The sequence below is a fragment of the Prunus avium genome, chromosome 7 (assembly GCF_965620075.1).
Source record: "Prunus avium chromosome 7, drPruAviu1.hap1.1, whole genome shotgun sequence".
In the NCBI taxonomy this organism is placed as follows: Eukaryota; Viridiplantae; Streptophyta; class Magnoliopsida; order Rosales; family Rosaceae; genus Prunus; species Prunus avium.
Window position 1 is genome coordinate 29,989,415 of NC_142290.1, and position 57,785 is coordinate 30,047,199.

General features: G+C 37.2%; 5 protein-coding genes and 1 pseudogene across 6 annotated transcripts; 3 read left to right on the top strand and 3 right to left on the bottom strand.

The window, feature by feature from the left end:
• The first annotated feature begins 231 nt into the window (after positions 1-231).
• Positions 232-935, top strand: LOC110753528 (dehydration-responsive element-binding protein 1D-like). The gene has a single exon (XM_021954441.2). It carries the CDS (start codon positions 321-323, stop codon positions 933-935), a length of 615 nt encoding a protein of 204 aa, XP_021810133.2. The 5' UTR covers positions 232-320.
• A 14,459-nt stretch (positions 936-15,394) lies between these two features.
• On the top strand, positions 15,395-19,739 carry LOC110753504 (transmembrane protein, putative (DUF247)). Of its 2 annotated transcripts, none has more exons than XM_021954411.2 (3): positions 15,395-15,530; positions 18,197-18,939; positions 19,066-19,739. In XM_021954411.2, exons 2-3 carry the CDS (start codon positions 18,216-18,218, stop codon positions 19,695-19,697), a joined length of 1,356 nt encoding a protein of 451 aa, XP_021810103.1. In that variant the 5' UTR covers positions 15,395-15,530; positions 18,197-18,215; the 3' UTR covers positions 19,698-19,739. The 2 variants fall into 2 exon arrangements, with proteins under 2 accessions (XP_021810103.1, XP_021810101.1); XM_021954409.2 differs by having other exon boundaries at positions 15,412-15,530; positions 18,142-18,939.
• Positions 19,740-22,059: 2,320 nt separating this feature from the next.
• On the bottom strand, positions 22,060-22,511 carry LOC110753497 (protein BUD31 homolog 1 pseudogene; annotated as a pseudogene).
• Positions 22,512-35,079: 12,568 nt separating this feature from the next.
• LOC110753526 (ethylene-responsive transcription factor ERF024) lies at positions 35,080-36,012 on the bottom strand. Its single transcript, XM_021954439.2, has one exon. It carries the CDS (start codon positions 35,780-35,782, stop codon positions 35,162-35,164), a length of 621 nt encoding a protein of 206 aa, XP_021810131.2. The 5' UTR covers positions 35,783-36,012; the 3' UTR covers positions 35,080-35,161.
• Positions 36,013-46,698: 10,686 nt separating this feature from the next.
• LOC110753578 (trihelix transcription factor PTL) lies at positions 46,699-49,624 on the top strand. The gene is made up of 2 exons (XM_021954509.2): positions 46,699-47,367; positions 48,170-49,624. Exons 1-2 carry the CDS (start codon positions 46,880-46,882, stop codon positions 49,317-49,319), a joined length of 1,638 nt encoding a protein of 545 aa, XP_021810201.1. The 5' UTR covers positions 46,699-46,879; the 3' UTR covers positions 49,320-49,624.
• Positions 49,625-52,879: 3,255 nt separating this feature from the next.
• Positions 52,880-55,541, bottom strand: FBA4 (Aldolase superfamily protein). The gene is made up of 3 exons (XM_021954446.2): positions 55,383-55,541; positions 54,329-54,556; positions 52,880-53,991 (listed from the first exon to the last, which is right to left on the bottom strand). Exons 1-3 carry the CDS (start codon positions 55,408-55,410, stop codon positions 53,171-53,173), a joined length of 1,077 nt encoding a protein of 358 aa, XP_021810138.1. The 5' UTR covers positions 55,411-55,541; the 3' UTR covers positions 52,880-53,170.
• Positions 55,542-57,785: the final 2,244 nt, after the last annotated feature.

The window sequence follows — 57,785 nt, forward strand, 5'->3', positions numbered from 1 at the left end:
GGCCATGCCTATCTACCTTCTATGACTTGTCCATTCAGAGATAGAACTTCTCTGGTCCCCCATCCACCAAAATGAATTTCAACTTAGAAAATTATTTTTATAGCAAACACAAAAAGAACATTTTTTTTTCTCCCACGTGGGTTTTTGTATTTCTGGAACCTCTTCCACGTTTAACATTCAACAACGTTTAAAATCAAGACACAACACCACTGCATGAAACATGGTCACTTTCGTATCATTAAATCTTTGTTTCGATCTATAGCTATAGCTATAAATGTCCCTCCTCTGCAAACCCTCCAAAATTCTCCATCAACATTAATATGACAGATTTTACAGACGACGCTTCGTCGTCCTCGTCTTCGAATCGAGTTTCAGCTCAAGCCCACTTGCGGAGTGGAGAGTTTAAGAAGAGGAAGGCAGGGAGGAAGAAGTTCAATGAGACAAGACACCCAATTTACAAAGGCGTGAGGCAAAGGTGTGGAAAGTGGGTTTGTGAGCTGAGGCAGCCTGATCAGAAGAAGTCGCGGATATGGCTGGGGACCTTCACCTGCCCTGACATGGCGGCTAGGGCTTATGATGTAGCGGCTTTGGCCCTCAAGGGAGAGTCTGCTGCTTTGAACTTTCCTCATGAGGCAAGTACCCTGCCACGCATTGCGTCCACGTGTTCTGTTAAAGACCTACAGTCTGCTGCTGCGGAGGCTGCTGAGGGTTTTTTTGAGGTTGAAGTTAAAGCATCGGGTTTGAAGGAGAAGGAAGAAGAGCCGAGAAGAGAAGTTGTGTATTTGGATGAGGAGGAGTTGTTTAACATGCCGGGGTTGATTGACAGCTTGGCTGAGGGTTTGATTCTCACTCCACCAGCCATGCAGAAAGGTTTTAATTGGAATGATTTTGATGATGATTGTTGCGTAGATTTCAGCTGCACCAAAATGGATTAAGCTGCATCCTCAACTTGTGATACTCGCAAGTGCACGAGCCGTTCGGTAGTATAGCGTATGTAAGTGCGAGGTCGATCCCACGAGGATTGGTGATTGAATGATTCAATTCATTTTCCCTACACAAAACAGAAATGAAAAAGAAGGGAAATAAATAAAACAAGGAAGAAAGAAAATAACTAACTCAAGCAGATAAGTTCCCAAGTTCAATTAGATTAACGGATTGATTCTAGCTAATGTATGATTAAGCCATGGTGTGTGGTCATAACCTTGTGTTCCTAATTCCCTAATTTGATCATTTGTTGTCTAACCTAAAATTAAGCATTAGGAACCCATTAAGCATAGAAGAACAATTTAAACAACCAAGCATGTATCTAATCCCTGTTGTCGAATGTCCATACATACTCTTCCTATTCATAGTTCAATTCGAATTAAAGCATGGTGTATACTCTTAATTCAAACCAAGATAGCTAACATGCAAGCCTAAATGGTGATCAATCATTCAAACTAGCATATTAACTTATAAGCATAATGAATAAGAACAAAAACCATAATTGAAACTTGGAAACTAATTCAACTTGAAAACTTAAGGAAAGAATTTACATTACAAAGAAAAATAAATTACAACTAAGAAGAAAAAGAAAAGCTAGAATTGAGAACTAGAAAGCAAAATTAAGAGAATTTGAGGGAGAGAAGGGAAGGGAGCTCTAGAGAAGTGTTTGAGAGCTCCCCCCCTTGGGGTGTGTTTACAAGCTTGGGAAACCTCACTATATATAGGCCTAAGGAAGCTGAAAATCTGAATTAAGTATGGCTAATGCATACAACACTTTGTTTTATAAAATCTGAAATGGTTGATGCACTTCACTAATGCATACAACACTTCCATTATAAAATCTGAAATGGTTGATGCACTTCACTAATAAATCCCACCAGCAGCCCTAGCTCATCTTCATGTCACCATGACCAAGCTTCCAACCAGAAATAATAGCTCATCCTGAGGTCAGCATGACCAGCAACTTCAAGGGCTTACGAATTGGGCTTCCCTTAAGCAAATTAAGACTTTAAGCACTCAAACTTGAAGTTCAGAATGTCTTCTTTCCAGCCATATATCATTTGGGCCAATCCAAGGTCGGAGGAGGAAGTTAAGGCCAAAACAAATTGCTAACTCATTTTGCGCGCTGATAAAATCCATCCTGAGCATGGCTCTGTGTTTGCTAGGTAACAGACTCCATATTTATCCAATGGGGCTGCCTTTTGGATATGTTATATTACACACCCATTGGAACAACTTTCATGAAGAATGTGGCCTCATCCGAGCTATGTAGGTTGCTGAAACAAAGCTTTCAATATGACCTACGAAACTGGGCTGGCAGGGGACTGTAGCCAAAATTGAGTTTGTCTTTAAGCTCTTCATCCATTCATCCAAATTAGGCCATAACATGCATGGATTGCATCATTTACTATCCAAAGCCCTCATTATTACCTAAAGCTCAATGAACTGAAAGATAAACACAAAAAGGATTAAAAGCACAAGTTTAACTCAAAAACATAACCAAATCATAAGCTAGAAGGGTACAAAATGATATGTAAATATGCACCGATCAAATACCCCCAAACCTAGATTTTGCTAGTCCTCGAGCAAAACAAAAGGAAAACAAAGATAAAAACAAACAAGAAGTTAACTAGACCACTTTCGTAGGTAACTCGATTGCATTGAGCATATGCAACAAGCCTTTAAACCTCTAGGCATCCCTAGTAGGAGGAGTTGTGTCTCCTGAGGGTTTAACAGATACGATACCCACAAACGTTTTACTGACTCTGTAAAACAAGGTAATTAGAAAACTTAAAAGATTGTTAGTCCTTAAGCAAAATAAAAAACAAAAACAAAAAAATAATAATAATAATTACATTAACAAAAACAGAACAAAACAAAACAAAAAAAAATTACAAAAATAAAAAGAACTCAAAACAATCTTTCCGAACATTTTCTGAAGAGAAATGACTCATGCACATGACTCAAAAGTTTTAACAATAAAAGCTCAATTTTAAACATTATTCACAAAGCGGCAAAGTTCAAAACATAATATGCTCAAAGTGTGGTAGTGTGATAGCCAAATGCAACAAATTCCCCAATCTTAGTTTTCACACAATTTCAAAAATCATACAAAGCACAAGTTCAACTTCAAATCTCACCAAAGTTGTCCTCTCACAAATGAATCACTCGGAAGAAGGCTACAATGCAATACTCAGTTATAAACATGAGGTTAGAGTTAAACCATAAGGACTTAACTCGAAATAAAAAGATGAAGGACTTGCATTAATATGATCTCAAGAAGGATGCCAAACACTTAAAAGTAGAAAAATGAATGCAATTCAACCACATGACATTTAAGATCAATTTAGGTCTTTAGCATAGGTTGTAATGGGGCCAAGGGTGTAAGGTGAGTAAGAAATGAAGGGTATGGATAAAACAAAGTCCAAGAAACTCAAAATATAAGAGCATAAAATAATTGTTTACAAGACTTCGAATCATCACGATTAGATTTTTTCTTTTACACGATCAAAACTCCTTATACCTTCATTTACAATGATTCATACTCCTTTCCTTGAATTGAACAAACACCAATTTATTTTGAAGGCCCAAAAATGAAACCCAAAAATGAAATTTCATTCAACCACCACTTAATCACAACTTTTCTCGTTTCTTTCACCAATTGTGTGATTTTTTTTTTTCAAAATGTAACACCAATTCCCAAACTTAGTATGAAAAACACATCCCAATTAAAGCTCATGAGTTCCTTAGAAAGGTAAATATTTGTTTTTCAGGCTAAGGCGAGGAAATATAATTGGTAAAATGAAAGAAAAGGTTTACATGTAGGCTCAAAATGGTTAACAATGGAAAGTCATGCTTAAACATGCATAAGGTTAGCTTGAAAGGCACAAACGATCCAAAGAGGGCCTTAATATCATTTCTTAAATGTCATGAGATCAAATTGCAAAAGAATGAATGACTTTTAAGTGTTCAACCAAATCAATGAATAATGAGATCAAACAACAACTTAGATGACAAGAAATTAAGAGTATGTGTATATAACACTCATGAAATGAAGTACAAGGCTCAAAAGCTCACATTATATGGTTATATAAGTCTAATTTATGATTCATACAATTCTTTAGATCATGCAAATCCTTTAATTGGAAAATTATGAAACAAATGGCAAGTGCAAAGAAGGTTTCGAACATGTCATGCTAAAACGATGCCAAATTAATTAATTAATTAATTATTATTTTTTACAATAAAAATTTACAAGGAAAAAAAATAAATAAAATTCAATTTTTTATTTAAGTCATGCAACATTTATCACAATCTCATCAAATGTGTTCGGAAAGTGACTAAACAAAACAAGATTCAAAACAAGAACGAAATTTAATTTTTTTTTTTTTTTTTATAATTTTAAGAAAAACCAAGTTTACTTGCTAAACTCCAATACCCCCAAACCTAGAAATGAGCATTGTCCTCAATGTTTAAAAATTAGCCACAAACAATGTCATAACAACAAATGAAAGGTATTAAAGCAAAAAAAAAAAAAAATCACAAAATCACAAAAGAAAACAAAAACAAAATAATTATAAAATAAAAATTACAACACAAACAAACAAACAAACAAACAAAAATGAAACAGTAAACCCTAATCACACAATTCTGAAACCCAAAAAAAAAATTGAAGCCCAAAGCCCACAATTTCGAAACACAAACCACGGTGAATTTAACCCACTTTGAAACCCAAACTAAAGTAAAACCCGACCCACAATTTGTTTTCATTTCCGGCTTTTTATTATTATTTAGTTTTGTAAAAACAAACTATCGAACCGTGATTAGCAACACAAAGAGCGGGATTTTAACATGGGTCATGATGTCTCGGTTCAGTGTAAGGGACCAACAGACAGGGCGAGACACGTGTCGACGCATAGAAGCGCCGCAGATTCCACAAGCAAAAATTACGGGCTCATGGAAAGGCGCGAAGACTTTACTGAACGCGTTCGTTCAGAAAAGACACGTCGTGATAAATGAGTTGGGTATGGTTGGAAGGCGAGAAGGTTGTGGGACTCAAGGAATGCTGGAGATTCAGAAAATGCTCAGATGCTGTAATGGCTAGGGTTTGTCAAAGACTAAGTCTATAAGAAAGGGTGAAAAAAAAAAACGCAAACTCAGAAACACACAAAAGAGAAAAGAAAGAAAGAAGAAAAGAGAGTGAGAAATCAAATGGCCTCTAACTACCCATTTTCGTTGGATCTCAACCTAGCTCCACCGACTCAGACACGAGGCCAAGCAGCGGCACCAGTATGGATGCCCTACTTTGCTTCCGCACGGGGGCCTGTGACAGTAACTGACTCAATACTCTTGGACAACGATGTTGCCATTGGAGTGGCTAGAAATCTGGTGACTCCTAAAGATATACGTGTTCTGGGGACAAGGGATGACAACCGGGTCGTGAGCGATGCCCTGGCACTGAGCGTGCAGAGTACGGCAACAGTCGCAAGTTTGGGTCATCGCCTACTTGCGAAGTCCCATGAGGTAGAGGTGCTGAAAGGTCAGTTGGCGGCAGAGCGAAGTATGGTTGAGGAGTGTCAGACTGCTATAAAAAGCTTGAAAAGGGAGAGGTCAAGGATAGTGGAGGTGAATCGACACCAGCTAGAAGTATTGCGGGACGAGAATAAAAACCTATCAAAAATGGTAGAGTTGTACTCTCGCGACATGCGAAAACAGCTGGAAGACCTAGACCGACCGGGTAAACGCAAACAAGTAGATCGCGAGAGTAGTTACGCTCAAGCTAAGATTGCGATCTTTGGGAGCTCAAGTGATGAGCCCCAAGAAGCTGTGCGTGAAGCCCCGGAAGAGGACAGCCAGAGGGCCAAACTCAAAGCTCCAATGGTCGAGACACCAAGCACCGAGAAGAAATGATTTCCTACTGCATTATTGTTGTTTTTATTTTATTTTGTTGTTTTTGTATTTTCCTTATTTTGTTTCGGAAATAAAAGAGTAAGGTTGCAGAAAGAAAAAGAAAAAGAAAAAGAAAAAGAAAACAAAGACGACAAACGGAAAAGAAAACACATTTCCCTAACTAAAATAAGATAAAGATGATAGCCGAAAGGGAAAAGCAAAAACACAAAGCTCTAGAAAATGAAAGTAACGGGCAAAAACATTAAACACCAGAAAACACGGAAAAAAGAAAAGTAAAGCGAAAGTAAAGGTGCTCCCCCTTGAAGCGATTAGGTCGAGCATGCCCGGGAAATCCGAAATGGTGTTGGCTCTCTCTCATCAGCATATGTCTATTTAAACCATACCTCTGCAAGCGGATGATACCCAGCATTTCTTCCTGCAAACTCAAGGAAAAACATCAAAAAAATTCAGAAGCAAAACAAATGGCATCCTCATGCACTCACCTTGATGATCTCAACCTTGAGCTCTCACTTGCACCACCGAATGCCCAGACAAGGGCTCCTCCAACTCCTGTCTTCCCAAACTCCACATATCATCACGGCACGGCCTCAAACTTTGCTGAGGCAATACCGAACTTTTCTGAGGCACTGTCGAACAGAGCAGTGCGGCTAGGAGGCATGATTAGCAGCAAGCTCACTCCGACAGATCATCTGCATGTGGCACAGAGGTCTGATAAGGCAGCGGTAGAGGAGTCCCACAATTTAACTGTGCTCCACGCGGTCTCCGCTACCAATTTGGGCATGCGATTACTGGCGAGGACAAGGGAGTGTGCCGCGATGAGCGAGGAAATAGCTTCCTTGAAGGCTATGGTGGCGGACTTGCAGAAGCGGCTCTACTGTGCCAATCAGCACGTGGAAGCACTGCAGAGAAAAAATGAGGACCATGTGGAGTTGCTGCAGATTCTACAAGTGCGAGAAAATAGAGGTAAGCCATGATGATGATGGAGATGAAGAAGATGAAGAAGATGATGATGATGATGTTTTTTTTTTGTTTTTTTTGTTTTTTTGTTTTTTTTTTGTTTTTGGTTTTATGCAATGTTTGAAATAAAAATGTGTTTTAACACTCAGAAATAAACTAACTAACCATACCACGTAAATAAATAAATAAACTAACATAACAACACAAAAACAGAAACAAAACAAAAACAAAGACTCAACATAAAAGAAAACAAAGAAAATAAAATAAAAAAACTTAATTTAAAAACACACAATATACAAGCAACTCACGGATGACCAGTTAAGGGCCTCAGAAAACACAGCCAGGGGATCCGGGAAGGTTGGAGGGGTCACAATGGTCCCGCTTAAAACCCAAACTTCTTAGACACCGAAGGTGTCGCCTAAAGAACTCCTAGACACTGTATTGACGAAGGTGCTCACTGGAGTTACCATAAGTCAGCTCATATGAAAAATAAATTTTTTTTTTTTAATTTTTTTTTAAAAATATATTCTCGTAAGAAAAAGAATCAAAAACAAATTAAGATAACATGAAAAAACAAACCATAAACGAAAATGAACTAAGTACTCTAAACAAGCTCAAACAAACGATATAAATTATTGTACTAAAAGAAACAAACCAAGAAACCAAAGAAAAAAAAACAAACAGCACTTTCTATCACCTATTTATCACCATTTGGACAGATTCGTTTCTATGTTTTTCAGCTTCGACCTCTGTTCAGTTTTTAGGCTATAACTTTCCAACCGTAAGTCCAAATTTTACGTTCTTTATATGGTTGGATTCAGCATAGAAAAACAAAGAACTCAACGCGGACCAAAAGGCAAAACAAACTACGGAAATAAACAGAATTCAAAGAAGAGAAAGGATTGAAATGCTCCCCCTTGAAGCGATTAGGTCGAGCGTGATGCACTTGGAGGTCGTGACTTCTCCTACTGCTCCACACTTCCTATCTTTGAAGTTGCCATCTCTCTCCATTTTTATTGAGCTATTTACATTGGTAAAACAAACACATACAAAAACTTGAAACGGAATTAAAGGATTACGAAATATATAAAAAAAAACTAAAAATGAAAGGGAAAAATCAACACAAGTCCAATTCCATGCTTCAAAGCAACAAGCACCAATGGGTTGTGTAAGCTGGGACTTAAACCCAGTTCTCTTGCTTGTTGGGCAATTGTCCTTTTCTGTTGGACTACAAACACAACTTGTCCATTAACGTCATTAACTTTAAAACTTGAAATTGTCTAATTAAGAAAAAAAAAAAATTAAAGTAGGAAAGCCAAATAGAATCAAACAATGTTACCGATCCCCGGCAACGGCGCCAAAAACTTGTTGCGTAGATTTCAGCTGCACCAAAATGGATTAAGCTGCATCCTCAACTTGTGATACTCGCAAGTGCACGAGCCGTTCGGTAGTATAGCGTATGTAAGTGCGAGGTCGATCCCACGAGGATTGGTGATTGAATGATTCAATTCATTTTCCCTACACAAAACAGAAATGAAAAAGAAGGGAAATAAATAAAACAAGGAAGAAAGAAAATAACTAACTCAAGCAGATAAGTTCCCAAGTTCAATTAGATTAACGGATTGATTCTAGCTAATGTATGATTAAGCCATGGTGTGTGGTCATAACCTTGTGTTCCTAATTCCCTAATTTGATCATTTGTTGTCTAACCTAAAATTAAGCATTAGGAACCCATTAAGCATAGAAGAACAATTTAAACAACCAAGCATGTATCTAATCCCTGTTGTCGAATGTCCATACATACTCTTCCTATTCATAGTTCAATTCGAATTAAAGCATGGTGTATACTCTTAATTCAAACCAAGATAGCTAACATGCAAGCCTAAATGGTGATCAATCATTCAAACTAGCATATTAACTTATAAGCATAATGAATAAGAACAAAAACCATAATTGAAACTTGGAAACTAATTCAACTTGAAAACTTAAGGAAAGAATTTACATTACAAAGAAAAATAAATTACAACTAAGAAGAAAAAGAAAAGCTAGAATTGAGAACTAGAAAGCAAAATTAAGAGAATTTGAGGGAGAGAAGGGAAGGGAGCTCTAGAGAAGTGTTTGAGAGCTCCCCCCCTTGGGGTGTGTTTACAAGCTTGGGAAACCTCACTATATATAGGCCTAAGGAAGCTGAAAATCTGAATTAAGTATGGCTAATGCATACAACACTTTGTTTTATAAAATCTGAAATGGTTGATGCACTTCACTAATGCATACAACACTTCCATTATAAAATCTGAAATGGTTGATGCACTTCACTAATAAATCCCACCAGCAGCCCTAGCTCATCTTCATGTCACCATGACCAAGCTTCCAACCAGAAATAATAGCTCATCCTGAGGTCAGCATGACCAGCAACTTCAAGGGCTTACGAATTGGGCTTCCCTTAAGCAAATTAAGACTTTAAGCACTCAAACTTGAAGTTCAGAATGTCTTCTTTCCAGCCATATATCATTTGGGCCAATCCAAGGTCGGAGGAGGAAGTTAAGGCCAAAACAAATTGCTAACTCATTTTGCGCGCTGATAAAATCCATCCTGAGCATGGCTCTGTGTTTGCTAGGTAACAGACTCCATATTTATCCAATGGGGCTGCCTTTTGGATATGTTATATTACACACCCATTGGAACAACTTTCATGAAGAATGTGGCCTCATCCGAGCTATGTAGGTTGCTGAAACAAAGCTTTCAATATGACCTACGAAACTGGGCTGGCAGGGGACTGTAGCCAAAATTGAGTTTGTCTTTAAGCTCTTCATCCATTCATCCAAATTAGGCCATAACATGCATGGATTGCATCATTTACTATCCAAAGCCCTCATTATTACCTAAAGCTCAATGAACTGAAAGATAAACACAAAAAGGATTAAAAGCACAAGTTTAACTCAAAAACATAACCAAATCATAAGCTAGAAGGGTACAAAATGATATGTAAATATGCACCGATCAATGATATGGAGAATGCTGTTGATTTTTCCTTGTGGAATGATTGATTCTTTGAAAATAATTATCAGCTAGACTTGTAATGAATTCTTAATTACACCTTGTCTGGGAAGAATTTACCCAAAAAAATTATATCCAAACAATTAAATTTTGCAAAGTATGTTTGCCAAAGTGATCCCATGTTGGATTCTTCATGAATGAAGAAAAAGGGAAACAAGAAAATGAGTGAGATCAGTTTGTTTTATGATTTAGAGGGTTGAAATATAATTTCATGTTTCTGAACATAAATCCCTATTTCTAAGAAAATAAAAATGGAAAATAATTTCATTTTCTAAGTTGGTGTTTGTTACCAACCAAAGAAAACAATAGATTAGGTGATCTGATTCTGATGATGGATGGATTCAATTACATGGTTTGTTAGTTTGGATTGTTTTCTGCATATCATCAGTGAGTCTTATTTGTAGGTTGTATCATTGCTAATACATAAATGCTAGTCATACCACAATGTGGTATACAAATTAATGTGGTATGCCTAGCAAAGTCATTTTATAGTGAGGGCCTTATCTATAGCCCTTAGGTGAGGTCCTATATCTTAACCATTGGATCAGGTTAACCAATTTGATCAAACAACTAATCAATTTGATCCAACGATTGAGAAATAGGGCCTCACCCAAAGGCCATATATAAGGCCCGCACTATAGAATTCTTGATGCTTAGCATTGCTCGTTTGCATATAGCCACATACTTGTTCTTCTAAGTTTCAAATAAGTTTTTTTTTTTTGGGGTAACAATAGGGGCTAAGAGCCTAGAACAACATGACTACGCACAAAAAACACGGGACCTGGACACCCCAATAGCATCCGCAGCCAAACAATTCACAAGAAAAGCTGGCACCCCAGTAAAAGACTGCACCCCAGGGCCAAACTCAGAACTCTTAGTAGCCAAGACATCAACAGTCACATTCTGCTCCCTAAAGATATGCTTAACTGAACATCTCCAACCAGCTTGAATCTTTAACTTGCAACAACTAATTGTTAGCGAGTAGAGCATATCCTATTCTATTTGGGTTTTATTTATTTTTCCTTTTGTGTAGATATTATGTAATTAGGATTCCACTTATTTCCTAATTAAACCCTACTAGGGTTTGTAACCTGTATTATAAATACCTCCTTTCGGAGAATGAAATACATCTGAAAATATTCTACCCATATTATTTGACTTGGTATCAGAGCTGACTTTCTGGTGACCTGTGTGTGTTGTGCCCACCCGTGTTCTACTGTGTACCCTAATTTCTTTAGGGTTCTTGTGCCTGCGCCTTTGTCGTGTTCCGCTGTGTGCTCTGTCGTGTTCGTGCCTCTATTTCCTGTGTTTTTGCCGTGTTCCGCTGTGTGCATCTGCCTTCACTGTGTTCGTGCCTCTACTGTGTGCCTCTACTGTCTTCGTACATCTGCCGGATTTGTGTCTGTGCTGTGTTCTGTTGTATACTCTGCGTGATTTGTTGGGTTTCTGCTACAATCATGGGTGATAATTCCATTGTTGGTGGTGCTGCTGCTTCTGCGAATTTGCGTGTCTCTGACTCTATTCCAGGTACTGACTCTAATACTTGGATAATTGACACTGGTGCTTCTGATCATATGACTTATGATGCTAAATTTTTTGATGAGTTGTCTAGTAACACCCGTAACCCATACATAACTAGTGCTAATGGCTTGCCCTCTCCAATTATTGGCGAGGGCACCATTTCTCTCACCCCAACTCTGTCCTTGTCTCATGCGTTGTTAGTTCCCAAATCCATTGTAACTTGTTATCTGTTGGTCACTTACTTGATACACTTAATGCTTCTGCTACTTTCTATCCTACCCATTGCTCTTTTCAGGATCTTAGGACTCACAAGATGATTGGGCATGGTAAACGGATAGGGGGGGGGGGGGTTATATTATTTGACATTGCCTTCTGCACCAGTTCGTGATCGTGTCGTTAATACTGTTCAAAGTTGCAGTGTCAAAGACAAACAACAAATTTGGTTATGGCATCGTCGCTTGGGACACCCGTCATTTGGCTACCTTAAGCGTCTGTTTCCATCTTTATTCCGCTCCTGTGATGAGTCCAGTTTTAAGTGTGAGACATGTATTTTGGCCAAGAGCCATCGCACTGTATTTCCTTTAAGTGACAGTAAAGCTGCAAAGCCTTTTGATTTAGTGCATTCTGATGTGTGGGGTCCGGCTCGCGTTACTTCGAACGGATTTCGTTGGTTCGTCACATTTATTGATGATTGTACCCAACTTACTTGGGTTTTCTTGCTGAAAAATAAAGATGATGTTGTTTCCATCCTTCCAGAGTTTTGTACTATGGTGTCTACTCAGTTTCATGCTCGGGTCAAAGTATTTCGGACAGACAACAGAGGTGAATATGTGAATAATACTTTAGCGTCTTTCTTCCGTACTCAAGGGATTATTCACCAGACGACAACCCCTTTTACTCCTCAACAAAATGGTGTGTCTGAAAGAAAGAACCGACACTTGCTTGAAGTTGCCCGCTCACTCATGTTGGATATGTCTGTTCCCCATCACCTTTGGGGGCATGCTGTTCTGTCTGCTGCCTATTTGATTAATCGTACTCCTAGCCGGGTTCTTGATTTCAAGACTCCGCATGATGTGTTTGGTGACCATGTTTCCCCTGTCTCCGTTTCCAAGTTGCCCCCTAAAGTTTTTGGGTGTGTTGCTTATGTTCATGTCTACTCTCATCAACGGAGTAAACTTGATCCTTGTGCTCTGCGATGTGTCTTTATTGGTTATTCTTCTACTCAGAAGGGTTATAAGTGTTATCATCCACCTACCCAGAAGGTGCATGTTACTTTGGATATGACTTTCCATGAAGAAGTGCCTTATTATGTATCTCCCTCATCTCCAATTCAGGAGGAGAGGGGGAGTGAATTGAAGAGTTTCGGAGTGAAAAATATGGAAGATGTTGGACCTGAAGAAGGAATTTCTGAAGAACATGAAGAAGGATTTTTTGAAGAACAGGAAGCGACCGGTCGCATGGAGGAAGCGACCGGTCGTGAACGAATCTGCCTAGATACGACCGGTCGCATAGAAGTGAACGACCGGTCTCTAACGAATCTGCCTGAAAACGACCGGTCGCCTGCCTCGATGAGCGACGACAATGACGATACGAGTGAAGCGACCGGTCGCCAGGAATGTCACGACCGGTCGCCAGGTGATATTTTGGAATTTTTCGAGCCTCTCTCAGAAGGACATAACAGTGATACTAGCGACTCTCGTACAGATGAAATTGATACAAGACCCCCCTCTGCCCTGCCACTGCCCCAATCAACTCGTGATAATGAGGTACTTTCTTGTGATGTGCCTACTTATTCATTGCCCCCACGCACTACCCGTGGGAAACCTAAAATACAATATTCTCCTGATATACATGTCAAGTCCAAATATCCCATTAACCATTATATGTCAACTCATCGTTTATCTAAGTCATATGCATCATATTTGTGTCAATTATCTAGGGTATGTGTGCCAACTAAGTTGCAGGATGCTCTATCTGATCAAAACTGGGTAGATGCAATGCATATTGAGATGGAAGCCTTGAACAAGAATGCTACTTGGGAGTTAGTTCCTTTGCCAAAAGGGAAAAAGGCAGTTGGGTGCAGATGAGTGTTTACTTTGAAGCATAAGGCTGATGGTTCTATGGACCGTTACAAGGCAAGATTGGTAGCAAAAGGGTATACTCAGACTTATGGAGTGGATTACACGGAGACTTTCGCTCCAGTAGCCAAGCTCAACACTGTACGCGTACTCTTGTCCTTAGCTGCTAATCATGATTGGCCGCTATTACAATTTGATGTCAAGAATGCATTCCTCCATGATGACCTCAAAGAAGAAATATACATGGATCCTCCGCCGGGTATCCTTGTAACCTCTAAGGAGGGTATGGTGTGTAAGTTACGGAAATTATTATATGGACTAAAGCAGTCTCCAAGAGCTTGGTTCGGGAGGTTTGCTGCAGCTATGAGGAGGTTTGGGTATGTACAAAGTAACTCGGATCATACTTTGTTTCTGAAACGTCGCAGAGGTAAATTGACAGCTTTAATAATTTATGTTGATGATATGATTGTAACTGGAGATGATCAGGTGGAAATACAAAGTCTTCAGAAATATCTTGCGTCTGAATTTGAGATGAAATCATTAGGTGACTTGAAATACTTTCTTGGGATTGAAGTTGCCAGATCTAAGCATGATATTTTTTTGTCCCAAAGAAAGTATGTTTTGGATTTGCTTGCAGAAACTGGAATGTTGGATTGTAAACTCATTGATACTCCTAGTGAACAGAATCACAAGTTGGGGTTGTATCCCGATCAAGTTCCAACTGATAAAGAACGTTATCAACGACTTGTGGGGAAGTTGATTTATTTGGCTCATACTCGTCCAGATATTGCGTATGCTGTAAATATAGTGAGTCAGTTTATGCACTCTCCTAGTGTAGATCATATGGGGGCTGTGAGTCGTATTTTAAGGTATCTGAAAGTAACTCCTGGCAAGGGGTTAATTTTCTCCAAGTATGACCATACAAATGTAGAAGGGTATACAGATGCTGATTGGGCAGGTTCAGCCACAGATAGGCGTTCGACATCTGGGTATTTTATGTTTGTGGGTGGCAATCTTGTTATGTGGAGGAGCAAGAAATAAAAGGTGGTGTCTAGATCTAGTGCTGAGGCCGAGTATCGGGGAATGGCCCATGATGTATCTGAGTTACTATGGTTGAGAAGATTGTTGAAAGACCTTGGTTTTGGGCCTAATAAACCCATGGAGTTATATTGTGACAATACGGCTGTGATTGCAATTGCTCATAATCCTGTACAACATGACCGTACAAAGCATGTGGAGGTTGATCGAAATTTCATTAAGGAAAAGTTGGATGCGGAGATTGTGTCCTTCCCCTTCATCCGTTCAGAGTATCAGTTAGCTGATGTTCTTACGAAAGCTGTTTCTACAAGTATCTTTCTCAACTCGCTTGACAAGTTGGGCATGCGTGACGTCTTTGCTCCAACTTGAGGGGGAGTGTTAGCGAGTAGAGCATATCCTATTCTATTTGGGTTTTATTTATTTTTCCTTTTGTGTAGATATTATGTAATTAGGATTCCACTTATTTCCTAATTAAACCCTACTAGGGTTTGTAACCTGTATTATAAATACCTCCTTTCGGAGAATGAAATACATCTGAAAATATTCTACCCATATTATTTGACTCTAATAAGGCTGAAAACGGGGTGCGTGGAAATAGTAGAACTAGAAAGAAGAGCCACAACAACACTTGAGTCACTTTCTACCTCCACAAAACGAAAGCCAAACTCCCAAGCCAAATAAAGCCGCCAAAATATGCCCCACAACTCAGCTTCAAGAACAGAACCAACACCCAGGTTCACATAGAGAAGCACTTAATCCAACACCATAATTATCGGGCTATGACACACAATTGTTTTATCGGGCTAACAAAAATGGGCCATTGGTTGCTAATAACGGGCTTTCAATTTAAAATACAACAAAAAAAACAAAAAAAAAAGATACTTGAGCCTGGTTTGTCGGCGTTATTTGGAAATTTCCTCAGACGCTCGAGCCTACAACGCGAACCACGAGCAACGCCTCAAGAACGAAGCCAACACACAAACGGTACAAATTCTCATCCCTTTCCTCTTCTCTCTGCTATATCACTCGCCCTCTGTGATTATTGGATATTATTTCAAATTTGTACAATATAAGCTTAGATTGGTTTCAATATTAATTCAAACTTGTTTTCTCTGATTTTGGTTCAATTTGTGATGGATTTGGGGTTCAATTTTGACTGGGTTAGGGTTTCTCTCTCAGATAAAGGGTTAGGGTATCCATGAGTGTTCAGCTTTGACTGGGATAGGTTTTCTCTCTCTAATATACTGCATCAGCATGTTACTGATACAGAGCTTTTGTATCCATGAGTGTGCTCCTTATTAAACCAATGGTATGTGTGATATATATGTAGCCTCCTGAATTATGCTGTCATATTCTGGAATTTAATATGTAGTGGTTTTAGCAAAACAGTGTTTTATGGATAAGTAATAAGTTTTATGTATTGGGATCTTTACTGTTGGAATTTTTGTTTGTTTGTTCGTGATCATAATGTTATGAATTGCTTGCTGACAGTGAGTAAAAGTGTTTGACTAATTATAAATCAAATGGAAGCCATAGAGCTCTGGCTGTGCTTGTTTCAAAGGGGTTTGGATGTTTGAAAATAAATGTTTGCTTCCCAAATGAATATGAATGTTAGGGCTTTCATAAATTAGAAATCGATTTTATAGCAAACACAATATTTCTGGAACCTCTTCCACGTTTAACATTCAACAACGTTTAAAACGCCACTGCATGAAATGAAACATGGTCACTTTCATTAAATCTTGGTTTCCATCTAGCTAGCTATAAATGTCCTTCCTCTGCAAACCCTCCAAGATTCTTCATCAATATTAACATGACAAATTTTACAGACGAGCCATCGTCCTCTTCGAATCAAGTTTCAGCTCGAATCAAGTATACGCATGATCATTTATACGTATTCAGTAAGATCAGTTTGTTTTATTTACGATTTAGAGGTTGAAATGAAACATAATTTCATGTTTCTAAACATAAATCCCTATTTCAAAGAAAATAAAAATTCATTTTTAAAGTTAGCAGTGAGTGTGTTATTCGCAGGTTGTATCATCATCACCAACATGTCGATGCATAGGCTGGTAAATAGTCTATTTGGATATAGCCACAAACTTCTTCCAAGTTTCAAACCCAGTTTGAATTTGCAAAAGGGGGCTTAAGAATAATGGGTTTTCAATTTAAAATAAAGCAATAAAAACAAAACCCAAAATAAAAAGATACTATGGACTTTTATTTTTTTTGTTTTTCAAGATACTATTGAGTATTGACTATTCATTGGGGAATAAAAAAACTATTGACTATTCATTGAGTCCAATGTTCTTCCCGACTTTTCCGCATAAAAATCGATATGAATCCTACATGGGTATCATTCACGATCATAGATTCCAGTACATACGAGAAACTTGGAAAAAGAGTCCTAAAAGTTATTTTTTTTGACGCCCTTTTCTAGTGAGCTAAACTCCGTTGAATTTACATATTATTGTTTTTTATTTTTAAGAACCACAGGATGGATAAAATTCATGTTCCATTAGTTAGGTATCAAATATTGAAATTCTGAATTTACAAGTTAGATAAATAAAATATATATGTTTGACAAAATGATTTATCACAAAACTTGTTTCAAAATGAAATTGGGAGTGATGGCATTAAAATCTAGAAACATAAGAAGAAGTTGAATGAGGACATCATTAAGGACAATGCTTGGCTCCTGATATATCAGGAGCCATTCCTCCTCAACAGCTAACGTGGCTTCTTTACAAAACAACACGTTTTTTTTTGTTTTTTTTTATTTTTTTTATTTTTTTAAATTTTTAAACTCCTTTAACCCAAGTCTTTTGCTGGGTTTTTTTTAACTTGGGTCAAGTTAAAGGAGAAAGAGGCGAAAACATGGGGGGGGTGACTTGCAGGTTTTTTTCTTTTTTTGAAAAAAAAAGACTTTTCATGGTTGTTGAAGAAAGGAGGAAGAGAGGGAGAGGGAGAAGGAGGAGAAAACTTACATGCTAAATAAAGGTGAAACCAAAAAAATTTGCCGTTCTAGCCACACCAAGTCAGGCAAAAATGGCCAGAGACACCATACTAAGCCAGCAAAAATGGATTAATTGCAAAACAACACACCCACCGTTTTGTTCTTTTTCTCCACCATAAAACCAGTCTTCCCTCTTTTCTCTCCAATTCTGTACATTTCAAACCTTGCCAAAACCCTAAATTTTTTAATAGATTCTCGATTTTTGCTCACTCTTTCTCTTTGTTTCCTTTGCATTTTCCCTCATCTCTCCTATTCCAGAAGATGAGAGAAGAGAGAGTTGGGGGAGGAGAGGAGAGAAGAGAGAGAGAGAGTCGGTGAAATAAAAAAAAAAATAAAAAAAAGAAACATGTGTCACTTTTTAAAGAGGCCTCCTGTCCCATCATTAATGAACATATCTTTTAGATAAGGATATTCAACTTATAGGTAAGTTATAATCTTCGACCACAAAAATAATACAGAGACAAATGGTGGTTGACTGGTTGGTTGAGCAACTTTGACGTTTTTATGCGCATTTGAATAAAGAGTTATCTCTTGATTATATTATCCTTAAGTCCTTGTCTTGCTGTCCGATAAACCCAGGTGTTCAACCTCTCACATCTTCCTCTCATTAAACAAACATCAATTTCAATTTCAGAACCCAATTCATCATCTTCATGACAACAATGGAGATGGGCACCAATCCAATACAACAGGAAACCAACCATGTGATCGGTATCTGGGAAGTGAACGAGGATCGCTTAGCCTCCATGCACAAGAAGATCTCAGAGCCTCCAAGACTCCTCAGCAATGCAGCAGGCAAACCGTCTTGCTGCATTTTCAGAATTCCACAGAGTCTGCTCGAGATAAACGGCAAGTCGTACAACCCCCAGATCCTCTCAATCGGCCCATACCACAGAGGGGAGCCACGCCTCAAGATGATCGAAGAGCACAAGTGGCGCTACTTGGGTTCCTTGCTGTCAAGAACAGAGGCCAAGGGGTTGACTTTAAACGATTATTTCAAGGCGTTAGAGCCACTGCAAGCTGAGGCCAGAGAATGCTACTCAGAAAGTATAAACCTCAGTACAGATGAGTTCATTGAAATGATGGTTCTTGATGGTTGTTTTATAATTGAATTGTTTAGGAAATTTGGGCGCTTGGTTAAGTTTGAGGAATATGACCCCCTTGTCAGCATGGTTTGGATAATATCATTTTTGGTCAGGGACTTGCTTAGGCTTGAGAATCAAATACCCTATTTTGTTCTTGAGGTCTTGTTTGATCTAACAACTTTGCCAGAACATAAAGACAATGGGAAAACACTCTCCTTGCTTACATTGGAATTCTTCAACCACCATATGCAGAGGCCTGACCATGTCATACAAAATCACCAAAATCTCACAGGTATGGTCTCAAATTTCGATACTAATACCCTTTTTTCGATGTTTCGTTTAGTACATTTTACCTGAAACTTGTTCATAATTTGTCTAGATTTTGTTTCTGTATTTTAATTAAACACCTTGCTTGTAGGCGTGCATTTGCTTGACTTGTTGCGCGCAAGTGTTATACCACCAGGCCATGATGAACCACATAGAGGCAACATTATCCCAACACATACCATTCATTGTGTTTCGAAGCTTCGCCGTGCCGGAATCAAGCTCAGACCGGGAGAAGGTGAGAGCTTCTTGGTGATCAAATTCAAGCGCGGAGTCATTGAAATGCCCACGATAACCATCGACGATTTCATGAGCTCCTTCCTGCTCAACTGTGTGGCCTATGAGCAGTGCCACAAGTCATGTTCCAAGCACATCACCACCTATGCAACATTGCTGGATTGTCTCGTGAACACATACAAGGATGTTGAGTATTTGTGCGACCGAAACATCATTGAGAATTGCTTTGGGAACGACGGGGAGGTTGCTCGATTTATTAACAATTTGGGGAAGGATGTGGCTTTTGATATGGACAGATGCTATCTGGCTAAGTTGTTCAATGATGTACACCACTATTATGGGAATAGTTGGCATGTTCAATGGGCTAGCTTCAAGTACACTTACTTTGACACTCCATGGTCCTGCATATCTGCCTTTGCTGCATTGATTTTGTTGATAATGACCTTGTTGCAGACCTTTTACACTGTTCTAGGTCATTACCAGACTTGAAAAATGAAAATGGTGTTTGATATATATACATATTTACTATAAGTCTTTGCCTATTAATCTTGAGGTTTTGATTCTGTAAACGGTTTAGAACATGATAAAATACTAACCGGTAAGTGCCTGAGCACGACTGATATAATAATTTCTTGTTGATCGTTGCTATGCTAAATTCTTGGAGTAAAATGATAATTTGATTGTAAACACTAAACACTAAGCATGCATTTTATGCAAGGCAAATATGACCTTGATGCTCTGTTTTGGGAAAACAGGGAAGGAAAAGAAAATAGGGAAAAAGGAAAAGGGAGAAAATGATATAAGAAAGAAAATAGGGAGATCTATAAGAGGAGAAGACAAAGGGAAATTCAGGGAAGAAAAAAGTGCAACAATTATTAATAGATCAGAGCATGGGCAAGCCTGAAATTTACACACTTATTTGGCTACTAGATGGGTCAATAATTTTTCACGCAATATATTTTAACGATCCGAACCATTTAGTTGTTAGATATTCTCTCAAATATCATCCCAATAGAAATTTCAAAATCAAACTAGGCTGTCCCCTGAATTTGCTTTTATAATATATAAAAGCAAAAGCCATCTAATAGTCTGCAACTCCGTTTGCTTTTATGATATCACGTCTTTTTGTGAGCAGGTTAGGCCATCTAATAGTCTTAGTAGTTTTATATGTTTGTGTACCAAATCCATCTTCTCGACGCATATCATAGCATGAGTGGAAAACTTGACAAGAAAAGGCGACTTTTTTTTATAGTACTCTGTCTTTTTAATTTTGACTTAACCTATATATCTACCCATATGTTGGGCTAGGTGCTCTGAACTTCAAGGTGTAGAATTTTATCCATGAAAGTTCGGTACAATTTTTTTTTGTGTGGTTGAAATGGGGGGATTAATCCTTAAACACATAAAATTTAAGTGATAGAGAAAGTTCGAGTTCTTGAAACTCTTAACAAATCATCATCAAAAGTAGCCGCAACCCTATTAGGAATCTCCCTTGGTAGAGAGTTGCAAGTTAATATTATACTCCTTTATGTTTAATTGTTTCTCTACATGGACAATTCTATTTGATTCTCAACCAAGGCGGCGCATACTATGATATCATACTGTTATGACATGGGCTTGTGGTACGGCCAATGTCATGCACGCGACCGTGTTATTAGGACCATGACCAACTCAACCAGGTATGGTAATTTCCATTTCATCCCCAAAAAATAAAAATACAAAATTGATACACCTGTGCAAATAGAAAGCAGATTATTAGTCTCGTGCGCTTGAAGGAAAGACTGCCTCTCAAAGTTGAATTTTTGAAATTTCAACTCCACTCAACATGCTCAAACTCAAACGTCTAGATTTTGAATTTTTCAACCCCTTAGCCTCCCGTACGTCTCAGTTCCTACATATATACCTTCATTCTTCCAAGTCTCCTACAAACAAACCCACCAAATATTTCACCTATCAGATTTGCTTCAAACTTCAAACCCTATTTTCTATTTTCAGCAATCAATAAGGGATTTTCATCTTGGTTCAGAGCTGCTTCTATATCGAACAAATTCATGAGCTCACAAAACTGTTCAGGGCAAACTTCAGGACTGGTTCAATTTCCGCAACCCACAAGACCAATAAACAGCTACAAGGACATGACGAGTTCAATGGCACTGCCTCAACCCACAAGGCCAATTAGCCTAGACAATATCACTTGTACGAATTCCGAGCCATACTTGCCGAAAAAAGAAGCCAGACTTCCACAAGAATTTGTTGATCATGTTAATCTGGCACCGCCAACCGAAGAGGAAGACAACGAAGCTCTTCATGGGTTGCTTGAAATCATCTCAGAGCTTCGTGAAAAAGTTCCTACAAAATTAGCAGACCACTTACGTGATATGGATGGAACAAAAGCTCTACCTACTGTGCTAAAGGGTTCTACTGCTAGCCGTGGCCTTGAAGGTGTGGATTTGTCAAAGAAGCTTGAGCGCTTCAAGATACGCACTTTCGATTCGGAAGGAGTTGTGAAGGAGGAACAGAAGCGATAATGCGACCAATTAATTATTCGATTAAGAGTGATGTATTAATTATATTAACTTTTTTTTTTGCACATTTTTTTTACTGAAAGCTTAGTTATTATTCATTTATTCATTTATTCATATCCTCAACTTTTTTGTTTTATTTTAATTTAAATATAAAAAAAACTTGTTGGTTATTATTGTATATAGCTGAGGAATTCAAATTATTCATATTTAAATTCTCACTATAATGTTTTATTTATTTATAGAGAAAATTACATTTTACTAGCCAGTGGGTTACCTAATACAAAATCATTACTTCTTTGGTTCATAAAATGAATACTTTACAGTGATCAATCACCACTGGCACAGCCTCTACAACCACAATGCACACACTCTATAAGCTTCTCCTCCCGCAGATGCTTGGGCACTCGGCAGACACACGTCGTGGCAAAGTTGTGATCTCGAGGCTGCATGCATCTTAAACAGCAAAGGCGTTCATAACCAGGATTTTTCCATTTTGCAATTAGATTGCGATCCGCATAGCCTTCTTGGTCCAGGCAGAACTCGTACAACTCCTTAGATATCTCATTTCTCCGATGGTACAGGTCAAAAATGTAGCGGCTCTTTTGATGTGTTATGTTGAAGGCCACAAGCTCTCACATTTCCTCTTACCATCATGAGTGTCGTTCTCAGCTTCTCTCATCTTTGCTTGTAGCTCGCGAAGAGTTGGCTCAATCATTTCCCAGCCTTCTGGATATTTGACTCAGTCAGTCTTTACCTTAGGCATTTTCTACCTGTCAGCGAGAAGAGAAGGCAGTGGCGGTGGCAGTGGAGGCGATGGCGGTGGCGGGAACAGAGGTAGAGGAGAGCAGAAAAGGAAAGAGAATTGTAATTTTGAAGTGAGTGAATAATTGTACAGTATATGTTTACAACCTAGCTTATATATATAGCCTATAGGCAAGCAAAACCCTAATGAAAACAGGAGAACATATCCTCTCAGGTCCTCTATCAGAGAATTTGCCGGATTCTCTTTCTTGTATTTCAAATAGAAATCCTTCTCCGACCAAAAGAAGAAGAAGAATTTTTTTGATAGAAAACCGTTTTGAGTACCGAATTCAAAACCGCAATGAAGCCCAACCCTTAGACGACATGTCGTTCACGGCCCAACATTCTGATTAAAATTTAAAAGCCCAACCCAAATATACTTGATTATTTATTTATTTATTTCTGTTGTTTTTATTTTTGTTTTTGGTCCATCTTCCCTTAATGATCCACCTAAGCCTACAATGTGATTTTGCAAAGACACAATACCTAATTTGAATTTGATGGCTGATATGAATATTTGACATGTTGTATAACTCTATACTCCACTTGAAATGTTAAAAAATACTATTATTTTATTATTATTTTTCAGTGAATTTAAAAAATAATAAAAGTTGATGGGGCCAGAAGAATAAAAAAAAAATCCTATGGCACCAATCAAAGACAACTAACAGTAATAATAATTAAAGTTAAGTGGGACAAATGAAATAAAAAATTCAAAATAAGGAAATAACGCCTCAGTATGTTGGTGTCAATAATAACCAATGACAACTTAGTTGGATCTCCAAGTAGCTTCAATTATTACCGTTTGTCATGTCACCTGTCATTTAATTGGTTGGTTGGAGATGCTCTTATAGGGGCATCTTCTCACAAGGATTATGAGCAAGGCCAATTGACTTGATAGATGCATAAGAATTCTACTCGGATTGTTTCTTAAAAAACATTTTAAATAATTATATCATTCTTTTTCAAAGAAAATATGTTACCTCCGCAATTAGAATTTCATTCGTCAAGACAATTTTCTGAACCAAAAAAACTCATCCATAGCAAACTTGCAAAGCTTTCATGTTGCAATGAGTTGAATATCAAAACTATGGTTTACACCAAGAGAGGTATACTACTAATACCATTTGCAAAGGGTCCATATTCAGGAAGATTAAGATCAGCTAATTGATACAAATATATTCATCTAGTATTACATTTCTAAGAACAGTCTGCTAATCAATCCCCGTTGGCACATCCTCTGCAGTCTGCAGCCACTGTATAACCTTCTCCTCCCTCAGATGCTTGGGAACTCGGCAAACACATGTCGTGGCAAAATTATGATCACAAGGGTGCATGCATTTTAAATAGTAGAGGCGTTCATAACCAGTCTGCATTTCGAACCCGAACTCTATGTCATCATTTTGTCATCATATGTGATGAGAGTTGAGTTATAATATAAAAGACTTAGAGAATCAGAAGATACAAAAATAAAAGAAAATTTTCACTGTGGCAAACAAGACGCCACAATCTAAATAGTGCTAAAATATGAATATGGGTTTTTGAATATGTTAGGTTCTTATTTTATTCTTCTCCATAAGGAGATATATATAAGAGTTTACATGAGTGCTTTGCAAGGAATTAGATATAGTAAAGGATTAGGAAAGTATCTCCTAATTATACAATGATTTGATAACTATATAAAAATAGGAAAGTAAATCCCTTAATTAATCAAGGAAATAAATCTCCTTGATTAATTAGGAGACTCACTTCAACAAATAGAAGTTGGAAACGGAGATCTAAATTCATTTGAAATGCTTAAAAACTAATTTGTTAAACATAGTATTACGTACTTTCTCCCAATGTCTTAATTAGTTGCATATATTTGCAAAATTATTGAAATATTTTTATTAATTATGAAAGAATCTAGAAGGTACTCAACAGAAGCTCTTCAAAATATTTCATTGTCTTAATTAGTTGCATGTAGTTGCAAAGTTATTGAAATATTTTTTATTATGACTGGCTAGTAGGTACTCAACAATGCTTTATTATTTTCATCCTAAATATGTGTGTCTCAATGCTCATCCTATTCTTACATATATGGCCTTCATGTAAATTTGACCACAACATCTCCAAAGAATGTTTGTATGATATTTTGTGCACAAAGGCATTTTGGTTTCGATAACATAAAAAGACCCAAAATTATCATCACAATAATCAAGCAAGCCAAACCAAAACCTAATCTTCTTCACTTTAGCTCTCTGAAACTAAAGTTCCTCCTCCATATAGTTCTAATACACCTTAACAACCTAGGAATTATCTGCTTGGAAAGATCGCACATTTCTAGGTCCGCCCACTCCCACAAATCACACCGTCGAATTCTCTGCATCAGTCACAAAATCAGATAAAAGAAAAGAAAAAATTCAAATAACCAAAAGCATATCATAAACTCACCCCTTGTGTGCCACAAACATAGAACCTTCTTCCAAGGATTAAACATGTCCACAATATCCTTATTAACATCTCTTTTTGACATTTACAGTATCTCTCCAACACAACTCCTCCACGTTCATCTGAGGTTGATGTCTCGCGCCTCATCTCAGCACCACCACTGTTCTGGGTTACAAAATTGGGGCTTTAGGGCTAATTGAGGGGGATTTAGTCAAAGTGATGAAGGGTGAAGTGGCAATTTTTCCATTCTTAAAGGGGTCGCGTGCGCATCATATGGGAAGAGTAACGGAGAAATGGATGAAATTAGTCAAAATCTGATGGTAAGGACCTAATTGACTATTTTTAACAAATTCGTATCCTTAATTTACCAAAAAAATAATCGAGGGTGCAAATTGACAATTATGATATAGTTCAGGGGGCAAAACCACATTTAAGCCTAAATAAAAAGTGTAAAGTTAACCATGGTTATATCTATGGACACGTGTCAATTATTAAGAAAGATAGCAAGGATAACCTTGCGTTAAAATGTGGTGAGCAAAACTACTTCCGAAAAAAAAAAAAAAAAAAAAAAGGCTACTTTGAACCACGATGATTTGAAAATAATGATGAGAAAGAAAAAAAGGTTGTTTACTCAAATGGTCCTCAAACTTATACCCGAGTTGTATTTTGGTCCTCAACTAAATTATTCGTTCAAATGGTACACTAACTCTTTATTAATTGGGGCTTTGGTCCTACCGTTACATTATGTTAATATTACCGTCAAATATAGGGGTAAAACAGTCCTAAATCGGGGCTTTTGTCCTATCTTCTCCTCCCCCACAGCCCACCCTCCACGTCCCTTCCTCCTCCTCTGCAACATCATCATCAGGGCGTGGAGGTTGAGAAATCGGCTCCAGCGATGGTGTTTAAGAAGTGACAACACTGGACGATGCCCTTCTGTTATGAGCCGGCTCCCATGGTCTGGGTTGCGACTGAGGCTGCGTTTGTTCGGGTTGTTGGGGAGAGAGAGAGAGAGAAAGAGAGAGAGAGAGTTTGATTGATTTGATTCAGTAAAGAACACCCCATCAAATCAGGGGGCAAACCTTGGCAACAACGGCAACAACATTCTGTTGCAGACCCACGATGAGATGGGTGTTGGGATTGGAGTGGGGAAGGATTAGATGGGGTGGGGTTGGGTGGGCTGGTTGATGTGAAAACATAATTAACAGATAAAAAGGCTGAGCCTTTGATTTCCACACTTAATTGGTTACTGAATATATAGGTCAATACTAACCCAAATTTAGGAAATGTCAAACTAGGCTGTGCCCTTAATTTGGTTTTAATAATAGATCACGTCTTTTTTGACAGCAGGGTTAGGCTATCTAATTAGTAATAATAGTTTTTTGGAAGAAAAAAAATTTAGTAATAATAGTTTAGCATATCATGATTCGAAAAGTGGACAAAAGATGGCGGCTTTTCCTTTTCTTCTAATTTTTATTTATCTTACAAGAAGAACATAATCTGACTTACCTCATATGAGTCATAACCCACCCAAACCCAAGCTCAAACAAAACCTAGACGACCTTCTTATTATTATTATTTTTTTTAAAGAAAAAAAAAAAAGACAACAAAATATTTTTGTAGTTAAAGCTATATTTCGTTTAACAATACATTTGACTGCTTCTCAAAGTTGAATTCAGATTTATTCGGCCACTCGTTCTCTAACATATTCTTTCTGTTGACTGCTTTCCAAACTTCAAAGCCGTAGTTTTGATTTCTTCCACCAGTCATACGTCCCCTATATATATGTAGAGCCTGCAAATGCTTGCCCTTAAAAACCATTTGCTCTCTCTCTCTCTCTCTCTCTCTCTCTCTCTCTCTCAATCCCCAACTACAAAATATCAGACCACCCTCTTTCTATTTTTCAACTCAATTTTCTCAACCCACAAGACCAAAACCAATAATTAAACATCTGCAACAACACGATGAGCTCAATGTCCTCAGAGCCTTTACAGTTCTTAATGCTTCATATGAGCGCTGGTGCTTCTGGTGTTCATGTTAACGAGGTAGAAGGGCAAGCACTTGATGGCTTACTTGGGTTCATATCAGAGCTTTGGGAAAAAGCACCTGCAAAAATAGCAGACCAATTACTTAATATGGATGGAACCAAAGCTCGAACCGCTGCGCAGAAGGGTACATGTACGCACGGCCTTCAAGGATCAGTGGAGGAGTTGTTACACAAGCTTGAGCGCTTCAAGATACGGACTTATGATTTGGGAGGGGTTGTGAAGGAGGAAGATAAGCGATAATGTAAATTCAATTCCTATTCATTCTTTTTTTTTTTTATTCAACTGTATCTCTCTATTCTTTGTAAAGTAGAATCGATAATACTTAAGAAACCAAATTATTTATTCATACGTAAATTCATTATGAATTTTAATTTGCTCTGCTTTTTTTTTTTTTTTTTAATACAATCGATAATCTAAACTATAAGAGAAGGGGTTTCTCACACGCACACACTATTAAGATGCCATGGAGGTTTGAATCTTAGACAACTGTCATAATTGAATAGGTATCTAATTTATAAATGAGTAAAGAGTAAACCAACGTTAACACTATGCTTTGGTGTTGTAAAAACAACAATAAGTGACTAATTAAAATGATTATATATATATTACCAACGAAATTTTATTTAAAATGCAGTAAACAATAAATAAATGAAACTGACTTGGATTCGAGATAGAGGCTTGCATATTTGATGCAATGTCCTAAAGACAGTAATTTCACCCATTCTCAATGCTTGAAGTTCTACAAGTGACTGCCTCCCAGGATTCAACTATCTATATTCTAAGCCCTAGCACTAGGACTTAGAATCTGACGAACTTTGTTTGTTTTCCTCTTAGACAATATGAATGTGCTTGTAGAATGCTTTCTCTGTGTTTAACGAATGAGGCCTCTTCTGTATTAAATAGACTTCTGAAACCCTATCAGAAGAGTCACAATTGTTATAAAAAAAACTAGTTAATAAAACTAATCTAAATTAAGAAAAAAATTATTAATTCGAAACTAAAAAATTAATTAATTAAATCCCAAGGCCCATCTTTTCTATAATTAAATATTTAATGCCCAAATCGAATTTTAAGCCCATTTGGCTTTTACTTGGCCTAACTTCCATTTATTAAGTGTGAGACTACCACACTTATAAAGACCTCATTTTATTCTTCTTTCTACCAATGTGGGACAAAAGTCCTTGAATTTCATTCAAACTTCCAACAATACGCCACATTTGAATCAAAATTCAAGACCCCACATTTGTAAAGATATACTTAAAGTGCTTAATGAATATAATGCATATGAGAGGAAGCATATGTTATATGCATTAGGAAAAGTGTCTTTTGGACTTGAACTTACCATAGTGAAAACATATCGGATTTACTTGGTGACGCAATGGATATAATTGATCAGTGTGACATCATTGTATGATCAAACTTTTGATGCCATTGTTTTGGAGCTTGTTTAAGTCCATATGAAGACTTAACAAGTTTACAAACTTTATTTTCTTGACCTTTTACCACCAAACATTCTGGTTGTTTCATGTATATTTCTTCATCTAATTCTCTATTTAAGAAAGCTGTTTTTACATCCATTTGATGTATGTCCATATTGTGTATAGCAGCTATAGCAATTAACATCCTTATAGATGTAATTCTTGATACTCAAGAATAAGTGTCAAAATAATCCAACCTTTCTTTTTGCCGATACCCTTTAGCAACTAAACGTGCCTTGTATTTATCAATAGTACCATCGACTTTTAGCTTTCTTTTAAAAATCCATTTATATCCAATTGGTTTGTTACCAGGTGGTAAATCAACCAATTCCCATGTATGGTTTTGCATAATGGATTCTATTTCGCTATTAACAACTTCCTTCCATAAAGATTCCTCAGGTGAAGCCATTGCTTCCTTATAAGTTTGTGGTTCTTCTTCAGTCAAGAAACTTACAAAATCTTGTTCAAATTTTTTTGGTGTTTTAGTCCTCTTTCCTCTTCTAGGTTCCAAGTCTTGTTCTTGGACACTTGAAGAGGATGGTTCATTAGGATTTCCATCATGTACTTTACTTTTGTTTGAACTGGAACTCTTTTCTTTGTAAGGAAAAATTTCCTCAAAGAAATCAGCATCAACATATTCTATAATTGTGTTAACATGTATATCAGAAATATCATGTTTAATAAACTAAAAATCTATATGCAGCACTTGTGTTAGCAAAACCTATGAAAACACAATCAATAGTTTTAGGTCCAAGTTTTACCCTCTTTGGTAAGGGTACTTGTACTTTAGCTAGGCAACCTCACACTTTCAGTGTCTTGTAACTAGGAATCCGTCCTTTCCATACTTTATAAGGAGATTGATTAGTCTTCTTATGTGGAATTCAATATGTGGTTTGTAGTAAGTAAGGCTTCACCCCACAGATTGTGTGGAAGCCTTGAGCTATTCAACATGGAAGTTATCATATCCTTGAAAGTTCTATTTTTCCTCTTTGCTACACCATTTTGTTGCGGTGTATATGATGCAGTGGTTTGATGTATAATTTCATGAGTTGTACAAAAATCAGAAAATGCAATGGACTCATATTCTCCACCTCTATCTGATCTGAGTACTTTTACTTTTCTATCAAGTTGATTTTCAACTTCTTCCTTGTATATCTTAAACATTTGTAAGGCTTTCATCCTTGCTATGTATTAAGTATACATAACAATACTTACTGCAATCATCAATAAATGTTATATAATAATTTTTCCCACCACGAGTTGGTATGGATTTGAAGTCACAAAAGGTCACTATGAATTAATCCAAGTAATTCATTTGACCTTCCTTGAACAGATTTAAAGGTTTGCCTAGCAAACTTGGATTATGTACAAGTCTCACACTTATTATTAAAGTCCATATCAAATTTAGGCAATAAACCTAGATGCATTATTCTATGCATAGATCGATAATTTACATGACCTAATCTAGCATGCCAAATATTTGAAGACTCAACAAAATAAATGAAAACCTTATTTATGTTATTAAAAGCATCATTGCCAGTTAAATTGAGTTTGAACAAGTCATCAGCAAGGTTCAAATACAAATTTGAAACCCTTTTTACTAAGAATAGGGCCAGACACTAAGTTCTTTCTAATTTCAAGAACATGCAGCATATCCAAAAAGGTTAAAACTTTCCCAGAAGTGAACTTTAGCAACACACTGCCTTTGCCTTCAATTGCAGATGCACAGGCATTTCCCATGTACAGTTTCTCACCACCAGAATTTTGTTTGTAATTAGTGAACATATTTCTATTACCACAAATGTGCCTAGTAGCACATGTATCAATCCACCAGTCCTTAGTATTAGAAACCATATTGGTTTCAGACACTACAACCACAAAATCCTCATTAACTTCAGTCACATTGACTTGAGGATTGGTTGGATTTTGGTCTCTTCAGTGGCGGCAATCTTGTTCTTTATGCCTTGACTTTCCACATACCCAGTAAACACCTTTGATTTTCTTGAAATCCTTGCCTTTTGGTGCATGAGGATTGGCATAATTCTTTGCAGCTTTCTTGCCTTTGTTTTTCTGGAATTTTGGCTTTGATGTCTCAATGACATTAGCTTTGGCTTCCATGACAGGAACTTCACCCTTGTCACCTTTCCTGTGATCCTCCTCAACTCGAAGCCTCAAAATCAAATCCTTCATAGACATCTCTCTACGCTTGTGCTTCAAGTAAATTTTGAAGTCTTTCCATGATGGAGTCAGTTTTTCTATGATTGCTCCAAGTTGGAAGTGTTCATTAATAAAACACCCCTTTGTAAGCAATTCATGGATCGGAATTTGAAGTTCCTCAACCTGTTTAATAACAATCTTCGAATCAACCATGGCATACTTGTGAAATTTTCCAATTACGAACTTTTTGGCCCCATCTTTTTCCGTTTTGTAATTTTTCTCAAGTAATTCCCAAACTTCCTTTGCAGAATTGTATGACGAATAAATGTCATACAGAGTATCATCAAGCCTATTACGGATGTAGTTTTCGCACAGGAAATCAGATTGTTTCCGAGCCTCAATGGTCATCATTGTCTCCTTAGACATTGGATTTTCATTTGTTTTGGGAGCCTCCTCTCTAACAACATGTGCCAAATTCATGGTTGTAAGATAGAACAACATCTTTTGTTGCCATCTCTTGAAGTCAATTCCCTTGAACTTCTGAGGCTTCTTGTCATGAGGATTCTTAGTCACCCAGGGGTGGAGCCACACTGGGACCAATGTGGTCCCGGGCCCCCACTCAAATTTTTAAATATTTTTAAAGTAATATACTGTTGTGTATTTCTATATGTATATTGTTTCAAATACTTTAGGTTTTGATATGTACCCATATGTGTTGTGGCGGACCTATTAATATTAAGGCACAAAGAGGTGCTTCAAATTGCCTCTTTGCTCAACTGGTGGTGGTGCACTCCAGGTGTAAAGATTACTTTATTTCCATTTTCAGCATTTAAGTAATTGTCTTTATCCTTTTACTTTCATTTATTTTCATATTACTCTATTTACTTAAGTTTACAATGCAAATAAGGAAGTACCCCCTATTTGGATTCAAATAAAAATACTAGAAAATCAAATTCCCACCAAATCAAAATATGAAAAATCGGTTTTAGTGCAAAATATGATTTAGGCTAAAAATGATGGGTCATTAAGTCAATATATACTTCATACTAAAATCCCATAAAATCAAGTTTTCTTATTTGATGTGTAAGGAATAAAAGCTGCCAAAAATTATCTTGAGAAAATGATTATTCCGAAAAACCATTTTTCAAACTTAGTCAATATTTTTACATAAAACATTTTTTTTCATGTATGATATGAATGCATGAAGGGACCTAAGGATTTTTTTAGTTTGAGAAATTTTGATTTTTTCTTTCTACTGGGTTTAATGGGGGATGGGGGAAAAGCTTTAAAGAGATTTGTTAAATCGCTACTCTTTGTCTATCTCTTGCCATTTTTCTTGCCCAGAATGTATTTGTCTATCCCTTTGTCGAGGACAATTATGATTGCAACCAATAAGCAATATAAATCTTGATATATGTGATATATATACTATTTTTCGTATGTATTGTGAGTTCAAATTTTTGATTCTTTATAATTTGTAAGAGGGCTCCCCCCACACACATGAAATCTTGGCTTCGCCACTGTAGTCACCTCATTCACATTCACAATCACTTATGATGTGAATCCATCATTTACTGTCTTTAGATTGTTGGAAAAACAACAATCAATAACTAATTAAAATGGTACCAACCAGTCTTTTCATTTCCCAAATTTGCCTGGTTTGTTTGCTTGAAACTGTGGCTAGACAAAGGCCTCCATCCCATTGGAAAATACTTCTTCTTTTGTGTCTTGCTCAGAGATTCCAATATTATCATTAATCAAGTAAACAGTGAAAATCTGTTACTCTTGTTGTTATGACGCACAAAGTTAAACAAGGACAATGCCTCTGCTGAAGTAATCGCCCAACTTCTTATTATCGTAACTTATCAATCAAGTAATCAAGCATTAATGAGGATTAATTACATTGCTAATCATAATCATTATTTGAATGAATTTAAGCTTATAATCATCAATCAAAATTCAAATTGATTAGACGCTCTGAGTAATACCGCATTTATTAGAACAATGGCAACTTTTTATGAATTTTCATTTGAAATTCTTTTACCACAATTATTTATTTTTCGTTTTCTTTAATTTCTTTTCAGCTACTTTCTACCTCTTCTTGTTCATTGAACAGAAGAACAAATTATGTCTGTAAATCGTGGGTATTGTATTCTAGGTGGGAAAATTATAATCTTATTAATTTATTAATTAAGCTAGCACAGTCAAGAAAGGTGATAATTATGCACTTTTTTTGGTGCCTAAACCAGTGGTTAATACATAATTATCACTTATCTTGACCTTGTCCACTAATGAAGTTTTGCCTTGGTGTTTTGGACCACAAATTTTTTTTGCTCAGGAGTTTGGACCACAAATTACTAATATTAAGAGACACAAATTACTAATAGTAAGATAACTCTTTAACTTTGTTGATGTCCAAAATGGAAACAGCTTATAAGGATATGCCTTCACTTGTAATCGCGTGGGCTCTACGGCATGTGTGGAAAGGATCTGCAAGGAGAAGCAGAACAAAGGTAAGCCTTAGGCACCGGAGTGGTACTAGCCGAAGGCTTTCTGATACTTTAGTTAGCTAAATGATATAGTAAATAAGTAATTGAATAAAATAAGAATTCTAGTGCCAATTACCATTACCTAGTGCATTGGGGCAGGAGCCTTATTTATAGACAAAAGAGGTGGAACACCTTGGGTTAGAGTTTCGATACGACAAGTGCCTTCGTTGTGCCGAATTGGCTAATGAAGTTGCCAAAGGTTAACCCTTGTCGATGGTAGTTATAAGTTCCAGCAACTGGACTGGGCCATATGAGCTTTTGCTTTGTGGGCCATTCGTTCCACGTGTCCATTTAAAAGGGTCCAATCAGATATGGTATAAACAAACTTTATCAATTAGAGCCTATGAATAATGAGTCTAGAATTGAATTGAAGGACGACAAAGTGAACTTTTTCTCTCTCACAACTACATTATTTTTATCTCAAACTACTATAACTTATAGTAACTTAGAACGCATGGATAGCATGCGGAGATAATTCTACTATTTATTAAGGTTACATGTTTCAAATTCGTGGTTTATAAACACAAACACTCAAATACCAATATGGTTGGTGCGTACCTTTACTTACAAGAACCAGATTTTGTTGGATATGCAGCCTAAGCCTAGAGTCTACACTAGCAAGGTCTAGGATTGCATGACTTTGTAGGTTCCAACCAAATGAAGGTGAAGGGTCAGCATCCATCTTTGACATTCCTTGTATCTTCTCCCACTATAAGAGTGCCACGTATGATCAGCTCAACTAGTTGAGAACTTGAGAATGACACGTCAACTAAGGGTAAGGTGGCCATAAACTTTCTTCATCAGCAATATATCACTGTTAATTTATAAATGCTTCTGACAATACACGGTGCTGAATAGCAAACTTGGATTAGATTAATAAATATTTTCATAATTTGGGTTTAGTAAATGGATATTTATGTCAATATCCCTCTCACTACCTAGACAAACACCAATTTGAAAGCAGCAACCGGCGACTATGGACCTGTTCCTAACACAAAATGTGGATTGAGAGAACCCTAATTTAAAAAATATATATTGATTATATACGCCATATACTTTTTGTATGAAATAAATAGTTACATGTAATATATGTTCTTTTTGATAAAACAGTTTTACCAAACGAGATTACTCATGATCATTTAGAATCATAGCTAATATCTGGAAAAGACAGCACTATTCTATAAATCCAAACTTGTTTGCTTTTCTTAACCAAACAATAGGGTTATTTGCTCTGAAACCTGAGGGAACAAAATTGGACCATGGATTGAAGTCGTAGCTTCTGGGCAATTCTGGAATCATCTTCTTTCCATTTTAAATCTGTTGCAGATCAATTTCATGGCGGCTTTTACATATCTGCTTCAAGCTCTCTGGAAAAGTTATCAGTAAAGCTTTGTCTATGTTTAACTTCAAACTTGTGGAAGGCTCTGCATGATTTCTTGATAGATTAGTAGGTGGCAGCAGTTAAGGTTTTCGGTTCATAAGCACAAGCGAAACCCTGAAAGCAACCATTTCAAGTATCTGCAGAGTGATAGAAAGAGAAACACACGATCATTTTAAGGTGAGAAATCTCTATATATTTGCCAAATATTCAAAGGTGGATGAGATTATTCATTTCATTGTCTGATATTCAAACAATTCAAGCACTTAGCTCAAAAACTTTATCAAACACGTGGTCCTTCCATTGCACATTCTGCAACTGATGAAGGAACATGATGGAAATACAAAGCAACTCCTAATATTGAAAATCCTGCAGATTAAGTCTAATAAAAAACACACACACCACAATCATATTCGCAGTCGAGATATATGCTGCATATACACGCCATATACTAATTTCAAAGTTTTGAATGTGAGACCCCCCTTCATATACATCAAGGGTTAGTATTCTTTTTATTCTTTTATTTTTTGGGTTTATTTTCATTATTTTTTTTCCATTGTGGATATTGATATAATTAAGATGGGATTTCAATTAAATTTCCATAGGTTCTGATCATCTTCTTGATCAGCACCAACAACATCATCATCAGCTATGTCCAAGCGAGGAGGGCTAAGAAGCATTCCCTCAGCCATGTTCACCAGAACGTTAGGCATGTCAAAGATCAGATCCTCATCAACAAACTGATGATCACTCAACGCAACTCTATCAGCAGCCTCAATTGTTCTATGACCCTGAGCCTGCACCTCACTTCTTGAATGAGAATCATCATTTCCCACTCCCATGGCGGAGGCCGCCGCCCCTATAGCAGCTGCAGCGGAGGCTGCCGCTGCCTGGATGTCACGTGAGGAATTAGAGGCTGGCACGGGCAACGAGGAAGCCGAGTTGGGGAAGTTGAGCTCGGCATCTTGACCCTTGAGAGCAATAGCTGCAACATCATAAGCAACCGCAGCCATTTCCGGCGTGGGAAATGTGCCTAGCCAAATCCTATTAGGCTTTCTTGGCTCCCGGATTTCAGACACCCATTTTCCACTGCTCCTGCGGCGCACACCCCGATAGGTTGGGTGACGCCCAGGGGCGGTGGAAGTAGTAGTAGTAGTAGTAGGAGTATTAGTACTACTGCTTGAAGATGTGCTGTTTGATGTGTGCATGGTGCAGATGGCGGTTGGAAGTTGATGAGAGAAGCCATTTAAATGGGGGGGAGGCAAGGGGATTCAGTGATGATCTGAATTGTGAGATAGGTGAAGAGTTTGAGGGATAGAAGGAGAAAGTGCAAACCAGTTGTTGATTAACTGCGCTGTGAAGAGAGTCGGGGTGTAAGCCAGCTTTTTTTGTGTTGGATGGACTTCTGGGTTGGCCTGCGTTTTAGTACATAGCAAAAAGACTGCCTCAAACGTCAAGAGAACAGTGGTGTTTGGGGCATTAAGATCTTCTATATATGTCACCCCACTTTACTCTGATCTTTCTAACAAAGATTTGATTATAATAATGAGGGGTTTCAGATCTTTTCAGGCTGATAATTCCATTCAAGGAATATATTGACAGTAAAAATGTGATGGACGTGACATATATTGGTTAGAGAGTTGAGCTTCCACTCTTTGGGAGTGATGTGTGTGAGAAATCAATCACCTATATTGCAACTTGGTTAATTAATATATAAATTTATATGGCAAAGAAAATATAGCCCATATACATGATTCACCCAAAGAAAATTTTAGGATTAGCCTAGCCAGCTCTATATACAAGGCACGATGGCCAACTACGTATTATTGTAGATACTCTAGATTAACAAGCATCTCATATAAAAAATTATATATTGTATGTGACGGTGACATCAGATTTCGTGAATCGATTTTATTTTGTTTTTTTATTATTAAGTTGAACTCGATTGGGTGAAGATGAAAGATCTAAGCCAAACCTAAGCTTATAGCTGGAACCAAGGAACCAACCATCGAGTTGAAGATGACCTCGTTTTAAGGTTTAATATTTTTTTTTTTGGGTCATGGTTTAAGGTTTAATATATAGGATTTATATTGGATACATAATGAAATGGAAGTCTAAAACCACAGTCTTAGTTATAAAAACAAGATTACCACTAAGTCTAACAGTCAACACAGGATTCGAACTCTGAGTTGAATCTAGACTTGAACTCCTTTTGGTTGGATTAAATCTCTTATCTAAGTAATTAAAATATCTATAAAGTTATATGTACTTTTATGTATATATTAATTCTTTTAGCAACCTTGAGGAAACAAAGGAAGTACATATTGAGCCGAAGAATCTGAAGGCCTAGGACCTCCTGGCCCAATCCTCCTCTATTTTGGGTTAGTCCATCATCGGAAAAGGTTAGCCCTGTGCGACATAATATTAATATATACTTATATGCGAAATTCTATAGTGAGAGTTTCATATACGGACCTCTCATGTGAACATTCTTATTAATCACATGATCATTTCATTAAACTTAAGTAAGGTTACTATTTAGATGAATCATGTGGCTAATATGAAGGTCCACATATACGGTTCATATATGGCACCCTCTAGTGACAAAGCCATCACGGGACCAATGTGGTCCACTCTATTTTTACATTTTTTATTTGTATATTATATATGATATATAATATTATAATATATTAGATTAATTTTAGGATATTTATCCTAAAATAAAATAATATATTAGCTTCTTTTTGTCTACAAATTAACCATAAAATTTCTTGGTCTCTCTTTTACTCATCTCCCTTAAATCTTCTAGGTTAATTTATGATATTTTCACTAAAAACTCCTAAAGTTTTAACCTTTCTTTCTCTTCCTCTTTTGTTTAAAGCTTTGTGAATTTTTTATTTTCCTCATTTTTTATATGTATGAGTTGGATACCTTAATATTGCGCTTTATAAACACTTTTTTCTATTTTTTTTTTCTCTTCTGGAATATAAATTATCAAATTTTAAGTCTTTAATAATGTAGATGATGATATTAGTATTTAACCAATTTAAAATATGAAATTCATGATAATTATGAAGAGAAGACAAGGTTTATGAAGGGCCCCTCTAATGTGAAATCCTGGCTCCGCCACTGGCATCCTCACCAAAGAACGACCTCGCACTTATAAGTATGACAAAATGTTCAATATGCATAAATTGAATGATATGGCTAAATTATTGTAATTTTTAATTCTTTAGACCTTTTAACAACCAACTTGAATGATATGACTAAAAAAATACCATCAAGTCATGTTCATCGGGTGACCAACTAGCTTTTCGATAAGTGGTATAACTCTTCCTAATATTAAAAATATTTCAAGTTCGAATTTTCCTTCCCAATAAATAAATCATGTTCACTAGTTTCATGTGTCAAATTCTCTCTTGAAAAATTATAAATTAATCATTTGGAGAAAATGATAATCTCACCCAAAACTAGTATTGTTACCTGATACAATTTCTAAAAAAAAAGGGGCTAACGCCACAATTTGCCTAGCCAACCACAAACTAGCAACAGCTATTGGTATGTAATGTCCACGATTACTGTGCATCAGTGGCTCGTAATATATGGCTGGAAAACAATTAGCCACTGAAGTGGTGGCCCATGCAATACTTTGCCACAGCTAGGGCTAGCCCATGGCCAGTTGTTGGTTGGCATGGGCCCACTCCATCTGTGGCCAATTTTATATATGTTTATAAAATAATTTTTCACTGACACTTGGAGAATGTGCATGAATAAAAAAATTGAAAGTGTTAGATATTTTAATAAAAAATTACTTAGTATAGGCCATGAGATAAGTATATTTTTTCCTTACACTGGAAGGACGTGCAAAAAGTAAAAAATGGCAAGTTTCTATACTTACTTAACATAGGCCACTAACACAATGGCGGACTCAAGAATTTTTTTAAAGGTGGCCTAATTTTTTTATTATTTTGAGAGATCTTTTATAACCAGGAATTTTTGAGCTAATAAATATTATATGGTAGGGTTATATATTTTTATATAGAAAATATGGTAGGATTTCAGTGGGTAGAAGAAGAAAAAAAATTTGATTTGGAGGCTAAAATAGGCTGAATTCTAAAAGATAAATGAGCTAATATTTAATTGTAGTGGACTTTGTTGTACAATAAAGACTAAAGTACAAAACCATCACTGGGCTAAAGCCTAGTTAAGCCCCTTCGTAGGTCTGTCCTTGCACTGACACATGGCCAATTTTACTTGAGCTTAGCCATAGTATGTGGCGAACATAAATGTAAGCCGCGGGTGTATCCGTGACTTATATTGAGGTTTTCTAGTAGTGTAGAATTAGAGCATCCATCCCAAAACTAAATATAGACATTACTCAAAATCATAAACATGTTCTAACTCCTTAGAACTGATATAAGTACCTTATTCTATAAGCACACATGTATATTAATTCAACACCTTATCTTTTTGCAATGTATCATTTAGCAAACCTCTACATTTATAAAGAGTTATTTGTTGCACAACCACATCAATCTGAATAACTCAACATATGATATATGACACAACATGATAGCAAAACCAACAAAAACAGTTTCCATAAGGGATAATTGATCCGCTGTTAAGCATAACATGAGTGAATCCAATATAATTAATGGCTACATGGGTTTAATTTCTACATTAATTTTTTGTTATGTCACAGCAGTGGGCAAGTTGCAAAAACCATGACATGGTTTTAACAAACACCTCACCTGCATACCCACTTAATTAGCTCTCACTAGCAATCTCTAATTGTAGCACTAAGAAGCGACTTAAGTGCATGCATTTGGGACAATGCCATCATTAATTTTCTTGACCAACAGCAACAGGGTTGCCTTTTCCACCAACTTTGCAGCTGCAGGCAACCAACTTCTAACCTATCGCTTAGCTTAATATATGTATTTTATTTTTAGAAGAAAAAAAACAAAAACCCCACCTCTTCAAAAGCTTACTATTTATATAAAAGCTGCATGAGAGTCGTACGTGAACGATCCTTATGTGGGAAGAATTTAATTATAGGTATATGTACATACATATATTGAATTCTGTCTTGTGAGACATCAATGTCTCTCCATTGAGAGAGAAATTCCGCTTGCATATATGCCAAGTTTTTCTTCTCCTTACTAATTACGCGACTCACGTCTCTAAGAAGAAGACGGCTGTAATTGCATAAAAAGAACGCTGTATACTATACACTTGGTGAATCCGTCTTGTCCAACAACAACTGTTCGAATTGAGGAGGAGAGAGAAAGTGATGAGGGAGGGAGGGAGGGAGGGAGACAAAAGGTAGTTGAGAATTGCAAAGTTATATAAAAAGTGATAGCCCAAATATTATAATATTGTTTGCCTGTCTATCCGTACACCCCAAGGTCCTGATAACATCATTACCAGAGGACCAAAATAGATCATATATACTTGATGGTTGGTGACAATGTAGTGCCTCAAACTCAATACAACAGTACTTGTTTGTGATGCCTTATCGATGATGATCTATCTGAGCTGAGTGAGTTTGTGACTTGGGAGTGAATTGTGGGTTCTGCCCCCCACAATAACCAGAGTCTTAGAGAGCATGAATGTCACACTCTGAAAGAGACACCGCCGCAGACAAATGATTTAGATAAGGCTGAATATATATATATAATCTGGGTTTCTTCAAGGAGTTGATCTGTAAAGTGTTATATATGAAGCAAAAAGTTTGAAGCTGCTTTGAATTATGCAAAACCTTTAGCCGTGTAATTTCCGTGTGTGTGCGCCACGGTTTTGTTGAAAAAATAGCGTCCATGTTGAAATTAACATTTATCAATCGACATGCAAAGCACAATTTACATATATTCCCAGACCCCATTTTGGAAACGTAGAATTTAATCAACTGACTCCTGTTCTTATATGGAACACATCTGGTGTACATTATTAAATTTCATAATTAATGGAGTTCCGAATCTCTGCATTTAGAGTTCGTGCATTTTCTTGTATTCACTTTAATTTTCTTTGTTCTTCTCATTTTTTAAGTTTTCCGGCCATCAAATATTGGGTCCAAATTGTAAACTGGCGTTAAGCCTAATAAGAATTATGGGTTGGGCTCTAGCTTAGTAGCTTTGGCTGATTTGGGAACATAGATGAAGAGGGCCAAGCCCAAGCAGTTCCACGAAGCAGATGGCCCAATCTGAACTCCATAAGAGCTCAATTATTATCGTTAAGCTAACTTGGAAGTTTGGCTTCAAATTGTCTTTTCGTTGTTTTATATTATTTCTCATCATTCTCTCATTTTTCTAGTCTTATGTTATCATCTGTCTCAACTTCATATTTGGTTAAAGTAATTATAAATAAATAAACCAAAAACAGTTTGAAACAGACAAAGTTTAACCCTAAATCAAGACCACGAAACCCAGTGGAAAATCTTCCATAACCCTCATTGTTGCATGCATGATTCAATGGTGAGCACTAGCACTCAAGAACAAGCTGATGTTATGGTGTTTATTTCTTCCAAAACTAGAACAGATCCCCAAATTCAAAATTTTCATTTTCTTTTATTGAAAAGGAAAATATGACTAGCACATATCCAACAGCCAATCGCGGTATCATCATGTACGGGTTGGAGGATATAAAAATTAGGCTCAAACAACCCTAAAGAAGAATTTATCAGTTTTGTTGTTTGAATTTTGAGTTGGACTTTTTGAAGGTTCTTGTCCAAAATTCCCAATCCACCTGGATTCATTTTGAAATAAGCAGCAACCCTATGAAGCTATGACTATGAGCAAAAATCACATAAATTTGAGTGTTAGTCACGTGACGAAACAGATAGACGAGACGATGATAGATGATACTAACTAAATAAATAAACCTTGAGATTCATTGATATCACACACAAGAATTACAAACCTGCTGTCTCTCAACCTCTCAAAGGCACTAATTGTCCATATTGGATGGGACTTTATGATTCAAAACAAAGATACTTTTGCCAATAAAAAGATCCTCCTTTAATTAATACTTAAATCAAAGCCTCCAACTTTCTTAAGATTCATGATTAAGCTTTTTAGGGTGACAACTCACTCCCATATACCGATAAGACAACTTTCAGCCACCAGCAACCCAAAAGCTAAAACCCTTAGTTGGCAAATCCTATGCCCTCTCCGATATGTTTTCCGGCCATCTAATTAAACCCTACTTTGACTAATCTTTCCTCTCCCTAACCCAATGACCTTCCCTAATTTCCACTTTTTCATGTCACATTATCCTTTTCTTTCTTGCTGTAATTATTCAACAATCCTTATCAACACCTTTCATTATCATGCAATGGGGCCCCACAGCTATCATCAAACTTGCCCCACATTTGATTTTGATGAACAAAATTTCTTCTGGTGCGGTCACGACCACATTGAGCAGCTGAGTTTTGGTAATGGGAGATGCTTTCATTGGATGAAACTAGCTTTACAGTCAGCTATAGCATCTGTTATGGATTCTCCCTTGCTCCAATCGGAAATCGACACGTACCTATTGTATGCCGTATATAGTTTGCTTGCTGTGCTTGTACAGTGTTTGATCTTGAAAATACAAGTAGATGTAACATCATTAACTTAATTAAACAGTTTCTACAAGTTAAAGTTCTTCCCATTTAACCATGAGATGTGGTGTGATGGTAGCTCACCTCATTCTTTAACCATGAGGTTGGGGATTCGATCCCCGCCCATGGGAATGGAGCGCATTTCGTGGCCAGCCGTTTACCTTTATTGGGAGAGCTCCCGCGGCGAAAGGGATTAGTCACTGCTGTCGGCGGTGAATACCCTTGGGTCTCACCTAAAAAAAGTTCTTCCCATTTGCTCTATAGGTGGCCGCAACACAGTCGTATTTTGTCATGTCATTTTGTGTTCGTGTTGAGTAATAGCCAAACTTATAACATATTTTAATTACTTATTCATATGAAACTAGTTTACCGTGATATATGAGATTATAAGTTTATCGTTCGTATGCGTGAGATGTTGGTGTAATTTGCAACTTATCGTGTGAGTAATTGTCACCTAAAGTATAGGATTCAACCAAATTATTTTCTTTGTGCCCAAGGGTGTGATTTATTTATTCAGAAAAGAATGTACATTTGCAATATTTTATGGTTACCTAAATAGCTTACTGAAACCAATGCTGTACGGTGGATGGACATGGATGTCAGTTTATCAACCACATGAAGGGCCGACATCATTCTGATAATAATTTTAATTTTCTAAGTATTTGCCTGAAAACTGGACCTTTAAAAGGCCTACAAATTCTGATGACTGATGTGACGAAGGGTAAGTGAAATAGGAACAATTAAAGAGCTAGGACACTCTCCCTCTACAACCTTACAAAACTAGGGCACTAGACTACCCTTAAGAACCCTAAATTCAAAAACAAAAACAAAAAATCTTCATGCTCAAAAACAATTTTGAAAATGGTACATGCATGCATCTAAATTCTAAATCCACCAAAAATATATATACATAGTTGACATGCTTTATGAGATTCAAATCTGAGCAATCAGATCTCTACCAAAAAAGCAAAGCTTGAAAAAAGAGAAAAAAAGGAGGAGGACTTTCATGCTTTTGGGCTCAACCCCTTTTTGAGATTTACATGCACAAGTTGGATAATCCTATGCTATTTCATGTAGCTAGAGCCTAAAAGAATCAATGAGAAAAGTAAAGAGGTCCTTTTATTTTCTCTCTCTCTCTCTCTCTGCCTTCCTTGTGTGTTTGTCTGTCTCCCCCTTTGAAATGTCCTCATCCATCCATCAATCCTGTCCGTCCATCACCGATCCAGCCATCACAGATGTGATTGCCAGCTACATCAGTGGGACCCCCACCTCCCCCAATTTTTTGTCTAGGCAAGAGGGTCTTCGCCTTCCTCACGCATATACTTGAGAAACCTTTGCATGAAATAGAGAAATTATTGTTTTGCTATCTCTTACCAATATCGCTATGATACGAGCAATGAGCAATAATTTTGTTGTAGTTGTTGTAACTAAGTTTTTCTTCTCTCACTGTACCTCGCCTAGGTCCATAGGGCCATGGGCTAGCTCATCACCAAACGTGAGCACCCAATCATTCAGTCCTCGATGGTGCCACGTCAGCCGGCCCCATAGGTAGCCAATGGCTATAATAAGAAGAGAGATTGGGTAGGGGTAGGCTGCAGCACCTGATCAGCGCGGTTTATGGGCCACTCGTGCACCCTTTTTTGAAAAAACATAAAAATTTGCAAATTATTGTTGTTTGTTGATATTATTATTATTATTGTGCATATGCATGGATGGAACGTTCTGCTGCTTCAAAAGCAAGCTATCAGATCTGAGGCTCTCTGAACATCTCAGACTGCTTGCGACTCAGAAACACGAAAAGACTGAGATTCTTCTGTACACTACGTCCCCATACCATACCCTTCCTTCTATTATTTCTTTCATTTAACCCTTCACTTAATCCGTACACACTTTCTCAAAACCAAAAACAAAACCAGGAACACAAAGGATTATTTGCTACAAATCTGGAGACCTAAGAAATGGTGAAAGTTCAAATCTTGCAATCCTTTAAGTACTTAGGTCTTCCAATTATATCATTAGCAAGTCAAAACGCAATCAATTATACCTTTGTCGAGTTTATGATTCACATCCGTATATCATCGCGAAAGCGTATAGTTTCGTAGTTTAAACCGATCAAACATTAGACAGTAACTAAAATGCAATTAGAAGTTTATAAGAGGAAAACTTGCTTGTAAAAGTTCATAACCACAATGTTAAACACACAAACCTTGGAATTAATGATTGAGAAATATGAATTAAAGCAAGTATGAAAGCGAGCGACGAGAAAATGCAGCCGTATTAAATGATAAAGGAGGTATGTAGTACAAGATTGTCAGTAGAATAGCTGCTAATCACATGGGCTAGCTTTGATATTTATCTGATCATGGGTGGTCCAACGGTCTCAGATTAACTGGGGTACACTCCCTAAGATGACGTGGAAATCATCAGCACGGATCAGCTCAGCTGCACTATTTTTACATAATTAATTCTTCAATTATTTGATTTTGTTTGCCCCGTTTTGCAAGGTTTTTGAGGTGAAATTATTAGTACTGTGTATTAATGTTTGATCATCCAAATCTAATTATTCGATTGATAATATATATATGGGAAGGATTATAGTTTTAGATAAAATTTTAAGCAAGAGATTTTATGTTCTCAATGGAAAAATTGTTGTATCAGATACAATTCTTCAATTAATCCATATTTATTGCCAAACAATTAAATTTATGGAAATATGAGTAGCAATTTCTTCTGTTTAATGCGAGGACAAGTAATGTAAGTGGTTAAGGCACTCGCCTCATCACCCACCCAGTGATTTTGGGTTCGAATCCCCCCAGAGTACTAGCCTCCTTAATTTCATGGTTATACGTAACATCCAACTAAATGATGTGAACATATGCCACATAGTAGACTTGACTTTATCTCAAGAGCCAATGAACGAATATGCCGCCAAAAGACAAAATCTTAGTGAAAATACGTCTAGCCAAAGAAGCACCATTTTCTTTAAACAAGTCTTAATTGTCCAAATAAGAAATCCTCAATTTTCAATGCAAAATAAAAATTTTAAAAATAACTCTTCCATTAGATATAAAGTACTTCAGAAATAAAATAATTTCCAAGGTAAAATATTATTTTGGTATGATGTTCTTAGGCACTTTGGGACATGCTCCTTGGTGCATCAACAAGATATTGGAAGCATGGAGGCAACTTTTAATGCAAATGATTATGAAAAAGTAGTGAAAACCCTTTCTTTCTTTTTTTTACCTTTTTATTTAATGAATTTTAAAACAAATATTTTAATATCTCCAACACTTGTATGATATGAATGCATAAAGAGATTGCCGGTGCTTGGAACGTGGTGGAACAACAAAGATAATAAAGTCATCATAGATTAAAAATGGAGCAGAAAAAGTCCTATTCCAAGTAAATATATTTAATTATGATTAGGAAATATATCATAAGTTTGATTTTGATGGTTTTTTTGTGTAAAAAAATGTACCTCGGATATAAATAATTTTTTTTTAAAATTTAATATGCTTTGATCGCCAACACATGCAAGTGCCACAAAAGTGGTAAGAGTTATTTATTAGTTTAAGAAACTGGTCAACTGACTTTGACCAATATATACAAAGGGTTTCAACTTTAATAATGTCAAATACGTTGTGCCTCCATGACTTAATAATTTCGACCCAACATGGGAACATACACTCTTCTTATATGTGATACGTACAAATTACAAACTGAGGTTGTTTATGCAGACAATTAGGATTATGAAAAACGCAAAAGGAACATTTGAATTAAAAACGTGCTCGGAGACTTGTAGCTTTAGTGGTAGAGAACACGTACATTTGAACCTAAGGCCATGCATCAAGGAGAGACACCCATGAAAAATACAAAAAGAGGCAGAGAGATACATATATTTGGATTCAAGTGCGCAGGTCAGGTCAGCCCATATGAATCTCTCAAACACCACCCCATCCCCAAAGTGATCTTTGACCTTTTTCTTATCCTTAAACCACCTCCCAAAACGATTCTCTCTCTCTAAACGACAACCCTTTTTTTCCCGTTTTCCGCAAACGGCACACCGTTCATGCAAAACACCCCGTTTTGGCCCATTTTGTTTCTTCATACAGTACTTCTGTCTACAAAAACCCTCCTACGTTAAAAGCCTGACGTGGCGGTCTGTCGTTGGCAGCACGCCCGAAAACTTGCCAGTAAACAGGCAATTTGGTCAAAAGTCCCCGATCGGATCCCATGCACTGTACACGCGTCAGCACGCCACAAACTTCTTGCCATCCACTCCCATCCCCACACGTGTCGATCATTGATTCGTTCACCCACACATCCCTTCCTACACCCGCACACTCCCTCGCAAAATCCCATATCCAAAGCGAAAAGCCTTGTCCAAGTTGCAGCTCTGCTTATCCCTGTGTCCAAACACTCCCAATCCCACGCTCCGGACACAGAGAGAGAAGGGCAGTGAGTCACTAGACGTATAGATACATAAACACACATACACTTTGACACAGACATGGGACCATTGTCCTGTGCTTAAATTCGACCTTTTTCGTGAACGACACGATCCGACTCTGCCGCTCTCTCTCTCTCTCTCTCCTCAAAAACACACCTTTTTTTTTTCTTCACTTCATTTTCTCTCAACACTCCTCTTAAACCAACTTGTGTTTTCTCTTTCTCCCTTCTTCTGCTATTGCTTCTTTACTTCTCCATGGAAATGGAGGACCAGTACAACATGTCAGACCTCCGGCAGCTCATGAACGGAGGAGGAAGTAGGGCCCACTTTCCCTCCATCCCCTTACAAGCCGCCACGGAGCTCTTCCCGAGCCACCGAGTTCCGCCTCTCACGGCTCCACCTGCCCATCATCATCAGCAGCACCATCACTACGAGCAGCTGATGATGATGGGCCGTCCTCAGCCGCATGATCATCATATCATCAACCCTCGTGGGCTCCACCATCACGAGTTCCGCTCTCCAGATTCTGCTGCAGGCGGCGGTGCTGCTGCTAATAGTGCCACTGTTACTGCTTCTCTCAGTGGTGGTGGTGGGTTAATGGAGGCCGAGGCTGGCGGCGATATTGGAGGTTCGGGGAGATGGCCGAGGCAGGAGACTCTCACACTTCTGGAGATCCGATCCCGGCTTGATTTTAAGTTCAAAGAGGCCAACCAAAAGGGTCCCCTCTGGGATGAGGTCTCTAGGTACGTTTACATATGCATACATACACACTTGTACTAAATATTATCTGCCCTACCCTATAATTTTCTCATCCTTTTTTCTTTTTTCGTTCTTGGTTTCTTGGTTTGTGGTTTCTCTTAATTAGACGGTGAAAGAATTGTTTTGGAAAGCAATTTATTTATTTATTTAAACTTTTTTTCTTGTTTTGAGTTGGAAAATGACTGAACAAGGAAGTTCAGTTGGAAACCCAGGTGCTATTCTTTTCTTTTGATTACTTCATTTCGAGATCTGATGATGGCTTTCGTGTTGTGCAAAATGGTTACTTAATCACTTCTTTTTTCTTTTCTTTCTATACGTTTTCTATTTTCAAAACGCGACCCTTCTTTTAAATGCAAGTTTTTATTTGTTTTTGTTTTTACCCAAATAATGGGTGGCCACTTCCATGCTTGGCTACTATGAATCGACTGGCTTTTTATCTGATATGGAAAAGACATGATTTACAAGAAACGTACTTCCCCTCACATAAGACTTGCCATTATTTTTGTTCACAAATTTGAATGGTCATATGCTTTTGTCTCGAATAAGTACTGTAGTTGCTCGGCAAAAGGAAACCACATGGAATTCTTATAACATCAGCATTAGGAAAACAAAGGACCATGAATTAATTCACATGGCTACAACTTTTTTTTTTGTGTTTTTAGACTAGTCCATTTTGGAATTCAATTTAGGGTTCCTTACTATTATCAAGTGTTGAATTTTCTTGTGGGTTTTTTTTTTTTAATTTATTGTCTTCCTCATGTTGATTAAGTAATCAATTTGGTGCAGGATCATGTGTGAGGAACATGGGTATCAAAGAAGTGGGAAAAAATGTAGAGAGAAATTTGAAAACTTGTACAAGTATTACAAGAAGACAAAGGAAGGAAAGGCTGGAAGACAAGATGGTAAGAATTATCGCTTCTTTCGACAGCTTGAAGCTCTCTATGGAGAAACCACCAATTCCGTAGTATCAACATCACTCCCAGAAGCCCATTTCATTGGTAATAACAGTAATAACAACAATCTTCGTTACCAAACAACGATCAACGCTCAAGCCAATCAAGAGATCACTACTCCCTATCATCACTCAACTGATCAAAAGCACTGTGACAGCCTAAGCCTCTCTAATTCCTCCGAGTTCGACACCTCCTCGTCGGAAGATCAGGACAACAATGATGTCAGCGCGGCCGCAATGGATGATGACTCTCCAGACATCAAGACAACGAGGAAGAGAAGAGGTGGGAGGGGATGGAAGGTGAAGATAAAAGAGTTCATTGATGCACAAATGAGGAAGCTGATGGATAAACAAGAGGAGTGGCTGGAGAGGTTAATGAGAACTCTTGAGCAAAAGGAGAGGGAGAGGATGGTGAGAGAGGAGGAGTGGAGAAAGCAAGAAGTGGAGAGGGTTGAAAAAGAGCACAAGTTTTGGGCCAAAGAGAGGGCTTGGATTGAAGCAAGGGACAAGGCTTTAATGGAGGCATTGCACAAGCTAACAGGAGGATCATCATCAACAGATCAAGCAAAGGCTAACTATAGTTCTCCATCACCTGATCATGATCATGATCAGCATCATCATCATCATCATCATCATCATCATCAGACTAGTTCTGATCATGATCAAATTGTTCATAACACTAGTAGTGCAAGGGAGTTGTTGAATAAGAAGCGCAAGGAGAATGTGAATTCAAAAAGCTCAGCTTGTTACTTTCAGAACAATGAGTCTTGTTCCTCATTGTATAGTAGTCAAGGAGGGTATTGTGCTGAAATGAATGACCATGAGCAAGGTGGTAATAATGATGGGTCTAATAATTCTCCTTGTGGCAATGCAAATGTGGGAAGTGCAGTGCAGGATAATTGTTTTCCCTTCTTGATGAGTGAGGGAGAGAACTTGTGGGAAAACTATGGACTGAAGCTCAGCAAGGGAAGCCAAAATCAGTGAGGTCATGTGGTAGATCAGCTGGCAGAAAGGCAGAAGACAACTTGTTCAGTTGCTTTAACTAGCAGTGTGTGTTTTCAAAGGAGAGGTTTGACTTTGATTATGGGGTTTCAGAAATTTGAAAATATACCCCTCTCTCTCTCTCTCTCTCTCTCTTTCTCTCTCTCATGTGAGGTGGGGCTTACAATATTGTAAGCAAGGAGCTAACTGATGAGGATTATTCATGTATAGGTCTGAGTGATGTTTTAATGGGACTAAAGACATGAAAATTTTAGAGGGGAATAAAGCATTTTATTTTCTTTCTGGAATTTTAATGGGGAAGGGAGAGGTTACAGTGTTGCTAGCTAGTGTTTTGTTATCATCATCCTAGTCTCTTTTATGCAAAGATTTAATTCCTTTATCATGAAAATGTCTTCTTCTTCTTTTTTTTTGGTTGTTGTGGGTTTTTATTTATTTAAATCTCCATTTGATTAGAACTCCAAAATAGTTCTTTAGCACTCTTATCATTTCAACTTTCCTCAATAACAACTCGCTCCATCGGCAGTATGACTATTTTGAAGTGTTAATACCAACTCCTTTCATGCTAGTACTATAACTGTACGTTTATATATCTTCTTCGGAAATGGCATGGCCGTTCGAGCTTAAAACCTTATAACAAAATATTAAGACGATAATTAATTTCTTGCCTTTTTGGCTATTCAAGGTTGGGGGAAGTGATGATTTTTGTCTTAAAATGAAAGGATTTGTAGTTTTAAAAAGAGGTTACAAACTAATGAAGTAATTAATCCATCTCCTTATGCATAGCATCTCGTGGTTAAACAGTTAACTGTGGTGCTTTGGTTGAGCTTAATTTAAGTTCCAATTAACCGTATGCAATTAGGTTACTTATCAATTCAACCTAGCTAGCTAGGTATACTCTTTGTCCAACTCTTTATTAACATGAACAATACATATATTAAAATCCCTCCATCATTAAAAAAAAGTTACTTGCCTCAGACAATAATTGAAGAATAATGCTGTTGTTTTATTTATATACGGTGAAATATATATATTTGCTTGGTGCATTGCGTCACATAAAGTTTTCCTCCATATGGCACAAAACACACAGAGAAGAAGAAATGTGAGATTGCCAAATAAAAAAGAAAAGAAAAAGGAAGCAAATTCGTTTGCTACTTTGGAAGTTGCCTTCTGGTTTGGACATGGAATGGCTGGTACAGCTATAGAAAACTGACAATATTGGAAGCTGGCATACGTGCAGTGCATCTTAGCAAAGCAAATGTACGAAGCCTCCTCCTCACCAGGAAAATGTCATTTTTCTGCAATTGAAAGCACTCAAAGTAGTGATGATATTCATTGAGTATTAAATGAAAGGGTGAGAGAGACATAAGAAAGAGAGAAATTATTATCAGCAGACCAACAACATATCATTCTGCAAAGGGAGAAACGTTTTTGCGATGTAATTATTTAATATTGTGTTTTAGGAATTAATTGAATTCGTATTATCCATAAGTACATCAATGATTATGTGCTTGTGTCTAACTCAATTTGATAACTTCATTTTTTTCTCTCTTCTTGTTCCTTGCTTGCTAGGAAACCCAAGATTTGTCCTCTCACCCATAAATAAAGCTTGGCATTAATTGATATTTCCCCATCAAATAGATTCACAAACAAAAAAAGAAGATAGTAAAGGACTTTGATCATTTTCCAACTTTGTAACATAGCTGTTATTAGCACTCCGAAAAAGACAACATGCACTTCTCCGAATATAATTTCTTATGTTATTACAAGGGAATAGTGATGCTGACATTTCTTTTATTTTATTTTTTTTATGAAAAAAAGTTTAGGAGGAGGGAGGCTACCACATCCTAAGGCCGGGGCATGCCTAGGTCTCTTTGAGGACTTACAGAGGGGGTCTTAGCCCCTTTTTTGATTTTTACACATTACCTACGATGAGGAATTGTCGGCAGTGAGACTTAAACCTAAGTATGGATAGCAAAGAGAATGATCCTTACTAACTCAACCACATGATGACATTTCTGAGAGTACCAATACCGGTTCTTTTTTTTTTAATTAGGAAAAGGGCCATTCACAATCCAATTGAAGCTTTAATCTTGCGTTTGTGCAGAGAGCCCATTATGATCCAAACAGAGAAAAAGGGTCATATGACACTCAAATACACAGCGCAGTGTGAGTGTACAAATATCATCACTCTTAGACAGAGACTCATGAGCATGACCGTACATAGGAAAGAGTAAAGAAGCTTCCCACCAGGGGAACCAAACAAGGGAGGAGACATAGACATATTGCCAGTCATTGTCACAGTTTTCTGCAAGTACCACCATTTTTTTATATCTCTCTTTTTACTACTTTGAAGAAAAATCTCCACTCTCTCCAACCCAAGCAGCAGCAGCAGCAGTCAAAGGGAAACGAAATTACATGACAATTTTAGAACTCTGAAGTTTAAGCAGACCAGCTTTTTTTGGGGATGCTTGCTTTGCTTTGCCTTGCTTGCTTCAGCCTTCATGCTTGTTGATGTGACCACTTACTGAGCTAATAAAACACTAAAGGAAAAAGCAAAAATAAATATGACTGTTGTGTTTCTGCTCTGCTTTTTCAGCTTCTGGCTTACCCCAAATTGGGAAATCTTTGCCATGCTTCCTGACTGCTTTTTAACTATCTTTACACTTACATGACAATTTAACCTACCATTGATATTATATATTATAGTAACTACAGAAAGACGAGCCCCTTATCTGCCTTCCTTTTTTAAGAAATTTTTTAAATAAAATAAAATTAAAAGGAGGCTCTGCAAGTCTTTTTTTTTTTTTTAAGAGTCATAAGAGGCTCTGCAAGTCTAGTCTTCAATATTTTTATAGTGAGGGCGTTATGCCCTTAGATGAGATCCTATCTCATAACCGTTGAATCAAATTGGTAAGCCGTTGGATCAAAGTGTTTAATTTGATCCAACGATTAAAGATATAGGGTTTCATCTAAGGCCCTCGTTATAGAATAACTCACGGATTCTGATATATCTGCACTTTTTGATACTTTCAGAGAGGGATGTGGCCCAATTGGCCCAGCTCAATTCATTAGTTTTTTCTCCCCTGGTCCAGCAAAATGCATTATTGCTATGGGCTTGTTTGTTCGTGAGGGATATAGAATTTTTCAACCAATTCCGGCCCTCTCTTTTTTTTTTCTTTTCTTTCTAGATTTTGAAGTGTAGTAAAGGGCCTTATGGGACTTCTGGATTATTCAGTTGCCTTCAAGCTAAGGTTGGTTTTTGGGTGCTTTTTACAGATTGGCCAATGTTCAAGTCGGCAGACAAACCGGAGCCCAGGTCAATCCAAACTTCAACCATAAATTTTGTTTTTATGTCGAATTTCAACCAGAACTTTAAATGGTCAATATGCTAAAACTTCTTTTAACCCATAAAATATTACATAAAACAATATAATCACAATGAGTTTCTTTTTACAAACTGGATTGGCTTACTGGTTGGTTATACAAATATAAGTTTGGAAGGATACCAATGCGAGCAAGATAAAAGACTTGATACTCGGAAGTATGTCAAATAGCTAGAAATTGGATTTTGAAAATAGAATCCTGATCTTCATTCAGGAAATATAAAAAACATAAACGGTTCTTTTGAAGAGGAAAGAGAAAAACATTTATCAAACTCAACATATGCCAATCGTCCTCAAGCTTCTTATTCTACCAACATCCTAAAAACCGAGAGCAAGAACAGAAATTTGAAAAATCCCTAACACTATATGCCCGAGAATGACAGAGTCATACACATACCGCAAAATAGTTTTCCAAAAACAAAACAAGAGAAGCAAGAACTGTAAATTTCTTCAGTACTTGTAATCCTTGACATGAAGACTCTCGGCAGCACCTTCACCAAGCTTTGCATCACCCTTGTATTTTCCGAGGGTAGCCTCTGAGTTGGCCTTGGCCCTTGTGAGGAGAGCAGCCTGTGCCTTTCCAATGTTTTCCTCCTTTCCTGCCCAGGCTTTAAGTGTGCTCTGCTGAAGAGCCCTTCCGAATGAGAAGGAAAGAGACCATGGCTTCTTCCCCTTGAGCTTGTTCATGGCATTAAGGTTGAGGGTAGCCTCCTCCTCACTCTGTCCACCAGACAAGAACACCACAGCAGGGACAGCTGCAGGAGTAGTGCGCAACAAGGCACGGACTGTGTACTCAGCAATCACTTCGGGTGAAGCCTTCTTGGCATCAGATCCTGGAGTAACCATGTTGGGCTTCAAGAGAGTTCCTTCAAGCAGGACATGGTGGTCATTAAGAGCCTTGTAGCATGCAGCAAGAACACGCTCAGTCACATCAGCACACTTCTCGATGTCATGGGGTCCATCAACCAGGATCTCTGGCTCAACGATGGGCACTAGGCCATTCTCCTGGCAAATGATAGCATACCGAGCCAAGCCATTAGCGTTTTCGTTAATGGACAGCTGAGATGGCTCATTGGGACCAATCTTGAGGACAGCACGCCATTTTGCGAACCTGGCACCAGCTTCATAGTACTTTTGGCAACGCTGGGCGAGCCCATCTAGACCCTGGGTTGTGGTCTCACCATTGGTTCCGGCAAGCTCAACAGTGCCCTTGTCAACCTTGATTCCAGGTAGAACACCTCCTTCCTTCAATACATCAACGAATGGCTTGCCTGCACAACATGATAAAATAAATATTATTCCATGAGAAATTTAAAGAACTATTAGGATAAGGCCAATTCAAAACAAACACGAATTGGAAAAGGCCAACAATCCATGTAACCAGAGGATTGCTGAAATAGGACTACAAACAAAAACAGTATTCTGTTAAAAAGCTACCCAAACATTGTATGAATACAAAGGATTTGTTAATGACGAATTACTGACAATAATGCCAATACATAAACAATATCTTATTGATTTCAAATAAAAACGACTGTTGATTGTGCAATCTAAATGTATTTTAAGCCACTTCCAAAGTATGAAAGCCAGAAATCCTGGTCAAAGTACCTGAGGCTGTCTTCTGGTAGAGAGTTTCTTCAAAGAGAATCACTCCACTGAGGTATTGGAGCACATCAGGGGCGGTGAAGAGGAGCTCACGAAGAGCACGCCTGTTTGATTCAACATTCTCAACATTGATGCTGGCAAAACGTTTGCCGATTGTTCCAGTTGACTCATCAGCAGCAAGAATACCCTTTCCAGGGGTGCCAATGTAGGCAGCATTGGCAATGAGCTCATCTGCAAGGAATACAAAATTCAGGAAACATAGACCAAAAATCACAACCTACATAAGTCCATAAATTACCAGAGAAAAAAAAATGACAGAACGATAACAAACACTAAGACCAGTCCAAATTGCACATATAGTCTTTGTAGGTAAAACCAGCAAAGAACACCGCAGATGCGGATTAGAACGCGCCAAATACAATGAAAAAGACAACCACTATATGCTATATGCTTCCAAAAACTATTACAAATTTAGATCTCAACATAAAGAACTAAAAACAAACAGGAACTCAAAAGGGTAAAGTCCTATGGATAAGTGGATCATCGCAAACATAGAAACAAAAGGTTGATTCAATAAAAATATACCGCATAACAATCTTACAATGCAAAGTATCTAGATTTATACCAAGCAATTGAAATACCCAGTAACTTGAGTTACTTGTAATTAAATTACCTATGAATGAACCATGAGTTTATTCTAACTTCGCAAAGGAAACCCAAAAGCAATATGAAGTATGCCTGAGAGATTAGATCTAAACTTTAGTCACTAAAAACACTTCAGGAAGAACAAACGATTGCTTTCCTGAGAACCCAATCTAGAAAAACTGCAAGAGATCACTAGAGTGAAGAAAATAAATCTGGGTGTTCAGATCTCGAAGTCAGAAGTAAAAAATACTAAAAAACTACAACATACTGAATAAAGATGATTTCAAGCATCAAATCTTCAAAACGGAACAAGAACTACACAGAATAATCAGATCTAAGCAATAAAAATAAAAGCAGAGACACAAACAGAGTGATACGAACGTTAACAGAGCAAACAGAGGGAGTAAATTACCAGCGTATTTGCCCCTGAAAGCAGACATGGTTGATGCTAAGGCTTAAGAGAAGGAAGACAGGTTTTTCTTAGAGAGAGAGAGAGTGAGATGGGAGAAACTGAAGGGTGGGTGGGGCTTTTTATGTGAGTGCGGCTTGGATGTTGTACTGCTTGCTTGGCCTCTTCCCCACGGAAATAAACAATTTCTCTGAGTTTTTACGCTTTTGCCCCCAACTCCTTAATTGGCCCTAGATTCATTTCCTATTGTATATCACAACGAATCGAATATTGTGGATTGCACATTAAGTTTAACAAATATGTTCTAATTAAATAAGAAAGAAAAAATTTACCAAAAAGTTGAAAAGAAAAAGACATAATTTCTCAATTATACTATAGAAACATTAGGGTGACATTAACCGGTATACATGGATGTGTACATTGTATTTAGACTCTAATAATAATAAAATAAGATCATTATACAAATAATAGTCTAAATTAATCTAATCTAATTTACGGAGAAAGAGAATTGAACTAAGATGGTAGAGGGTGGCTCACTGATATAAATAACTGGCCTAACTCTTGGAATTTAATTTTTCGCATCAAACCTAAATTAGAAGAAAATTTTGATGTGTGAGTTGAAAAGGGGGTATAATGGTAATCAGGCATGGTGGTGTTTTCTCCTCAAAAGTTTCTCAAAACCAGCTGCCGTCCCGTGATTAGGTAGGCAGGTGGGATGGGTCAAAATTAAACTTGAATGAAAGAAAAAGGTGAAAACCAGACAACGAAAATCCTGTGGGATTTGAAGGTGACTGTGGTGGCCTGTGGGTTTGGTTTGCACACCAAAGTTGTAAAACTTTTAAGCCAAAAACCAACACCGGCAATCTAGGTTCTGGTATTTAAGACAAGGCATCTGCTTTTTACGCCTTTGCCATTACTTTTCTCACACTGAAAATGTCCCCTTGATGAGAAATTATAGAATACTACGGTAAGATGGTCACACTAAAAATGTCACTTTGATGAGAAATTATAGAATACTGCGGTAAAATTGGTTGTTGGAGTTTACAAAGAAAAACAAATATATAAAGAGCTTCTCTTGTGTTGGTAGTTCTGACTTTTAGGAAACAAAGGCATATAACATGAATGACATTTCCAATGAGTTTGTTTGTTTTGTAATTATAAACAGCTAACAAAAACGCTTTGGAATTCCCTAACCTTTACATTTGGTTTTTTTAAACTAATTTCTAAGGGCTCGTAACTTAAATAGTCTCAGATTGACTTCATTTGAATTAAAACAAAAAAAATGCATATATACCAATTAGATGCATAATTCAATGATGCAATTGTCATCTTGATTTTCTTTTTTTCGGGTATAAAATTATTGTGTAATAATGCAATACCTGCATTATGTATATGTTATGTGGAGTCAAAGCTACATGCTTCAAGTTGGTTCTTTGTCACCCACCAAATTTCTCATTACTTACAAGTCAACACAATATTAATCTTATAGGTATATACATCATCGAACAAACTTTCAACATTTTATATAATAATCAAACCCAACTTGCCAATAGCATCATTTTAGATCACGCTCAACAATTTTTCTTCTTTACACGCCCGTCTCAAATTAAAAATCATGAAAAATACGGCGTGACGGTTTTTTTATTGACTTATTTCATAAATTTGAGACATAAGAAAGCTATAAACAAAATAAGGTTTGACCTTCTTTCATAAATTTATACAGAACTTTTTTCCATTGATTTCTATACATTATTGACTTATTCTTTATTAGTTTAAATTTTCACGATACGAGTTATATGATTGAAAACCATAATTCCTCGTTCTCGTCTACTTATTTCTTAATTTATATGTGACGATTACGTGATTATCTGTGAAGGAGGGTGTTAATTTGGAGGTTTTCATGTGTGATAAGAGGCAATGCTTATAGTTATACATCTCTTCTAAAATGTGTGTTTTAACATTAAATCCCCATGTTTGAAAATCAAGATGGAAAAGAAAAAAATGTTGGTGGGTTGGTTTGGAAGTCTAATTCTAATAAGTTGAGGCTTCTTCACCTACCTCTCTTTTCAACTGTTGAACCAAACCAAGTGGCCAGGGGGGTTTCCTACCAAATATAAATGCTTGAAATGAACACGAATTCATACTGCGTGGATCCAACGCATATATTGCAGGAACATTGAAAAAGAGGACAATTAAGTCCTGAGCATATAGTCCTTGGAATATTCTTTCACTTCGATCCTCATATTTATTATTTTTAACTTTTTTCTATATTTTATCAACTCAATTACATGTCTTGTGCTCCCATGCGCGCATGCATCATAGGCACGCTAAGATGCAGACATGATTCGTTTACATCTTATTTTTTTCTGTTCCGCCTGCCGTACTGTCATATACATTAGTTTCAAT

Bases quoted from the DNA above. Each gene is read 5' to 3' on its own strand.
- LOC110753578 (XM_021954509.2), top strand. From the start codon at position 46,880: ATGGAAATGGAGGACCAGTACAACATGTCAGACCTCCGGCAGCTCATG. The intron at 47,368-48,169 runs GTACGTTTACAT...AATTTGGTGCAG, and splicing joins CTCTGGGATGAGGTCTCTAG to GATCATGTGTGAGGAACATG.
- LOC110753504 (XM_021954411.2), top strand. From the start codon at position 18,216: ATGACAACAATGGAGATGGGCACCAATCCAATACAACAGGAAACCAAC. The intron at 18,940-19,065 runs GTATGGTCTCAA...CCTTGCTTGTAG, and splicing joins AAATCACCAAAATCTCACAG to GCGTGCATTTGCTTGACTTG.
- FBA4 (XM_021954446.2), bottom strand. From the start codon at position 55,410: ATGTCTGCTTTCAGGGGCAAATACGCTG. The intron at 54,557-55,382 runs GTAATTTACTCC...TATTCCTTGCAG, and splicing joins TTTCAGGGGCAAATACGCTG to ATGAGCTCATTGCCAATGCT. The intron at 53,992-54,328 runs GTACTTTGACCA...CATGTTGTGCAG, and splicing joins CTACCAGAAGACAGCCTCAG to GCAAGCCATTCGTTGATGTA.
- LOC110753528 (XM_021954441.2), top strand. From the start codon at position 321: ATGACAGATTTTACAGACGACGCTTCGTCGTCCTCGTCTTCGAATCGA.
- LOC110753526 (XM_021954439.2), bottom strand. From the start codon at position 35,782: ATGCACACATCAAACAGCACATCTTCAAGCAGTAGTACTAATACTCCT.